Source organism: Puma concolor, chromosome C1 (genome assembly GCF_028749965.1).
Source record: "Puma concolor isolate L17-30 chromosome C1, mPumCon1.1.hap2, whole genome shotgun sequence".
NCBI lineage: Eukaryota > Metazoa > Chordata > Mammalia > Carnivora > Felidae > Puma > Puma concolor.
The window spans coordinates 47,972,143-48,043,847 of NC_141674.1; the positions used below are offsets into that span (position 1 = coordinate 47,972,143).

The following is a 71,705-nucleotide window of genomic DNA, read 5'->3' on the forward strand; positions in this document are numbered from 1 at the left end:
ACTAGAAAGCTGTCGATATCATCCAGACTGAAAATGCTTAACTGGGCAGAGAGATACAAAAACCTGGCTCCCCACAATGGAGCCTTAATAAATGATAAACAATTAATTAAGTTAAAGTACTTGAAAGAATCCTAAGTAATCATCTCCCTCAGCTTTTTTTGAAGAGAATATAGTATCAGGAAAGTCAGAAATACACTCAAACTAACAGTCTGTATCCCTAAGAGAGAGAGAGAGAGAGAGAGAGAGAGAGAGAGAGAGAGAGCTAAGCAGGCATGATTTATCATCCATTTCTGCATTTGCTCCTTTGCCAAACCTTATTTGAACACGATAGACACAGTGCTAGGTGTTGAGGAATGGAAGATCAGAGTAGGATTCAATTGGGCAATTATAAAGTGCTCTATGAGATGAGACATATACCCAAATAACTCTTTTTTTTTTGGAGGGGGCACCCAGATCCCCACATAACTCAACGCAAGATCAAAACTATCACCAAAGAAGGAATGACGAAATGGTTTGAATCTGTACAGGACAGAGAGATTACTTCTGAGTCTTTCTAGCAGGTGTAGCATCTAATCTGCGCCTTGAATGATGAGATTTTATTCACTGGTTCAACAAACATTTGCCAGGAACCCGTTAACCACAATGCCTCATAGAAGATGCCTTCAGAGTTGGCCAGTTACGGAGGGGTGGTTTGCCAATTGTTATTTTCTATGATTTGCTCTTCTTTCTTTTATGCCCCCAATTTGGGGATGTTAAACTAGTAGGTCACTTGGGGGACTTTCAAAAGTGATCATTGCTAAATGGTGGCTTCCCCAAGTCAGACAAACCTGCGTTCATTGGACACATACTTATCCGGTAGGTACTCTGTGCCTAACACCATGCTGAGGGGCCAGGAATATGGCAATGAGCTCAGGGACCATGTGATGCCTGGTGCTTCTCCAACGTGGGTGGGCACAGCCCTGAATCAGGATATATGGCTTGACAAGCAGAGCACAGATTGACTTTTAGCTCCTGCCTTCCCCACTTAGCCGGATGGAGAGAGAGAAACAGTGTCACACGATCTCACAGATACGTACAGAACGGTAACTCTGATGAGTGCCACACAGGAAAGAAGGCCCTTCCTTGTCTTGAGGGACTTATACGGGCAGCTGGCCACTCAGGGGGATCGGGGAAGGCCTTGCTGAGGTGCAGTGCTTGACCTTGGACGCACTTGAAGTGTGACTAGGAGTTAATAGGCAAAGAGGGAGGGACCAGTGCTCCAGGTAGAGAGAAGAGTGTGTGCCTGTGCTACTTTTCCTGAGGAGCTGGGGAGGGGGAAAGAGCTGAAAGGAAGACAGTGTGAGATGAATCTGGAAGCACAGGGAGGGGACTAAATCAGTAGTATGGTGAGTAGAACATGGGAGGGGAAGGTGAGAAAACGGTGAAGATACTGCCTAGGTTCCTCTCTGCCATGTGTAATTGGATGAATGGAGTACTATATTTGGCCTCATCCCAGGGCTGCCACATACAGTTGTGTGAGTTGTGCACTGCACAGGGCATCTGGCTGAGTGGGGAAGGCAGGAGCTAAAAGGCAATCTGTGCTCTGCTTGTCAAGTCATACATCCTGATTCAGGGCTATGCCCACCCGAGTTGGAGAAGCACCTTCTGATAATTTGCAAAAAGGAACCATCCAGTTGGCTAGATAAAAAAGGAATTAGGCCTTTTAACTCAGGACCACAGGAATCCAGGCAAGCCCACATGGGGTGCCAGAAGTGGGGGCGGGCTGGAGGTGGTAAGGCCAGGAGCAGAGTACCCGGATGGTGGAGGCAGGGGCTGGAAAGGTTGATGAAAAACTGGGAGAGTGCAAAGAACACCAAGTTCAGTTTATTTATCCTGCAGTGTCTGTCTCTGGTCTTTCCTGGACTCCTGACCCACAGGGAGGGATCCTGCCTGTGGCTCACCCTTCCTGTTATTTTTATGCTTTTGTTAGATGCCTTTGATGGGAGTAGATATGGAAACCTAGAATGTCAGGGAGGAGAAGCGGCCGAAGACCATCCAGTTCTACTTTCTCGTCCTAGAAGTAAGAACACGGCGGCCCAGAGGGAAAGGAATGCTCTTTCCCATGTCCCCAGGCTGGGACTAGATCCTCAGTTTCCTGACTTAACCACACCTTGCTGATCTTCCCTCTAATAAGAAATAGATTGAGCTGTTGCAGGCAGCAAAGTGCACCTGAAAGAACAGAGGTATTGAGTCGGGTCAACCTGGATTTGGATCCCCACTTGCTATATCTTTGCTGTGTGATCTTGGGCAAGTTATTTAAGCTCTCTGAACTTTGTGTTTTCTACCTGTAAGATGGAGATGAAAACGCTTTCCTTGAAGGGGGGGCTGTGAGAATTAATGTGAAGACTCTAGGGCAGTGTCTCTTCGCAAGCCATCATCCAGATTCCATTCTCCGCTTCTGTGACCTTCTCCAGCCCCTGTTGCTTCACCTACAGTGTCTCTGTTCCTGAGAGTTTGGCAGGGATCTACAGAAAACGTATTTCTTTGGAAGGTCTTTGTGCACCACTACCTAAATTCCGCACATCACACTATTGAGAAATGACTCTATGTTTCCCCCTAACCTAAGCCCAGCTGAGCCCTAAGATGCAAACGGCAATTGACCTCTGGCCCCTAAAGCAGCCCTCTCCTTTCCCCCCATGATGACTCTGCATGGATTTCAGGAAGCATCATGTGAAAATAACACCTTCAAACCAGAAGCAAAAGGAACTGGAAGGCTTTTGCAGGAAGCATAATATAAAGAAGGTGGAGGCTGGGAGCTCAAAAAAAAAAAAAAAAAAAAAAAAAAAAAAAAAAGAAGCAATCACAGGGAGGTTTTGTTTTTTCTTTCGAAATGATTTTTGATGGCACATAGTTACTTTTATTTGTTCCCTGACTTTGAGAGGCTGAGAAGTAGCAGTCTTATTTTGAATATCTATTGTTACTCCTGAGATTTTATGCAGAATAGAAAGGATTGTTTTGAACAGTTTCTCATGGACAAGTGGAAGCTGTACCCTAGCTGCAGATGATTCATCCAGGAGAAACGATATATAAACAAGACTGCCTGCCTGGAAAGCGGATGGGAGGGCGGGAGGGTGAGGTATTTCAGAAGGGGCTTTTTACTCCCATGCCAGCGAATGATAAAAGCTAGCTCTTGAAATAGCAGGGGTGCTGTGGAATGGAGGTGTCAGAAAGTTTTACAACCTTGCATCTCATAGTTAATATCAGAAAAAGCACTTCTTAAATCTCAGACTAAGACCAGGTGCTTTCTCACAGTCATGGTGTATTGCTAGGTTGATTCAATCTTCAGCCCTGTCCTGTGAATGTGATGTGAAAAAGCATGGGCTCTGAAAGCTGATGAAGCAGAGCAGGGTGAGGCTGAGAAGCACCCAGGCTGCAAAATGTTAGGAGGCACCTATTCTCAGCATCATACAAGTGTACGGTCAGCATTTGCATGACTCTCAGAGTGAGAGCCTCCTTCAATTTGCACCTAGGGTGCTTCTTTGGCCTCATCTAGTCCAGGCTCTGGAACTGAGTTAGAATCAGGGCTCCATCACTTATTGGAGGTATAACCTCAGAGAAGCAATTGTAATTAGGCTTGGCTATAACAGAAAAACCCAAAACAGGGGGTGGCTTTAACGGGTAAAAGCTTATTTCTCTATTACATAAAAATATAGAGCAATACAGGGGCATCTGGGTGGCTCAGTCAGTTGAGCGTCTGACTCTTGATTTCGGCTAAGGTCATATCCCAGGGTCCTGGTATTGGGCCCTGCATGTATGGAGACTGCTTGGGATTCTCTCTCTCTCTCTCTCTCTCTCTCTCTCTCTCTCTGCCCCTTTCCCCTGCTCATACTCTCTCTTTCTCTCTCTCAAATAAAAAAAAAAAGGTAGAGAGAGAACAATACAGAGAAGGGCTAACATAATGTCTCTGTTACATAAGGTCACCAGAACCTACCTTCCTTCTAGCACATTGTCCTGCCATTCCTGTGTTTTAGTCCTCATGATCCGAAAGGGCAGGCCTGAAGGTTCAAGATGGAGACATCCGTGTTCCAGGAGGCAGGATGGAGGAAGGTGCATGAACCATGTGGACACATTACTCACTTGAAAAAAATCAATAATATGACAATGACAAAAACATAGATCAGACTTTTAAAAACCCAAATAATCCAAAAAATAAAATCTTTTATTTTTTGGATTATTAAATCATCTGCAATTGTTACTTCTATCGATGTCACTCCAAAGTCCCAACATCAGCATCCAGTTTATTATAACTGGGCCACAGTCTCGCTCCCTGCAACTGAAAATGTTTCCGGGTGGACCCCTTCTTATGCGTCTTCATGAAATGTCCCTAAAGCCATAGCTTCGGGAATAGGAGAATTACCCAGAGTGTGAAGGTAGACATCCTTGTATTTGCCTACCCAGCATTCATTCCCCATTCTGGTAGTCACACCCCAGTTTCGCTTTGGGATACTGCTGGTTCCTATTCCTTGTAGATTTGGTAGAAACTATTAATTGGGCTTCAGGTGGGAAGGGGTAGAAATGTAACGCAAGCCAGAACAATAGCCTCCCTCTTTCTCAGGAATTTGTCTCTTGAGTAGAGACAGAAAAAGCACAGTAATATGATCAGGGACCATTCTTTCTAGCAGAGGCATAGATATCAGACAAAGTCCTTGAGCTGCCCTGGACGCTGTCTCTTCTGAAGTCTGACTGTTCAGTTAGTCCTTCAAATCTTGTTCATGATGCCCCATATCCTTCCAGTAAATCTTTATTTCCGTTAATTAGATTATGTTTTTGTTGCTTGCAACCCAAGAACCTTAAATGACACAAGTAGTTATTCATTTGTTCTACCTAAAGATTTGGAATTGTATAGGCTGGTCTGACTATTGTCGCTCTGGCTTTTTCTTTTCCAGAATCTCCTGATGAGGCCACAAATGCCTCCGGCCACACACTTAGCCCTGCCCTGCTTCTGACCCAAATGAAGTGGGATATGAAGGTAGGATGTAGATTTAAACTGTCCCTCTTATATCTGGGTTTTAGTGATTAATAGGGCTGTTAAGACTAAGACCATTAAGGTGGTAAGCAGGATACCAGAGAGGAAGTCCCAGGGGCCAGGCTGAGGAATTACCTAGAAGGCACCAGTCCAAGGAAGGAAAAGGCCAACATGCTATGTAGACTTCACAAAACAAGGAGTGTTGCCTGTCTTATTCCCCACTCTATCCCTCGTACTAAAAGCCAAGTTTGGCCATGATAAGCACTCAGGAAATAGGTGCTGAGAAAAAGCAGTAGCATTAAGAAGGGCTGAGATTTGTGGTGGCAGGAACCAAGCGAAAGGGTGAGGTCATCTCACAGAGGTGGAGCGAGGTCAGCAAGCAAGGGAGTACATACGTAGAGTTGAGGGTACGGAGGCGTTGGATTCTAAAGGTGCCAACCAAGGCAGTCACTGTGATGTTTGCTGTTTTTCCACAATAGTTCCTGTGTTCCTCTCTCTGCTATTTACCTCTCGTAACCAGAGTTAGCCCCAGAAAAAACCTATTGCTACCACCTTCGGCTTCTTCCCTCCTGTACCTGCAGCTCCCCCATGGTTTGGCCCAGCCCATCAGAATGACATTCCACCTTGGTCCCTTCTCTTGAGTGCTAATGCTTTCCCCCGTCCTAATCCCTACTTAGGCTACTTAGGAACCAAGTCTATCTGACCACAAGAGCCAACCTCTGTGGTCTCCCATTCCCTCCTTGGCCAGTATTGGCCACGCTGGCATTCCTGATTCTGTTGGCTTCCTGTCATTTGCTTCCATTCAGGTCGGTTTTTTTCCTTTAGCATCTGTCCCTCTGACCTGCATAGACTAGAATGCCACATGCCCAAAGCTTAACCTGTGACACTCAGTTTATAGAATTACATCTCATATTGTAATTCTTCTTGGAATTTATTTTGAATCTTGGCTGGTTGAGTTGGCCAATACTAAAAATGGTTGCTTAGCATCTGGCTTCTATTTGGTCCTTGGCTAAAACAAAACATTCACAATTGATTTTCATCACCAGGTTTGTAGTATTTTCTGTTTTCTTTCCGGAACACAGTGAAGAAAAAGAAAGTGAGATGTGGCCATTATTCTGTATCTGAATTATTTAGCTTGGTGGATTGGAACAAGTTGCTCACAAGAAAAGCTCATGTATTCAACAGATGTTATGTTCCAGGGGCGTGATAGATTCTGGGAATGCTGGGAGAATTTTACCACACAGTCCTTACTTTAAAGGAGCGCCCAGTCTAAGGACCTGTGTAAATAAATAGAATGCAAAATAGTGTGATAAGCCCAAAGAGAATCAGTGTGTATCAGATGCAGTGGTGACACTAATGGGAAGGTTGTCCTTTCTGACTGTTCCAATTCCCATAGGAAGAGGTTTTATGCCACAGCTGGAAGAGTTTTTCAGAGACTGCTGAGTACCGAGTGTTGTGCTAAGCATTTTCCATAAATCAAATTTCGTCTCCCATTTACAAGTATTGCATCTTTTCCAAGGATGAGTCAACTGTTGCTCAGAAGGAAAGAGAATTGGTCAAGGTCACACATGCAGCATCTTAACCCAGTTCTGGCCAATTCTAGCATTTCATATTTCCCCCAGAGTACCAAGCTCGTCCCTCTGTGGAGGCAGGTGGGTTTATTCTGACAACATAAGCCTCCATCGTCTTATCCAGGGAGTTTCCTGAGACGGGCTCTCCACAGTTCCGTCGCAGCGTGGGCTTCTTGGAAATTCGGTTCTCCTTCTCAAGGCCTCCCTACCTGCTGAGCCTCATTCTTCATTCTGAAATAGGAGCTGCCCTGTAAACAGCATCTGGTGCTCACTTCCAGGCCTCCGGCTGGTGGAGCAAGAACATTTCCAGTGCATATGCTTCCTTATTCTGTAAAAAAAAAAAAAAAAAAAAAAAAATGTGTTTATACTTGGTCCCCTCTGAAGCCGGACGACGCCCATGATTTCGTCCCAGGTCCCAGCCAAATTTGTTGGCTGGGCTTTTTCCAGTCCTTTACACCCCAGAAAGGGAGAGCGCTGTGTCTGCCCTCTGGCGCCATCTACCGGCACTGCTCGAGTCTCCGAATGAGCCCCAATTAATTGGATGAATCTTGTCGCTTCATTAGCCCATTGGTTTTTTTCTTCACAGACTAGAGGGCGACCAATTAGTAAAGAGAGTAGACAGCAAATATAGCTCACCTTAAAGAGGCCAGAGTCTCCTTTCTCTCGCGTTTCCTACCTCACCCGTTGTGACATACCTTCATCTTCAATTCTTTCTTCCTTTTGAAAATATTTATTTTGTTCTTATATAGAGATCAGGGCATGGGGCACACAGCTGCACACCTGAGCAAACACAGGGGCTGACTGATTTGCTGGTGTAATGAAAAACATTAGTTTTGAGCTCATTACTCTGATTCCACAATGGGCACCAAATCCCACTTAAGACCCACGGAGGAAGTCTTCAAAGGGACACTGCTCCAGGTCTGTGCCTGGGGAGCCAGCCGCCCCTCTGAGCATTTGCAAAGGAATAACCCACGTTTGGAGACCCAGGCCTGTCAGATCAAAACCAGGCCTGGCCTCCAGACCTTGAAACAAGTCGCAACAGTGAACCTTACTCATCCATTTTCAAAATATGGCCTGTTCTCTACAAAATGGAGCAAAGCCTCTCAGATTGGCGCTGGCTGCTCTATTTGATATATTAAGGAGACTCTTGACTCTTTCCAGGTTTCTGCCAGTCTGTTTTAAATCCAAATGGCTTGGCGGAGAATGGTTTTTAGTTATTTTTTTGTTTGAAATGGAATTCAAAACAGCAGGGGCATAAAGCCTAGCTATGGATGGAAGAGAAAATTAAAAGGTCCCTGGAGTCCCCCACTCACCTTTCACATTGAAGGAAAAGGAATTAGGGTTTCTGGTAAACCGACTGTCTGTTGAAGCACCACTCAGGGAGGGAGGGTGATATTGCTGAGCCGTTGAAGTTGTCAAGATATCTAAAGATTTTGATTTCTTCAGAGGCAGAATGATCAAGAGCTCAATTCTAGAGCAAAACCCTGCTCCTGATTCTTACAGTCATGAGGACGTAGCCATTTTTTGGGACCTGTCTGAGTCCGACTTCCTGGGAGCAAGCCTGTGATAGCTAGCTGGTAGGACTGTTGTTAAGGTTGAAAGAACGTAGCACAGGAGGCATTTACCACTCCTCCTGGCACATCTTTCTTTTTTTTTTTCTTTGAAAAATATGTAACTTTTTTTTTAAGTGCATTTATTTTTGAGAGTGGGGGGAGGGGCAGAGAGAGAGGGAGACAAAGAATCTGAAACAGGCTCCAGGCGCCATGCTGACAGCACAAAGCCCAACACGGGGCTTGAACCCTCGAACCGTGAGATTATGACCTGAGACAAAGTCAGACACTTAACCGACTCAGCCACCCAGGTGCCCCTGGGCGCATTTTAAGAGCTTCATAAACAGCTTAAGGTCAAGATCAGTCTCTTATAGCCAGGAATTAGATCTTCTGCCTGAAGCATGAAATGTGTGACTTTTAGAAAACGCCTGGGTTCTCTGCTCACTGTCATCCAACCTCTCTGCTTGTTTGAGACCTGAGGGTTAAGATACTGTATTTGGACATGTGGTATTAAACTACACACCATCTGGATCCACCTGCCCCATGGGCTCCTTCTTTTCCCATCCCCTCCTCTGATTCCCCTGGAGGGAACCTTACGTTCTAACCACACTGGTCTTCTGGCTACTTCTAACACAGGCTTTTGCCCAAGAGAGGAATGCTCTCCCCACCCACTCCCATATGCCTGACTAATTTCCTTCAGGTCTCAGTCTAAAGGTCACTTCCTTGGGGATGCCTTCCCTAATGACCAGACTGAGTCAGGCATCTCCCCACCCTTCCACTGAATGCTCTGGAAGTGCCTTCATAGTATCTGCAGTAATATTGCTTGCACATCTTTCAGCACTTTGCAAAGTGCTGGGCTTCATAAGCAATTGTGATCATCTTTTTAATGATCTGTTATATGTCTTTTCCTTACCTGACAATAAGTAGGCAGGAACTCTGTCCATTTTGTCCATGAACAGTTGATGCGTGGCTAATGGGCCCCGGAGTCCTGCTTGCCTTAGTCCTTGATGTCCCCTCTCTCTGAAACACTATCCCCCATTTTTCTGTCAACCCCCCACTCATCTCTTTTAAGATACAATTCCAAGTCGGCTTCTCAGTGAAGCCATTGCTCAACTCCCTTAGGTGGGGTACTTGTTCCCAAGGTACATTGTTTTTATGTCTGTCACAGCAATTAATATATTGAATGCCATTAGCTTTTGATAGTAGGATTGATGCCTTACATAGCTTCTCACTTCCAGTGCTTAGTGGGTGCCTGGCACCGAGGAGGCATTCGATAAACATTGAGTGAGGATGAATACAGTAACATTACCTTCTGAGAGAGTGATGATCATTCAGTGCCATGTTAGTATCTTAAGGCAGAAAGATTTTGGCCACATACACCAAGAATTGGTCAGAATGTTACCTCCTAGAAATGTCTTAAGCCACACAGTAGACTCATCAACCTTTCTTGGTATCTCACACTTGCAACACTGGATATATCATTCACTTCTTATGCTTATAACCAGTTCTAGAAATTTTCAGAGATCTTTCATGTAAAGATCTTTGATTTGTTGTGAGGAGAGAAAAAATATTTCATGGCGCGTTGGATTCTTCTCAGAATTCAGTCATGGAGACAGTCTATTGATTTTTTTTTTCTTACTTTTACTACTTCAACAATTGAATTGTGGAAATACTACTGTAGATACTGATACAGTTCAATGAGTAGGAGAGTAGAGAAAAACACAGACCTGAATAGATGGGCTTCCCGACATTTCATAGTCTTGCCCCGAGTATCTTTGACTCTATTCTAATTGGCCTAGATGAGTTAATATTACAACAGCAACCAATATTAATAAGTAGCTATTTTTTACAGAGTATTTTTACATATTATATTGTTTAATATATTCCTCCTGAACATTTTCCACCCAGAGAAGTATGCTTTGATAACTTGTACCTGGAGCCCCCAACTTGTTGTAAGAGATTCAAGAATGGATCATGAATCTTGACCCAGCTTTTGAAGGGGACTAGATGCCCCTCTACCCTGGCCTGTAAAATGTGTTGAGCGTAACAAGAGTAATCACAAAATAGATGGACCAGAGTCCATCTGGACTCTGTTTGACCTCTAGCATCTACTGTTTTGTAAGTCCTGACATTGCTTTGATGATCTCTTCTTCCCTCTCTTTCTTCTCCGACTCTGTGGTTTGATGGGACTCCAAAACCCTAGTATTGAAGGTTGACCTACACCTAAGCCACTCAGTATGTCCCTTCCCATCCCTCAGCCATAGTGATTGGTTCAGGGAGGGATATGAGACCCAATCAGACCAATGAGACACCATCCGGGGAGGAGGCAAGTAAGTGCCATCTCCATCTTACTTTTCCTTATGGACAGAGAGTGGGGTCTGCTGGGCACTATCACATGGAGCCTGAACATGAAGCTAACACTTCCCATAGCAAGCTGAGTGAGGGAGGGAAATCAAAGCCTGCTGATACCATGTGAGCCCTGTATATAGCCAGGTTTAGAGCTACTTCTGCTGATGGCTTTTCATTGATTTATTCCAATAAAATTGCTTTTTACTTAAACTGATTTTTTTTGTTACTTGCAACCATAAAATTCTAACTGATGCACGTCTGACTTGCCAGCACTAAGCTAAGCCCTTTTACATATATCAGCTTCTTTAATCATTGCAACAACCCAATGTGGGTAGATATTACCCTGTCTACTTCATAGGTAATGAAATTGAGGCTTAGGGAAATTAACTATCTTCCCATTCACAGCTAGAAATGTTCAAGTTGGGATTAGGGTTCAGGTCTTAGTCGCTGTACTGTTTCCTGGACACAGCTGGAGAATGGTAGCATGCTCCTTCTCAAGGTCCCACATGCTGTCAGGCATCATCCATTTCTCTCCCTCCCCTCCCCAGCACTTCTAACCTAGTCCCTCCTTTTGCTATTCCCCCCCCTCTCCTTTTTCCCCTCCTGAAACTTGAGTTCAAGTCTCCAGGGAGATAAACATGAGCCCCTCCAACCAGCAAGCGCTGGGAGCCTGGGCTTAGTCATTCCCCTGCCCAAGACATGGGGATTGCTGAGATGACCCCTGTGTAGGCTTTCTGGCTTCTTTGCTGTGGAAGTCACAGCCCTCCCCTGGGTGCCAGAGATTGCTCCTTCCTTTTCTGGCCCAGAGCCATTCTCAGAGGCTTCTTTGACAGCACCCAGGGCAACCTGGGCTGATAGGCACCCTGCCTAGATAAGGCATTTCACTGCCTGGGCATTTGTGTGCAGCTGGCTCTGTTTGAAATCCTGCCTCTCTCTGACTTCACTTCCTGAATGTGCTGACAGGCCTCTGAGCCAAGCCAAACAGGTTCCCAATACCGTGCCTGCAGAGCATTCCCCTGTGAGTGCAGCTGGGGAAACAAAACTTTTCTCTAGCCCGTAGAGAGGACCTGCCAGCCCTTATATGACCAAGAAGCAAGCCCTCTGAGACCTTGTTGAATCTTAGTGGGAAATGTTTGCATTTCAGTTAGGGTGGCGTGTGTGTGTGTGTGTGTGTGTGTGTGTGTGCATGCACACTGGCTTGGGGTACGGGGTGGGGGGTTCCTGATTATTTCTTCTTAAATGAACAAGTCTACAGTGAAAAATGACTAATTCTTGCTTGCCTACTCCATACAAGGGCTCTACATTAAATGATCCTCCTGGTAACCTTCTGAGGTAGCCACAGCCGGCCTCATTTTCACAAACGAAGGGATTGAAGCTTGGCACTGTTAAGGCACTTGCTCCATGCTCTTCCAGGTATAACTGCAGAGCCCGGATTTAACCCCTAGACACTTGACTCCAAAATTCATGGTCCCCTCTAACTCGTAAAATACTTTGATTCTTCACATAGTTGGAAGGATAGTGAGGAAGAGCAGAAACGGAGAGACTCTAGTGTCTTCCCAGCCCTGTGAAGTGTAGAATAACAGTGTCTGTGGCAGGAAGGTTGTGAGGCTCAACTGGGATATAAATTCATGTGGCATTACTACTCAGGAGTAGGGACACATGTGTACGGTATAAGCTCTTTAGGGTCAGGAAGACCTGAACTCAGCTTGGGCATCCACCAGTCACTTATTCCACGAACACGAACAAGGCCTGAAGCTTCATTTTCTCATCTACAAAATCAAGCCCTTTCATTTGCCTTGTGAGACCCAGCACAGTGCCTACTACATAGTAGAAATATGGTAAATGGTATCTACTATGAATATTATACAGGTGTTTTTATTATACTTGTGGAAGATACTGTTGGTTCCTATTGGAGTTGGGAAAAGCTAAACGATGCTATAGAAACAAGCAACTCTCAAATCCCTGTGTCCTAAAACAACAAAGGCTTCGTTCTTGCTCATGTTAAATGTCTATTGTAGATGTGCTGGGCAGGGGGAGGGACGCTGATCTACATTGTCATTATTTAAAGACCCAGGTTAATGGACACTCCGTCTCTGTGCTTCCATAGTTGGCAAGGCTGGGAAAAGGAAGCATGTTGAATCTCTCACTTGCCCTTAAGGCTTCTGCCTGGATATGACAGATGGCACCCCTGCTCACATTTCATTGGCTGACACAAGTTGCATGGCCTCTCACCCACCTTCAAGGAGGTAGGAGATGGGGAAGTACTACCCTACATTGTACCCAAGAGGAGAGCTGGAGATGTTTTGTGTAGGGCGTTAATGACCATCCACCAACCCAAAAGCCATCCTCCTTCTCACTTCTTTCTTGCTATCAGAGCCTTTTTTATTTATTTTAAAAATAACTTTCTGTGTTCACTCTCCCATGTGCTTAGAAAAAGGTGATCCCAAGGGGTGAATCATGACTGTAGGCCAATTATGGTAGTCACATTCCCTTGCAGGATATATGCATGTGACCTGCTCTTGACCAACGGGATGTGAGGGGAAGTCTACTGGGGTGGAGGTAGGCAGCTTCTAGGAAAGGCTTCTCTTGCTAATAAAAAGAAAGATTAAAAAGAAATTTTTAAAAATATTTACTCATTTTTGAGACACAGAGAAAGAAAGATTTTGAGCTGCGGAGGGGCAGAGAGAGAGGGAGACACAGAATCTGAAGCAGATTCCAGGTTCTGAGCTGTCAGCACGGAACCTGATGCGGGGCTTGAACCCACAAACCGTGAGATCATGACCTGAGCCGAAGTTGGACGCTTAACCAACTGAGCCACCCAGGTGCCCCAAGAGAAAGATAAAGTAAACATCCTTGCATTGCTAGTGATTATTGTGTTTACCTATGATGCCAGGAACTGCCAGAGCTATTCTGAGGCCACACAAGGAACTTCTTTGACACACCACGAATGGTGACATGAAAAGATAGCCCCCAGGCCCATGATGATGTCAGTGAACGAGGTCATTGAGTCCTGGATTGGTTCATGTCTGGACCTCTTGTTTAAATTGTGTCTTCTGTTACTGGCCCCTGTAAACATCCTAACTGTTAGTGTGGTCAATTATATAACAGCCCAGGTTCCTGCCCACCTTTTTCCAGGACTTACAATAAGGTCAGGGAAAATCCCTCCCTCTGAGCATGAACCTGGATGAATCAACTCTCTGGAAGAGATTAGGCATCCGCTTCTGCTGGTGGACTCACAGTCCTGAGATCTAGGAAATACACACATTCTGTCCAGGTAGCCAGTGAGTAGCAATAACCTAAGAAGGCTGTAAATTAATGATCTGGTAATCCAATAATGAGGCAACCATCAGGCACTGTTCTTCAGCGGATGTACATGGAAGGAGTTTGCATGGAAAGAAACTGTCAGGGCTTCTCAGGACTGTAAGTATTCTGGCCCCTCCAGAGAGGAGGGGTTCACAGCAGGGCAAGGAGAGTTCACTACCCGTTGTTGTGGCATGGATGAAATATCCCAGGGGACTATCTGATTACCTTTGCTCAGATGGTGTGCACATCAAAGAACCTTCTGATGACTAATTCAGTTCCTCGGGGTCCTTGATGTGGAAGCAGGGACGTGCTCTGGGTAAGGAACCCAGGATCACCAGGGCATCTGGTTCCTGGAACAATATAGGAGAAGAGTAGGGTTCTTGAAGCCTAATTGAAACCAGCCAGTGGTTGAGGGACCTTGACAAAAGCTCTTAAGACTCACTGAGAGCCTCAGTCACTGTGTCCGTGAGACACGGCTCCTAACAACCACGTAGCCAGAGCAGTGGTGAAAATGAAATGAGATGGAAGGGACAAAAGTACTTTGGAAATGATAGGAGTGTGAACTGGTACAAATCGCATTGCGCATCAAGCTTCCTTTGCTCACTCTGCTCCAGGAAAGTCGACCATCTCTTGACCCCTAGGGTGCCCAGAAATCCTTCCCAAGCTTTCCCTCATGCTGCACCTCCACCTGCTGCCCCTTCTCTTCTGCTCTTCACCTGATGAACTCATCATCTAGGAAGTCTCAATTCCGGTATTTCTGTAAAAAGGCCTCCCCCCCCCCAACCCTCCCGCCCCCCTCCCCAGTCCAGTTTGGATAGGTTTTCTCTTTCACGGTGCCCAGTAATTCTTCACTGTGCTTGTCAAAGTGTAGAATCACACATTTAGTGGTGATTTCGATTTCCTGTGTCCCTTACAGAATAGAAACTCCAAAAGGGGAGGCATCCTGTGGATCTCACTCTCCATCGTATTCCTGGTGCCTGGCACAAAATAGGAATTTAGTGCTGCTTGATGAATAAAATGAGTGTCGCATGAATGTAAGGTGTTAATCATGCAATTCCCCAATGTAAGGAAAAACACTGGTCTCTTGATTTGCGTCGAAATGTTTGTATAGTTTAGGTCAGTTAGTCCCACGGAGCTTAGTCAATTATGGGGGACAAGATAAAATCAGGCTTGGGTCCTGCAGTGGTGAGGTCACAAGTCTTTGTCTTTTACATCTGTTTATTTGAGCATCCTGACACTAAGCAGGTGGCCTCTGGACCATTTTATAAGAGGACTTTCTTTTAGATGTCAAGTCGACCCAGTGAAGAGAAAAGCTTAAGTTCAGGACAAGTAGCAAAGGTGCCGCGTCAACTTCCTGATATCCCTCCGCAGGCCTAGCTTGCCAGGAGGTTGTGTAGGAAGAAATGTGGCATAACAGAGCTGGGCCTCAGTTATCTCCTCCCCATCTCACCCCCAACCCCAGGGCGGCGTCAAAGACCACGGACCTTCTAAATTAAACTGAATCCTGACCTTGGTATTATCCTCCTTACCCAGCCTCTCTTCTCCCCCAGTCCATCATCCAAACTGTTACCAGCAAGAATCTTTCTCAAGCTGACAGTCCATTACCCTGCTCTGCTTTCTTCTACATTTCTCTGTCATCTAGAGGGTGACAGCCAAACTCAGCATGGAACGGATATTACTTCACAACCTGAGACTTAAACTTTCCTGCTTCAAATCTCCCTTCATTTTGCTTCTCATACATTCATTTCCAGCTTACAGCTTCCCGAACACGCTGTGTTTTCCAGTGCCCCTGTGCCCCTGCACACAAGTTCCTCCTCCAACCTTCCTTTCCTGGTGAGTTCCACTGGCTCAGCTCAGATGTCACTTCTCCTCTGAAATCTATCCTGATAACGGTTCCTCCTTTCCAGATCTGGCACCTCTTTGTGCTTCATCTCTATGGTTCTCCCCACCAGACTGGTAGTTCCTGGAGAACAGGGATTGTGTCTTGCTCATCGTTGAACCCCCATGCTCAGCATAGGGCCTCAATGAGACCCAGGCCTGGGGGGAATGCCCTTCTTTGGGATGTCAGAAGTCCACAAGCAAACAACTGGGACCAGAGTCCAGAGTTAGGAGGAAATAATTTCACATTCTGCGGCTAGCCCATATTCTAACATGTTCCCATCTTCCACAACACTCCACTTGACCCATATAGAAGACCCATGGAAGCAAGGGTAGGACAGAGTAAAAGACATTGTCTTTTTCTCTTAGTTCCACCAATGCATATCTTCTCTGACAATAAAAAGACATGGGGAATAGACATTTTAGCATGATCCTTATCTCTATCCAGCAAATACCAAGTACTAACTCCGAGACCCCTGAGATACATTAACGTTACAAACAGAAAGTCCTCTCTGCCATCGCCAGTGAGGTGGTTGCTTTAATAAAGCCATATCTGGAACTATTTTTTTGTGCCTGCTTAATGGTTGCATAGTATCCTTGCCCATTCCCACCTCCATGCCTAATGTTTCAGGCTGACTCACTTTATGTAAGATGCCCACTTGCATTAGCAGAGGGGAGAATGGACATTGTGTGGCTGTAAGAACATGCTAACAGTGTAATGGTTTTAAGAACACTCATTGAAAACTAGACTTTAGAACATTCACTGAAAATTGGCTGGGCTTGAATTTTCTGGGGGTCTTCAATCCATCTGGAGTTGCATACCTGGAAATGGATGAGGTATATTTCACTAGAAGAAATTGAGATCTGGGATTATTTTGGAGGAGGTTTTAAGTTCAATTGCTTGTTCACTCATCACACATTTGTTGTTTTATAAACATCTCCTAGTACCAGGCACTGTACTAGTAGTCTGGGGTCCACAGATGAGTGGGATATGGCTCTAGCCAAGAGACACAGAGTTTCACAATAATACTTTGATAAGTCTATCATAGAAGTTTTGATAAAATGTTATGAATGCTCAGTGGGAATATTCGTTCCACCTGAAGATAGAGTTAGCAAGGAATGCTTCATAGAGAAGGTGCTGTGTGCCAAGCCATGAAGAATGAGTAGGATTCATCAGCTGAACCAGAAGGAAAGGTATTCTGGGTAGATGGATGAGCACAAGCAGAAGCATGGAAGGGTGAAAAGGCATATGGGATTCAGATTCACACAAAGGTAAGTTTCTCATAGTGAGTGTGTAGCCCTTAAGTTTAGGAATTACTAAGCATTTTTGAGTCATGGGACTCCATGAAAACCAAATAAAAGCTAATGATTTCTTCCCCCAAGGGAGCATGTGTATGCACGTACACATATATATGATTTTGTAGGCATTTTCATTGAGTTCATGAACCCTCTGCCCCAATGGACACAAAGCATTAAGAATCTCTGATGGAAATATACATATATAAAACAGATCAGAAGTGAATTAATGGTTTTAGGTGCCACTAGCTTCATCTTCTCCATTAATAATAACTCACTGAGTGCCAAAATAAAATTAACTTTTGTGTGTCTACAAGTAATTAGCTGATTTTTTTGTCTCCAAAGGTCATTGGTTAATTTCCTCAACCACAATGTTTTGTTTTTTGTTTTTTGTTTTTTTTTTACCCCTTTTGTTAGAATGGTTAGAATTTCAGGGATATATATATATATATATATATACACATATATACATACACACACACACATATATATATATGTACACACATTTAGAATGTTAGTTGAAACAAACAAGTGTGGGGAGAGGCCTGAATTTCAGGCTGCCTTTTTTTTTTTTTAAACACTTGGAATCTAAATAAAGCTGGGGAGTGGTGTGGCTTTTCTGTGCTGCTCTGTTGTCTGGGCTTAGTCTACCTTTGCAGGTAATTAATTCCCCAGCCTGCTTATTTTTTCTAGTTGGCTCTTGTTTAGCTTCCATAGAGCCCCACCCCAAAGTGCTTTATTGTCCCTCTGCTGACTATTCCTACATATGGTCAAAATCAACTCACCTTCCGGGTTGCTGACATCGGCAAATTCACTCTTTGGCAAACTCGGCTCTGCTCCCAGTAACCCTTTGTTAAAGAAGTGTTATTACAATGGAGTGGATCTGGTAGCTTACAAGTCTGTCCAATCTCTTCCACTCCTAGATACACTCCTAAGGAGAAACTCTTTGTCTTTGGATTTACAGCCACAGGCAGGATATTAGCACTCTCAGACCTGTTGGGTACTGGAGCACTGCTAATGAGCAAACAGCCCTGCCTCAATTAGTGGTTTGTGAAATATTCCTGGATATCAAATTGCTTTTGCTGCTTGATAGTCATACTGGCTCTTGGGATGAAGAGCAACCAAGCAAAAATTGTTCCCTTGTTGCATACTGCCTTGTTGATCTCCTAAGTTATACCTGTAGACAGAATTTAAGCTTGCCATTTCCCCAGAGCTAAGGTTTGATTTACACATGTCATCATTGTGTTGGTGTTCATGTTTTCTTGTATGAATCTTTTCCATGTTGTATAGATTACCATCTTTTAAGGCTGATTCTGTAGTAATAACTTAAACAAGGCTGGTTATTTTAGAAACAAATTAAGAAATAAACTGCAGAAGAATCCCAAATGGCAAATGGCTATAGTGGTAATTTGTCTAAGTATAGGTGTTTACTTCAGAGAGACAGAGAGAGTAGGGGAGTGGGGAGGAGGAGAGAGGGAGAGGGAGAGAGGCGGGGGGGGGGGGGAATATTAATGAAACTGGGAGAATGTTTCATCCAGATTGCAAATTCTGTGTTGACTCTTCCTAAATTCTTTGCTTCTTAATTACCCAGTAACTTTAGCTGGCAGTAATGTTAACCCCAGCAACTGAAAAGAAAAGCTTCAGTGTAGAGCTTGGGAAGAAAAAAGTAGTAAAGGGAAAGGAATTCAAGATCTGTTATTGGTATTTGAATACGTTTATTGTGACAAGAATGCTGTTATAAATATTCATAAGCAAAGACCATCTTTTTTATCTAGGGATTGTTAAAGATTCCAAATTGGAAGGATACATCTTTTGTAAAAATCTGCCACTGTTCCTCATTTGAGAATTCGCAGCTACTCTGAAATTTCTGCTAACATCATAAATGGTCACAGCACATGCCACTTGGTATGAACCAGACTTTTAAGTTCTTTGACTTCCCAGTGGGCTGTCTGTTCCCCTCCACCCCAACCTCCCTTTCCTCAGCCTTCTGAAGGGCCACACTATCCTTTGTAAGCAACTCTATATAGATTGTTGGGGGAGGGAAGAGTATAAGTTGATGAGAGCTTCAGCTACAGTTATTCTCAAGTCCAGCAGAGAACAGTTTTCACTGCCTGATAGTAAGAAGCACTGAGAGTGATTTTAGTTGACACTCTTTGAACTCTTTCGACTCCGTCTAGATAGGTAATCCATAGGTAATGCAGAAAAGAGGTTGTGGGAGGGGTACTTTTTCAATATTTTATTGTATTTTCTTAAATATCCTTTCTGGAATTTTCAGGAACAAAACATAAAAAAATTATATACTTTATTACAAATGGTAAACTCAGAGTGCTCCAAATCTCTTATTTACAAACAACACTGGGCAGGACACCCAAACAAACAAACATGAAATAACTTACAAAGGCATGAAGCTGTTTATTGACAGTAATCAGCTTTCATCAAATTAAAAAATATATATATGTACATACACAGTTAAGGAAGGCAGGCCAGAAAGAGTTCATCTGCAGGCTCAGCCTCGCGCTCACAAACTCCCTCCCGCCTCCCCTCCCCCAACCCCTCCCCCCCTACTTTGTGTTCTTAAGGAGTACTACAGAAGCAATCTACAGTCTCTATTGCAGTTTGTAACCCCTCCCCCTCCCCCCTTTAATACTGAATGAGATCGAATGTTAGGTCCATGCAGTTCTTGGTCAATGTTAAAGAAAAGTCTAACGTTCTGTTCGCGCGGGGACAGCCCATCCGCAAAGCGGGGCAGCCCGCAGGCAGCCGCTCCCTGGCCCCACGCCAAGGGAGGGCGCGCCAAGTCCTTCCCACTCGTGCACACTGGGGGCGCCGTCAGGACGCCGCCCAGTCCAACTTGGATACCCTTGGCTTTAGTCCTTGGACACTTTTCTCTCTCTCTTTCTCTCTCAACTTGTCAAGTTCTCAAGTCTGTCTCTCTGGGTGAATTTTATTTTTCTCTGTTGCCCCTCAGCCCCCAACAGCCTCTCCTCAAAACGTTTGCAACTGCTGCGTTAGCATGAGTTGGCACCCACTGTTAACGTGGTTCATGACTTTCTGTTTAAGCTGTGCCACCTGTTCCCTGAGCATATTGGCCGTGGACGCCAGCTCCGAGTTCTGCGCTTTCAAGGTTTTCACTTTTTCCTCCAGCCGGGCGATCCTCTCCAGCTTCCTTTTCCGGCACTTGGAGGCAGCGATGCGGTTCCTCATGCGCTTCCTCTCCGCCTTGATCCTCTCCTGCGACTCCATGTCGATGGGGGACAGGGGCGGCGTTTCCCCGGGCATCTCGGGCACCGTCTGCGGCTCCTCCTTCAGGGCCTGCAGCCGCGGGTGCTGCACGGGGATCTGCTGGGGCAGGTGGTGCGGCGGCTGCGGGGGCTGCTGCTGCTGCTGGGGCTGCGCGGGAAAGGCCAGGCCGGCCGCGCCGTAGGAGGGCGCCCCACCGCCGCTGCTCAGAGCGCCCGGGTTGAAGTTGCTGAGGTTGGCGTAGACCGGCGGCTCGCTGTGCAGGCTGGCGCTGAAGCCACCGCTGCCGCTGCCGCCCGCCGCCGAAGCCACCGCCGGAGCCACCATGCCCGCCCCGCTGACCGGCTGCGCCGCCGACGTGACGCTGGGCAGCGTGTTCTGGCTGTGCAGTTCGGCCAGGGCGCGCACGAAACCCTCGGCGAAGCCCTCCTGCTCGTCTGTCACGTTCTTGGGGCACAGGAACTGCGTGGGGGTCGGCGTGGTGGTGATGTGCCCGTTGCTGGACTGGATTATCAGGCGCTCCAGCTCGGGCGAGGCCAGCTTGAGCAGCCCCACGTCGGGCGAGGTGAGGAGGTCCGAGTTCTTGGCCCGGAGGTGCGGCTTCAGGCTGCCCACCGGGTCGGCCAGGTTCAGGGTCATGCTCTGTTTCAGGATCTTGGGGTTACTGTAGCCGTAGGCACCGCTCTCGGACTGGAGGAACGAGGCGTTGAGGGCATCGTCGTAGAAGGTCGTTTCCATCTTTGCAGTCATAGAACAGTCCGTCACTTCACGTGGGGTTAGTTTGGGCTGCGCGCAGAAGTTTCGGGGCCGCAACAGCGCGCTGGCGAGCGGAGGACACCCCTCCCGGGGCCCTGGGCAGGGAAAGTTTCTCGAGGGGCGCGCGCACCCGCCGGCTGTCCTCCCCCCTGCGCCCTGCTCACCGGCTCGCTCCCAGGCGCTCAGGGTTCAGATGCCGCCAGCACTCTTAACTTGTCAGCTCGCGCGCGCTGCTCGGCTTTGAAAAGTCGCGGTCGCTCACGGAGCGCTCTTGGCGCAGCCGTCCCTGGGAGCCCGCAGACGAACACGCTTCCCGGCGACAGCGGCCCTGCCGGCGGCGGCAGTCAGCGTCGATCCCGCGGTGGCCGGCCGGCAGCGGGTGTCCGCCGCCCAGACTCCGACGACTGTCCCCTCCTCCGCTGCGAGGGGGAGGGGGCGCCGGGCAGCCGCGGCTCGCGCTCGCCCAAGTTCAGCAACCGGTGCGAGTGAAACTGAGCGCACGTCCCTCCTTGGTCTCCTCTCTCCGCCGCCTTCCTGTCTTCGCCGCCGCGGCAGCTTCGGGCGCAGGAAAGCTTTGCAAAAGTTCGCTCCGGGACTCGGGCCACTTGTCCCCTGTCCCCCTGGTCAGGAAAGTTCTTTGCCGCTGCAGCGGCTCTCTGGACTTTCCCGGACAGACTGTCGCCGCTCTCTGCGCTGTCACCAGCTCCGGGGAAGCGGGGCTCTCCTCCTGGGGGCGGCTGGAGAAGGGGCTCTCCGGACGCTCCCCAAAACACCAGCCCGGGAGCCACAGGCGCTAGCTCTGGGCAGTTGGTGAGAAAATGGAAAAGAAAATAAGATTTGCAGCTCGGACTCTGCTGCCGTCTTGCCTGCCTGCCTGTATCTGTCCGTCTCCCTGAGTCCGCGCACCTCCACTCCCGCCTCGCTGCTTCAGCCACACTCAGTGCAACTCTGAGCCCTTATCCAGCCCGAGCTCAACACTTATCTGCTACCAGTCAACCCCTAAAAATAGCCCATGATGTCACCCCAAGGCCTTCCCATTGGCTCGCGTCGCTCTCAAGGGGGCGGGCCCGCCCGTCGCCATGGAGACCCCACCCTAGAAGATTCTTCTCTGGACCCGCGGAGGCTCACGGGATGAGGTAATGCTCCGCTGCCCTCCTACAGTTGGGCCCTTCTTTCTCCTCCTCTCCCCCTCCCCCTCCAGCGCGACTCGCGCCCGGCTCTTCCCTCTCCCCTCCCCGGCGCGTCTTTCCCGGCCCGCCCGGTGCATTGTGGGCTGACGTCTTGGGGTTTGACTGTCTAGTGACGGTGGCTGCCGCGAGCCGGGCGGACGCGGGCTCTCGCCGCCTCTGACCGAAGCGGGCTCAACTTCAGGGCTCGGGCGGGAAGGCAGGAGATGCAGGCACCCGGAAGGCTCGGGAACCCGGCCAGGTGTCTGCGGCCAAGGGCGCGGGGTGGAGGGAGGTGTTTCCCCACTTGGGGGGCTCGTTGTCCCCCACGGGCACTTCGCCTCGGTGCAGGGCTGGAGGCCGAGCGCCAGGCTCTGTGCCCCCCCGCACTTCCGGGGGGCGGGAGCACCGCCCTTAAGGTGGCTCTGTTAAGTCTCCTGTGGGGGCGAGTGAAAGTGGGCTTAAGTTGAGGGGCGGTCTCGAGACAGTGGGCCCCCCACGTTGAGGACGCTCCGAAGTTTGTCTCCCGGTCAAGTTCACAAGCGACGGACAGCGCTGCTGTCTGGCTGCGCCTAGAAACCAAGTGATTTGTATTGCTCCAAACTGGGCGCTCAGCTAAGTCCGCGTTGCACCCCCTAATGCCCTCTCCAAACCATGGGAAAAGGGTTGCGAGCGTTCACAGTTTTGCTTCGATGGCGAAGTTTTTTTTATAGGCGGTGGAATTGGGGGGCAATTCAACTTCCAGTTGTAAACGAGCGTATAGGGAATCTGAAACTTGGGGAACCCCGGTGATCGTCTACTACCCGCCCCCGCACAACATGCCAGCACACTTTAGACACACTTTACACACACGCACACACGCACAGACACACACACACACACACACCCTCCGGTCCTGATTTGCTTACAGGAAAACAAGAACGTGAGACACTCAGCAAAAGTCACGCAACGAGTGAGCGAGTCAGGGATAGGACCAGGATTTAAAATCTCGCCGCTCCCGGCCGGGTGGTGGGCCCATATCCTGGGTAGCCTCTAGGAAGCGCTAGACACATGTAAGTGGTTCCTTTTCCGCGGTTGTTATTCTATTCTCCCCCTACCCCGCACCCCTTCGGGACAAAAGTGTATGGCGGAAAGAATACTGAACTCGGGAATCGTGGGTTCTCTCGTGGCCAGAGCTGCCAGGGCGTGACGTGAACAAATCGCCGAACTTCTCTGGGATCCTTCAGATCTGCAAGTGGGGCCGGTGAGACCCACCTCACAGGGCTGAGATAGTGCAGCATCATCGCCTCCAGGCCGGGAGGCGGTCGCCTAACAGCTCCCTTCCCTGCCCTGCCTCAGGGTTTCCCAGAGCCTCGATGGAATGCCAGGATAGGAGTGTGAGTTGGCAGGAGCAGGTGTACTCCTGTGAGGAGCAGTGAGGGGAGGAAGCCGGGACGAAAGGAGCAGAAGTCAGCACTTTCCCGTGCCTCCTGTTGAGGACTGGGGCAAGAAGCTGGAACTGCAGCAATTTACATACTTAGCTTCTAATTCTGGCTTTTCAGCTTCTTAACTTAGGGGAATTCAGCCTTGGGTTTATAGCCCAGAGCTTTAGGGTATTTGTGGCTCTGAGAGTTCAGATTCAATGGCCCGACAGCAGCTAATGTCAGGGAAGTCTTTTCTTCACTCCTCTCATTTTCTCAGGCAGCAGAGGAAAACCCAGCAGCTCCTGTGAGCACTGGGCATGGAGGTGTGTGTGTGTGTGGGGGGGGGGGTGTTAGGGATACAGTGATGACAATTCCAGTTACTTTTCTCAGGGAGGAGACGTTCTCTATTCTGTGGCCCTGAGTCATTTTCTTTTGTAATCAGGGAGCTGGTGTTCTCAATGATTTTGTATGTCAACGGGAGCAAAAATAAATTTCACGTATTAAACACCTACCACCAGCCAGGCATTCACCTGAGGAATTGAAATATGCTGTTTCTTCTTACAACCGTGTCGAGCTGCATATATTATTATTTGGATTTAACATATGAGGAACTAGGGCCAGAGAGGTTGAGTATCTGGCTCAGGTCACACAGACAACAGGAAATCGACCTCAGGTCTGTGTTACATTCCCTTGTATCTGCTCCACTCTGGGAGCCTTTTTGTACTAGCTGTGGGGGAAATGGCACTTGGATGGTGTGGAAGAAGAAATGACCGCGCCTGACTCTGTCTCTCTGTCTCTGTCTCTCTCTATATATATCTTTTGCCTAAGGGTTCTGTGTGCTTCTCTCTGCCTTATGTGGTTTAGCAGGCTTCTTTTCTCCTTATGTTGAGAAGTAGCCCATTTCATCCAAAGAGTAACAGATCTGTTCATGTTAACGCCCCTGCTTGAAAGCTTTCATGGCTTCCTCTTATGAGCAGGAAAGAGTTCAGAGAGGCGTTTGCCTGAGAGAAGGGGTCTTTCACAGTCCCATCCTGCTCTCCTGCCTCATCTGTCACTGCCAGTATCAGTCAGGAAAGGCTGGGCTCTGCTCCCCTAACAAACAAGCCTGACATCTCAGTGACTTACCCCAGGGAAGTTTATTTCTTGCTCATGCTACATGCCCCATTCTGGGTCTGCAGGGGAGTTCTGCTCATGGTGGACACTTGAGGACTTCTTGACCCGTGCTTCTCATTGCTATCTTGGCTGGGGGAGAGAAGGCAGCAAACCAACCATTCACTGGCTCTTGAAGCGTCCACCTGGAAGTGAGACCTGCTGCGCTTCTGCTCGGCTGTCATTGGCCGAAGCAAGTCACGTGGCGAGGTCCAACTTGACTCCAGCCCAGTGTCTGGAAGGGAGAGAGCCGGTAATATTTGCGGAACAAACACCAATGACTCTGGCAGTCTCCTTTCTGTTCACCGAATGTTTGGCTTACTGTCTCCCCCTACCCTGCCCACCCCAGGCAGAATTTCCTCATTTTCCCCCATAAGGGGGGACAATCCTAAAGATTCATCTAGTCGCAGTATGTCAAGCTCACTTTCCAGGTTCTGGGTGATTCGTAGTCGACCCTGTATCAGCTCCAGATGTGACTCTTTTTTTCTAAACGCGAGGCGTCTACCCTGCGCATCCTCAGTACGTAACAGTAGGACGGAGCTAGGAGAGCTGCAACCGGCACACGGTTTGGAAAGCGAAGGAATGGGAAACCACGGTAGACGCCAGGCAGTCCGCTGAGCAGACATGTTCAGCACCCCGATTAGACCAGCACCCCGATTAGACCCTGATTCTGCCCTCTGTGTGTAGCTGCCCTACCCATGGCCCTCCATGACCCCGGGCTTTGCTCTCTGAGAAAGTCTTCCTTTTCTACATCTAAAGCAGCCCTAAAAGCTTTAAAATTCGCTTTTAAACATTAGGGGAGGTACAGAGTGATATTAAGTCTCGAATCCGGTCTCCTTTAATGCAGGCGGATGCACTTTTGGCAGCACAACTCTCACAAAAATGCAGCCTTCTTATCTGTGTGATTCCAGGCGTTCCATGAGCTAACAGCCACAGCCAGTTCTTTCCTAGACACGCTTCCACGTTTTGCTGTATTTCTTTGCTTTCTTGCTCTCATGCCTGCTCTCTCTCTCTCTCTCTCTCATTCACTTCCCCCCACTTCTCCTCCACTCTCTCCTAACGTGGTTTTGTGTGCTTTGGGTTTACTGGGCTTTGGTGGGAGAGTGACACTTTCCCTCCCTTTTCCAAAGCCAGTTCATCCAATTGAAAGCATGTGCTGGGTAACATCTTAATTTATCCAGAGGTTATAACAATAGGTTTGAGGCCATACCCTTGACTTGATCCATACTTCAAGGCTGATTTTAACTGGTCTCTATTTATTTATTTATTTTGGCCGAAAACATGTCTTAATTTTATATTTTACTGCTTGAGACTGAAAAACAATAGCCTCTTCTAACCCTATAAATACCTCTGAATTTACAGATTGTCCCGGCTTTCTTTCATTTCTGCTTACAAGCTGGGCAAATCTTCGGTGAGCTCGCTCATTTCTTTTTTGTAGTAAGTTTCCAAATGTATCCAACAGCCACCAACACAGGCTGCTAACATTTTGTTTTACAATTTTACAATCTCTTGCTTAATTTATTAGGTTCATGATATGCCTTCTCCATTATTACAGGTGATATGTCCACCAAATGGATCACCATCCTGTTAGCTTCTGATAACAGTGTTCTTAGTTATTGCCCTCTAAATGAATGTTTACTTTTGTTCTTGTTGTTGTTACATTACCGCATGTCTCAGTGCTAATTTTTTTTAAGTTCATTTTTTTTTAATTTGAGAGAGAGAAAGGGGGGGAGGGGCAGAGAGAGATGGGGAGACAGAATCCCAAGCAGGTTCCCTGCTGTCAGTGCACAGCCCCATGCAGGGCTGGAACCTGTGAACTGGGAGATCACGACCTGAGCCGAGATCAAGAGTTGGACACTTAACATACTGAGCCACCCAGTCGCCCCTATATGCTAATTTTTATATCATTAAGGATAGGCCATGTTTGCGACCATAACAAACAATTCTAAAGTCTCAGTGGCTTAACAAAAACACTTTATTTCTTGCTCATACTACATGTTCAAGGTCAGAGGGGCTCTGCTCAATGTACTCATTCAGAGACTGAGTCTGAAGAAGGTTTCATCTTGATAAATGCTTTACATAATCATCCCAATCACCTCAACAGGGAAAGGAAACGTGATGAATTCACATTGGCAGTGAAGTTTCCTCCCAGAAATGACGCGCATTACTTGTATGTACATATTATTGGTCAAGAACAAGTCACACGGTCATGTATTGCTTAAAGGGTGCAAGAAAATGCGATCCCACTATGTGTTGGAAGTCAAGAGCTGGAAATGCACACCTCTGCACAGGCTGGGTTATGCTGTGGTAGCAATACAAAAATCTTACTGGATGACAACCAAAACATATTTTTCATTCATACTGCATGCCGATTATGGGTTGGCTGTGTCTCTGCCTCACACAATATCATCATTCCTCTAGGACCCTTTCTGAAACATTGCTGATTGTCATGGCAAAGAGAAAAGAGCGTGGTACTTAAAGCTTCTGCTGAGAGCAGTTCTCATTGTCAAGCCTGATGTCAGTGGGACCAGGCAGCAAGTGTTTGCAAATAGTAATACAGTCCACCGTGCCCTGAACTACACAGGGTCTCAGCTGCCCTAAACATTGTCAATTCCTCTGGTGTTTTTTTTCTTTCCATTTAATTTTATCCTTAATCAAAATGCCACCTGGCAAACTCCTACTTACCCTTCAAGACCCCGCTCAAATTATTGCTCTCTCTGAAGCTCTCTGCTACCCTATCTCCCACCCTATCCTCAAATAGTTATTTTCTTTTTTTTTTTAATTTTTTAGTGTTTATTTGTTTTTGAGACATAGAGACAGAGTGTGAGCAGAGGAGGGGCAGAGAGAGAGGGAGACAGAATCTGAAGCAGGCTCCAGGCTCTGAGCTGTCAGCATAGAGCCCAACGCAGGGCTCGAACTCACGAACCGTGAGATCATGACCTGAGCCGAAGTCAGATGCTTAACTGACTGAACCACCCAGGCACCCCAGTTATTATTTTCTTTAGCTCTCACCATACTTGGCACATACCTGAAGTGGAGGATGTTTATGACGTGTTCTCGTAGATGTCTGCTTGTATCCCTGACTCCAAATCCAGGAACTGTGTCGAATTTATTTTTTTTTAATGTTTATTATTATTATTTTTTCTAATTCATTTTTTTTTATCTCCAATGCTTAGTGCCGTGCCTGGCACATGGAAGGTTAGAAGGTGCTCAATAAATGCTTGTCGATGGATTCTTTTTTAAATAGCCTTTTCTATAGTGGAATTAAGGGGGCATTTTAATAGTCAATACAGCAGTACTTTGTTTTAACGCATAAAAATTGGAACTCCCTTGCTGAAGCCTCCTTGAGTGTATCTTATTGCATTTGGGAGAAAACCCAGCATTATTTACCTTGCCTATAACATCTCACCTGATCTGGCCTATGTTACCTCACCAACTATATTATAGCCATGCTGGGTTTGACCATATCTGTCAGGGTAACCTAGGTTAAACTACAATTATAAAATTCCAAATCTTGGTGACTTAAGCCAAAAAAATTTATTTCTTATTCCTGCTCCATATCTGTCAAGGGTTGGCAGGGACTCTCTGATCACATTGCCTTCTCTGGGACCCAGCCTAATGTAGCACCTACTTTCAGGAACATTACAGATCTCGTGGTAGAGGGAAAGCAAACTTTGAAGGGTCTTGGCCAGGCAGTTAAGCACCTTTGCCAGAGAATGTAACAAGTCACTTCTCACAATTCATTGGTTAGAACTAGTCCCATGGCCCCACCCAGCCACCAGGAGACCAGGAAGTGCAATCCTGTTTGCCTGGAAGGCAGAGAACTGTAAGCATTTGGTGACCAGCCCTGATGACTCCCACACTGGACTTCTCTAGTTCCTCAAGCAAGATAAACTGTTTCTTGCCTCAGAACCTTTATATCAGCCTTCTCCCTTCTTCGCTATTCCTTGGTCAAGTTCTATTTCCTTTAGATGTTTGCTTAAATAACACTTGAAAAGGCTTCCTTTCTTACTGCACCCTTCCCCCATCTAAATTCGATTCCCCTCTTATACCTCATAAGACTGTTTTTTTATTTTTGGTTTTCTGCGTTGTTTTGTTTTTTGTTTTTTAAATAGCAGTTGGGAACTCCGGAGTGTAATAAATAACACCCCTTTCTTTCCCTCTTGAGTTCAGAACCAGCTGGACGTTAAAGATAGGAATCAGATGAATGGACATCACAGTGTCATTGTGATATAGGATAGATTGTAGGGCATGCAGCCACAAGGCCACAATGGGTTTCCTCATGCTTTACCTGGAATTAAACTTACCTGTTGGTCTCTGGCAAAGGTGGGAACTTGCAAGCCACTTCCGAACATACAGGGAGTGTGTACATCCTATGGACAAATGGGTCCTGAAAAGAGAATGCAATGGTTGGGGTGGGCATGCTGGATCTTTCTATAGATTTCAGCCATCAGATAACCCACACCTTCCCCATGGGGAGGAAATAAGGGATGGAGAAAGTGGATGAGAAATTACTCTAGCAAATGTCCCCTCCTGGAAAGCTGAAGCCAAGGAAATGGAAATTTCTTTGTTTCAGTCTAATTTACCTTAGCTTATTATTCCATATTTCCCTTATTAATTGTTATTTTGAGATCTGTTTTGCCCACCAGAGGCAGGATCAGTACATCCTTTGGTCTTCACTGTATCCACAGGATTTAGAACAGTTCCTGGCACATAGAGGGTGCTCATTAAATCTTGGTTACACATCAGAGCCCCTGTGGAAGTCCTTCTTTTGGATCAACTCTCTGTAAAATTTATTCATGTTTGCTTGAGACTGCTTTCCAATCTTGGGATTTTCCATTATCTTCCTCATCCTCCACCTGCTTTTTTTCTTTTTCTTCCCCAGGTTGTCAGCTTGGATATGTGCATTCACATCACAACTGGAGTAAAGAGGCAGAAATGAAAATAAAAACTGAAATACAAGTAAGTGAACTACTGAGTCATTGGAAAGTATGCATGGACTAGGTTTTGGTCAAGGAATGGCTCTTGGGTTGCTCAGTTGGTTGAGCCTCTGACTTTGGCTCTTGGTCCGTGGGTTTGAGCTCTTTGTTGAGCTCTGTGCTGACAGCTCAGAGCCTGGAGCCTGCTTCAGATTCTGTGTCTCCTCTCTCTGCCTCTTCCCTGTATATGCACATCCTCTCTCAGAAATAAATAAACATTAAGAAAATAGGTTTTTGGAGCACCTGGGTGGCTCAGTCGGTTTAGCATCCGACCTCAGCTCAGGTTATGACCTCATGGTTCGTGAGTTTGAGCCCCACACTGGGTGCTCTGCTGTCAGTGCAGAACCCGCTTTGGAACCTTTGTCCCCCTCACTCTTTGCCCCTCTCCCACTTGTGTTCTCTCTCTCTCTCAAAAATAAACAAAATGAAAAAAATAAGTTTTGGTCAAAGAGGCATGGGTAATTGGGGTGCACACCATCACCCTTATGGTGATGTCTCTTCGGCATTCAAAACTTCCACACAACTTCCGAGATCATAAAGTGGAAGTCCTCTTCAAGGCCTGCCCCCTTTCCCAGTATGGGAATCCCTTTGGCATCATCGTCACTACTTATATACTTCCGGTGATATTCAGAGCTGGGGAGAGGTAATCCTGCTCAATGCTGCTGGCTGGACCTCATTGGGAACATTGTCGACATGAAATTGTGGAACGCAGTTTTGGCCAGCCAGATCTCAGAGGAGGTCAGTCAAATGGCGAGAAGCTGGCAACCACGTCCCACGGAGAAGGAACTTGGGGGGAAAGGAAACGACGGTGACAGCATAGACAGAAGGCTTCAAATAGCTGTGCAGGTGTTCCACAGGACAGTTGGCCTGTTTGGTAGGTTTTGAGGTCACAGTGAGGGTAATGTTTAGAGGTTAGAAAGGAAAGCACGGCAGTATTTAAGGAAGAAATTTCTGAAGTCGTGGTTATTTACCAATGGGAAAGTTGCCTTAAATGTAGAATTGAAGGCCATTCATTCCATTCATATTTGTTGTCTTCTATGTGGCAGACAGTATGCTGCCTTAGTTTATGATCATTCCTAGTGAGCTCGTAGTAACTCATGGTAATTGTCACTTTATTTTGAAGGTTCCTAAAAACCATCTTTAAATATTCTCTTTTAGAATTTTTCTGGGGATGGTGACCAACGTTCGTGGTTTATCAATTCTGGAATTGACCCTTTTTTATTCCCAAAATTTGAAAATCTGAGGTCATGTTTTCTCATGTGCAATGTTAGTTCGATGGACGTTCTTATATCAGGACAACAAGCGTTTTCAGTATTCGTAAACCAAAGTGCCCTGTACCTGGGACCACTTGAGACTGGATACTCTCTGTGCTCTAATGTATAACAAATATTTGTGGCAGAAAAACTGCAAAGTGTCCACCAAACCCTTTTCCTTCTATGTGTACCACTGAACTACATTTCCTGGCCTCCTTTGTAATTAGGTGTGGCCATGTGGCCGAGTTTTAGCCAATACAGAGGGGATAAATGTAATGTGTGATAGCTACAGGCCTGTCTCCTAAAACCATCTCTCCCGATCTCCTGGTGAAGTGTAAGGGACATAAGGAAGGACAGAGCCACAGATGAAAGGAGCCTGGGTCTCTGAATGATCACACGGAAGATTGTCCACTGACCAGAAAATTTGCATCCGACTTTGCCTGAATGGGAAATCAACTTTTTGTGTTGAACTGCCAAGGCTTGGGAGCATATATGTTAACATGGCTAGTGTCTTCTTTATTCCAACTGGTGCTGCAGAATACTGTCAGGGAATACATGTGGAACTGAGGTTAGGGATTTTGTTCTACCCTTTCCTGTTTGAAGCGAATTAATGGGGGAGACCGAAGTAAAGGACCTAGCACTTAATTCCATACTGATGCTTCCTATTGGTAATGCTTTTTTTCCCCCCATATAATTTGTAAACTTCATGAAGCATGTGGCCATGTGTTATATCCTCTTCTATATTTAATCTTTCACTGGATGTTTGTTGAGAAGTGCCAGGTGTCTTTCCAAAGAAATACAGGTAGCACATTTTGTTAACTGTGTTACTCATTTATTCAACTATTTTGGATCATTTACTATGGGTTGGCCACTGGTAAACAGTGGGGACCAAAAGCTACAGTAGCTGCGTACAAGTTGGGGTATAGCAAGGAAAATAGACAATAAGGAGGCAAGACTAGTCGGGTATGATGACACTATGAGAAAGAAGGCTGGGACATTCTGGATGCACAGAGAAGGGACATCTGACAAGGGTGGTGGCCAGAGAATTGTGCTCTAAGGAGGTGATGAATAAATTGAAACTTGAAGGATGAGTAGGAGTAACCAGAAGAAGAGTTGGTGGAGAAGAGTTGTTCTAGGACAAGGGAATGAATGAACAAATGTCTGTCTATAGGGCAAGATTATGGTGCATACTTGGAGGGACCACAAGGCAAACTGGAAAGGAAGAATGGAGAGGATGAGCACGATAGGAGGAACCTGTAGTAATTGTGGGCACACACTTAATGAATGCATTCAGAAGGCCTTGCAGTAAATGTGTACACATTTACGTAGGAGGAAATACGGCTGATTAACCATCAAGGTATCAACAGTTGTGATATTTGGGTGATTTCCATTTTCCTCCTCATGTTTTTATTTTCGTTTTAAAATTTTCTGCAACCAACATGTATTACACGTAATAAATAAGAAATAAATGTTTTTTTCTTATTAGTTGTGACTGCACCTGCTGTCCCTCATTGGATCCTCACGGTAGTTCCTCTGAGCAAATGGAGGCCCGGAGGTGATACCCGGTGAAGCTGGGATTAGCTTTCCTGAGGTCCCATTCAGCCTGCTTTCTCTCCCTTGCACCTGCCTTCCCTGCAGTTTTCTAAGTAGTGATGATGGCTTTTCTTGGAACTGCTGACATTAGTGTCATGTTGCGTGTTTCTGTGTATGTAGTTGGCAACGTGGAGAAAATGGGTCAACGTTCTCATGATCCTGACCTACCTAAGAGGCTCCCCACATAAAAAGGATGTCCTCAACCTATGGGACTACATCATTAGACTTGCTTTTTGTGATACATCATTAGATGTCCTTTGCCTAGTGATTTGTCATTCAGGGGAGAGGGCTACTGATAGTTTTTTAAAAGGATGTTAGGGAAGAGATTGTTTCCCATTATTCTTTCAACCCACATCTTGATTGACCAGCATGCTGCTTGGCCAAACCAGTGGGTGATGAATATCTACAATGAACACCCAAACACTTGAAAGTCTTAAAACACTGTCGTAACGTTCTCTAAATTGGTAACAAATCACCTCCCAGATCTCAGAGTCTTAAAACAAATGAGTTTATTCCATGCGCATGTTACACTTCCTTCCTGATTTAGGCCTGGGTCTTTCTTTGAAACAGGCTGATGTAGGAGCTCCCTGTCTGAAATATTGCTGCTGTGTGCCACAGGGAAGAGAGCAAGGTAACACCAGGAGATAGCTCTTAAAAGTTTTGCTCATCTGTCACTTCCACTCACCTCTGATTGGCCAGAGGGTGTCCCAGGGCTTGACAGGGCGGAGCAGCAAATATTTTGACAAACGCCTCAGCTCCGTGAGTGTCAGTTTCTTTATCTACAAGGTGGAAATAGGTAAAATATATTATGGTACATTTAAACCATGGAATATCATGTAGCTAATTTAAAAAATGAGTTAATTGCCCTTAAAAAGATGAGTTGAGGGGCGCCTGGGTGGCGCAGTCGGTTGAGCGTCCGACTTCAGCCAGGTCACGATCTCGCGGTCTGTGAGTTCGAGCCCCGCGTCGGGCTCTGGGCTGATGGCTCAGAGCCTGGAGCCTGTTTCCGATTCTGTGTCTCCCTCTCTCTCTGCCCCTCGCCCGTTCATGCTCTGTCTCTCTCTGTCCCAAAAAAAAAATAAATAAATAAACGTTGAAAAAAAAAATTAAAAAAAAAAAAAGATGAGTTGACCTGAAGAAAAAAATCCATGAAACCACATTACACGAAGAAAGCAAGTTGTAGAGTAAGGTATGTAGCATGGTCTTGTTTTTGCATAAATTACAAAAACTCTATATCTGAGTATATTTATTTGCATGAGAATATTAGTAAGAACAGCTAATGCTTAATGAGTGCCTACGTCATATGCGCATCCCTGTGCCCAGTGCTCTTTAAATGCATTTGCTCATTTAATCCTTCGAAAATCCAGAGAAAGGAGTAGAAAGTCACCTATCAAATGCTTATGTCAGCTACCTTCCTTGAGGGTGGGATTAAAGAGATTGCACTTCATTTTTAAAATATATTATTTCTGTAAATTTTTACTTGTCACAATAGGTGGATTAATCAGCTTTTGTCATGAAACAAACCACCACAAAATCAGAGTGCTGTGCAAGGTTAAGTATAGGTTTCCTGCGTATGGGTCTGCAGGTCAGCTGAGGTGGCATACACTTTCTAAAGTCCCTTTCAGTGGCCTCTTCTCTCCATTGCACGTGCCTCCCCTGGAGTTTTCTGAGTAGCGATGGTGGCTTTTTCTGGAACTGCTGATTTTAGTGCCCAGCTGCGTGTGTTCGTGTGCACCCTGAAGAAATAGGGTTGGGGTCAAATGCAGTTCCACTTTATGTGTCTCATTCTGGAACCCATCCTGGAGAGGCAGGATCTATCAGGGTACTGTTCTTCTCGTGGCAGAGGTTGGGGCAAAAAGAACCACAGGAAACTTTTCAAGGTCTAGGCTTAGAGCCACTATATTATCGTTTTTGCCCCCTTTCTATTAGCTGAAGCGAGTCACGTGGCCAAGTCCAGTATCAGTGGACCTGGGAGGTCATGGAGGTTGTGGAAGGAGATAACGAATGTTCGCGGTACAGTCGTCTACTACAATCAGCATTCCTTGCTTTGTTAGTTATTAAAAATAACAATAAAGTGAGGGAAAGAATACTTAGCTGGGAAAGTTTAAATTGTGCTCAATGTATTACCAAATTGCATTAAACATTTCTTAAAAATACAAACTCCATATTTACAATTATAATGGGCATAGTCCATATGAACATGGACATTTAATTAACCAGGGTACTCATTGCCTGGAAGGGCAGGGAGGCATTTACACCAGCTTGGCGTGTGCAGCCCGTGGTGTGACAGTCTAAGCATAGTTCAGAGACTTTAATGGCCCTCTGTGTGCATTCCGGCTATTGTATGGTCATCTGCAGTCTGAGGAACTTAAATCACGAAGTCACAGATTCTTAGAGCAGGAAGAGTTCTGGTGCCCATGGCAGGCAGGTGCCTTCTAACTTACATGGATAGCTGCTCTTGCCAGTGATAGTTATTCTCGATCGGGTGTGTCTTACATTACTGGAAAGTAGTTTTGGAAATCAAAATTCCTTCATTTGGCTAGTGGGGACAGTGAGCCCCCCAGCTGTCACTTACCTGAGTGACCCATTAAATTAGTGGCTAAGATGAAATTTAAACACAGGTGTCTGGATTAGGCCCAGGGCTTTTTGCTTTTCTCTCTGGGTAACGTAAACACCAAGCGTATGTTTGATCATTTGGGAGTATTCACTAGGCCCTGAAAGTTCCATTACTCCCTTTAAAAAACATACTGTCTTCTTTTTCTACTGCTCCCTCTGTCTTAAGAGAACTTGAGCACTTCTTCGACCAACTACCTCTGAGGCCTGCGAAGAAAACACCAGTTGCTACAGACACTGAAATAAAGAGCACCATGTTAAATTCCTGAAAACACTGCCCAGGAATCACGCCTATTTTCATTTCCTTTCTATTCGAGGTAATTGAGAAAATGTCTGCTGATCTAGCTCAGGGGAATCAACCGCACAAGGAAAATGTTTTATTAAGGGCCTTGTTAGGATTAAGAGCTGTGTTCCTCAAATTTCAGCGATCTACCCATCACTTTTTCCATTTTGCTATATTCATTTACAGTCTTAATACTTTTCTCTTAAAGAGATTTACTTTCTTAAAACTCAAAGATGTTTTTATAGGAGATGATGCATTTCAGTTGTAAAGTGATAACAAATATCACTTGCCATAAGCATTTAGATCTTTGTAAAATCATGTAAAAATAAATATATAGTCTTTAAAATAAACAGATTTGTCCTTAGACCACTGAAAGTATTCTCTTATTCTACAGGAGGTAGGCATTCTCCACTAATCTATTGGAAACTATGGGCTTTGGAATCAAGGAGACTTCGGTTCAAATCTCAGTACATTCCTTTCCAAGTAGTATAATCTCAGGCAATTTCCTTACATTTTTGAACGTCAATTTTTCACGTATAAAATGGAACAAAAACAGCTGTCTCATAGCATGTATGTGTCTGTGTGTATGGTTGATGTGTGTATGTGTATTTGATGTGTGTATGTGTATTTGATGTGTGTATGTGTGTTCAAAAAGCATTGAATATCATTCCTGGCTTACAGTAGGAGTTCAAAAAACGTAGCTACCTTCTTCTTTCCCTCTTTTTTTTTTCAAAGTGGCTTTCATGGACTATATTGTTGGATAGATGAATGATCTGTTGGTAGTATTAATTGTTCCTTGAATAACTTACTGATCACTTGCTTACCATATTGCTAGGAAATGTGCTAAGTGTGGGTACAGTGAAAACTGGGTAAATGGACTTGAAGGCTTTTGGATTCAAGTATTGTTTCATCGCCTTTGGATGAGTCACTTAACATCTCTGAGCCTCAGTTTCCTCATCTGCCACTTAAGCTTACTTCAAAGAACTTACATAAGGAATGCCATAATAACAGATGGGAAAGCCTTTGATGCATTGATACAGGCATTTCTGCTATAATGTGACATGTATATTCCTGAAAAGCTTTGTGTTCTGCAGAGTTGTGCGTTAAAAATAACAGAACTTTTTGCAAAAATAAGGTTGAGGCGACCAGTGAAAATCTGTATTATATTGTAGCCACAATGCTAAGATAAAACTGTAAATATCCCAATAGAAATAATAATGCTTTTAAAAAGACCTGCTAAATTTTGACTAAAGAAATCTATACATGCACACACACTATAGCAAATATGACTGGACCTTAAAACTGGTGAAAGCTAGGGGCGCCTGGGTGGCTCAGTCTGTTTAGCGTCCGACTCCAGCTCAGGTCATGATCTCGCAGTCTGTGAGTTCGAGCCCCGCATAGGGCTCTATGCTGACAGCTCAGAGCCTGGAGCCTGCTTCAGATTCTGTGTCTCCTTCTTTCTCTGCCCCTTCCCCTCTTGCGCTCTGTTTCTCTCTCTCTCTCCTCTCTCTCTCCCTCCCTCTCAAAAATAAATAAGCATAAAAAAACCTGGTGAAGGTTGTTTGATGGAAGGCATAAGCGAGAGAGAGGAGGCTGCTGAATTATGGAGGTGTGGGCAGATGCTTAAAGACAGGGGCACACCGTGCAATTAGCTCTTTTAAGAAAGAGGACGTAGGCGAACAGCCCAGCGGGAGGATGGAGGGTGAAAGGGCATTACACCCAGTACCCCGGGTTCTGTAGGCCTCTGAGGCAATTGTATGTCCCCGTGTGGTATGGTTTCTGCTCCGCTGCCGTTCCTCAGTGGAGCAAAATGCTAACATCCTGGGAAAGACCAGCATGAAATAAGGTGGCTTGCATGTATGTTACACTGCTCTCGTTGCTCTGGTGGTCAGTCTTAGCTTCTCTTCAAGTCACATGTGTCACAGTATCATGTAGTAGAGCACGGCTGCCCACATACACTGCTGTGGAGGGCGAGGAGTGCAGTTCTTTATGAAGAGCCTGCCCCAGTCCCAGGCTTCGTGAGCTGAACAAGCAGAGACTTCCAGAGGTAGAATACGTCCATCCAGGCACTCTCCCCCTGTGCCTCCTTCCCTCCCTTCACGGTCTGACGGTCTGCTTCCCCTCCTCTCCTTGGTTCCAGGCTTGCTCTTCCTCACTAGCCTGTGACTCCTCGAGAGAGGGCTCTGTCATCGTCACTGCTGTGACCTGAGGGCCCGCACAGGGGCCCTGAAGCCGAATGATTGCATTACAGCTGAACCCCTTTTCATAGGGCAGGGAAGGGCCCTGGACCCACTGAAGGGGTTCCTGAGCTCCCCGGAGTGCATCGGAACCAATGGACCACTTTGATGTGAGGATGTAGGCACTCTGCCAGGACAGGGACAGTGTCTCATTCAGCTCTATGGCTTCCAAGGGAGGTGGGGACTCCTCAGTGCGTCCTGGCCCTACTTTACCCATGGAAGAGCATGAAGGGGAGAGTGGCTTATCTTCCTCCTCAGCACCCCTCCTTCCCTTGCTCCCTCACCCCTCCCTTCTTTTCATTCTTTCCACAAATATTGATTGAGGCCCTATCCCACACCACACAGTATACAAAGTCCTAGGAATGAACCGGTGGGCAAAAAAGACATGGAGTTCGCCCTCATGGTACGTCTATATCGCCTAGAGGTGAAGCACTTAACCTCCGGAGCCAGATCGTCTGGTAGCTGATAGCTGGCTCTGTCTTTTACGCACTGTGTGAACTCAGTCAGATTCCTCTCTGAATCCCAGTTTCCTCATCTGTAAAACAAGCTCGTAACAGAACCTCTTTCAGAGGGTTGTTATGAATATTAAACGAATTGATGAGTACCTGCCCCAGTAAGTGCCCAATAAACATGAACTGTAATACCAGTATTAGAGTTGCTCTGTATAGATGCTGAATAAATTGAAATCACAATAAGCAGGAAGTGTTATGAGTGGAAAAAAAAAAAAACAAGGTGGGAATTGCATATAACCTGGAGCTATGTTTTCCCTGGGGTGTAGCTAGTAGAATATGTGAACGTTACCTAACAGGGAAGTTGGGGGACAATTGAGCTACTGTCCTAGAAGTTCTCTATGTATTTCTGGGTTTAAAGAAGAAAAACGATGGGGCGCCTGGGTGGTTCAGTCGGTTGAGCGACTGACTTCAGCTCAGGTCATGATCTCGCAGTTTGTGAGTTCGAGCCCCGCGTCAGACTCTGTGCTGACAGCTCAGAGCCTGGAGCCTACTTCGGATTCTGTGTCTCCCTCTCTGTCTGCCCCTCCCCCACTCATGCTCTGTCTCTCTCTGTCTCGGGAATAAATAAACATTAAAAAATAATTAAAAAAAAAGAAAAACGGGGCTTAAAGTGGATGATCAGAAAGGGCCTCTCTAAAGAGGGGCTACAATATAAAGGGTGTAAAAACTGACACTGGGAGAGGAGGGGGTTTGGGAAGGGCATTCTGGGCAGAGGAAAGGCAGGGAAGAGCCATCACCGATGATTAGGTATCGAGGACTTTCTTCTATGGGCTCTGCACTAGGTCAATTTTGTTAAAAGATCTTCTGTTCTCCATCGGTCAGTTAAAGTGTCTACTGTATGGGGAGCTCTCAGTTGTGGCTTTTAATCACTGGAGCTGGGACACTGGTCTCATCCATATCCCAAAGATTCTAGAACTCTATGTCTTTTCAGACTGACTGTGGCTCCCTCTACACTGCCTTGTCTGTTGGGCAGTTGTTTTAGTTCTCAGGTTACACTTGAGCAAAAATACAGAAAGGAAACATAATGAACATGTGTTTCTAGGTGCCACATTCCAAATTCCAGTGCTCACTTTGGCACAAAAATTGGGGTGATTCGGAGAAGATTAACTTGGCCCCCTGCACAAGATGACACAAATTTGGGAAGCGTTCCATATTATAAATAGATAGATAGATAGATAAATTCACTCCCCATTCCTAAGTTTTAATCAGTACGTGTTACTAGCCACATACAGCTTAGGTAACCTTGGCCATGTCATCTCATTTGCCTATTCATTCATGAATCCTCATTCAGCGAATACCTATTGAGCAAGAAGTATGTGTTAGTATGACAGGCTAGATGGGTCACCCAGGGCCTCAGCTTCTCCACCAATAGCATGAAGGCCTGGGCCAGACCACTGGTTTTCAACTACAGTGTTGACTCCCAACCTCCACTTTATTAAACAAATTAGAGTGGATTCAAGGTTATTCCTTTCATAGCTTCAGCGTACTCCCCGGTGTACTGAAAAGCTTTCTCTAGGGGGAGAGAAAACAGTGGCGTGACAGCTAGCAGCTGGAAATGTTTATTATTATTACCCAGAAATTGTTTTCTCTGCCTAGACTGTTAGGATAGTGAGCCTCACCTGTCCCCAGGACTCCATGGAAAGGGTTGAATGAAATAGAGAACTGGGTGTTCTCTGAGGCTCTTCCTAGTTTTGACATTCTCTGAGTCCTGTGATTCTTCCTCTTTTTCTTTGGCTCTTTCATTTAACACCATTTCATATGCATGTTTCCAAGAAGCCATGTGGTTCTCTCCCATGTTAGACTCAGGGACTGTACTTCAGTTTTGCTTGGTAGTTTCCCCATAAATCCCTCCCTCTTGATTCACTCTACAGACCTTTTCAGAACCTTCATTTCAGTGGACCCTAATTGTGTGTGTGTGTGTGTGTGTCCCTACACTCAAGGTCTTTATCCCTGGTGGCAATAGGCACTTAGTAACTGTTGGACAAATTAGTGAATTCTCAATGATTATCAGGACCCTCACCGCACACTTACATACTTCTAATAACCTTTGGATTATTTGACATCTTGTGAGGGTATTAATTCTTAACATGGAATATCATTAATATAGATACAAAGATATAAGCAGGCTTTGTGCTTTATTAGCAACTGTCAGATTGCCTGGGTGCTTTTGTTTTCTGCAAATTGCTGATAATACTTGTGGTGATTATTGATAACATTATCTTAAATGATCAAGTCAAGGAGTACTTTCTCTCCATTTTTTTTCTAGGTGTCCATATGCTTCTCATTCTAAACCCCGGCAGTTTCCCTAAAGCCGATCAGATCAGTGCTGCACACGCTTTGACTTTAGCCAGAGAAAAAGAATGGGGCTGTGCCAGCTGTAGGTACCAGCAATGTTTGTGTCGACCCTTTTGCCAGTTCAACGCCAGCCTGCTTTGGGGTTTTCCGTGACAATGGCGATGATGATAGAGATAACTATAGCAACGCTGTGAAAATATTATTAACTCCATATTAGAGATGAGGAAACTAAGGCTCAGAGAGGTGACACAGCTTACCTTTGGTCACACAGCTAGGAATTAGCAAAGACAGGATGGACTTCTGGTTCCATCTGACTCAAAGCCTGTCTCTCCACTAAACCGTACTCCACCACACTCCCCAAGTGGAAGTTCGAGGTCAGGAGCCTCATGGGACCAGCAGGTCTGTCAAGTTCTGCAGGACTGAGCTGTTTATCATTGCAGAGGACACTCATCACTGCACTAATTACATTAATTGCTGCCCACTCTGGGGCTAGGTGGGTGGCTTAACAATACCTAGCAACGTGGTAATGATGCCTGGGCCTGCCTTTCTGCGTGAAAACATCTGATTGCTTTCCCCCCTCCCCCCCCTCTTTTAAACTCCTTCCCATGGTGGCCAAAGATAGTAATTACAGGTTCTATTGGTTGGGAGTTAGTGACTCTCTACCTTGTAGGGGAAAGGTCAAGACTCCGAACTTTGGCCTCCATCAACATCAGCTGTGTGCTTGACATTTTATTTAAGGAATCCTTTATAATCCTCATGATAGCTCAGAAGTAGGTATTATATTATCCTTGTTTTGTTTATAGGGGAACCCAATCACCCCTTTGAGATCACATAGCCGGGAAGGGCTGGAAACAGGCTTAGAACTCAGGACTGTTGGAGGACAGATTTAGCTTCCACACATTTCCCTACATCAGAGCACCTCTCAACAGGAGATTTTTTCCCTCCCTTTGCTTAGAATTGGATTACCAGTATATTTGAGTCTGCATGTCCAGAGAAGCAAGGCACCGGGGATTGGTGTTTTGAGGAGTCCTCTGTTGCTCTGTGATGAATATTTGACATTTCAACTTTCCAACTATCACCCTTTCCCTGAGCGTCTTGAAATGTTAACAGAGTGTTTCAGTTGACTTTTTAAGAAGTAATTTGAAGACTACATCTGTGTACTTCTTGGGAATGGACAAGATGGCTTTGGCAGTTTATTATAATTGGGCAAATGACTTAACTTCCTCAGAGACCCAGATAACAGAGGTTAATTTGGGAAGTAATCAACTTTGGAATGTTGTGTATGCATGCACTTTATGGGTGTGTCCATATCTATATGTATATGTATACATGTCGATAAATGTACATGTGTGTGTGTGTGTGTGTGTGTGTGTGTGTGTGTGTGTGTGTTCATCAAGAAGTATGATGAACTCCCATACTGGCTGTGTGACCTTGGAGAAATTACTTATGTTTTCTGGGCCTCAGATTCCTCCTCTGAGTACAGGCTCATTATTCCTACCTCGAATGATTGTTAGAAGATGAGGTGGGGTATATGAACACCTAGTACAGAGATTAGCACATAGGAAGTATCCGTTTCCCTTTTGCCTATCCCAGAGTCTGACATTCAATAATTGGTGACTGAGTTCTTGTTTGATATGTAAAGTATTGGAGTACTGGTGAGCTTAGATGACTTGGTTCTTTTCTTACCTACCATCTATCTGTAAATGAAGCTTAAAAATATGTTTTACTGAAGTTCAAAACCATTGTGTTGTGTAATGACACAGAGTCGTGGTTAAGATATGAGGGGCTAGACCAGCGTTTGCGTCTTGGCTTTACCACCTCCCAGCTGTTGTGAATTGGGCAAGTCACTTAACCTCTCTGGGCATTAGTTTTTTCGTTTCTAAAAAGAGGGATCATAACAGTTCTGACCTTGTGGGGCTGTTGTAAGTCAGGGAAGTTTTTGAGGGCAGGGACTATGTCTACAATCTTCTCTGCACCCAGCCAGAATGAGGTTTGGAAAGAGCTGGCTTTGGACTTAGACGTCCTGTCGACTCTGATTCCAGCACTCCCATACTGGCTGTGTGACCTTGGAGAAATTACTTATGTTTTCCAGGCCTCAGATTCCTCCTCTGAGTACAAGCTCATTATTCCTACCTCGAATGATTGTTAGAAGATGAGGTGGGATATATGAACACCTAGTACAGAGATTAGCACATAGGAGGTATCCATTTCCCTTTTGCCTATCCCAGAGTCTGACATTCAATAATTGGTGACTGAGTTCTTGTTTGATATGTAAAACATCCTTTTCTCTCACACTCCATTTTCTAAATTTTTTTTTAATGTTTATTTATTTTTGAAGGAGAGAGAGACAGAGCATGAGCAGGGGAGGGACAGAGAGAGGAGGGAGACACAGAATTCAAAGCAGGCTCCAGGCTCTGAGCTGTCAGCACAGAGACCGATGTGGGGCTTGAACTCACGAGCCATGAGATCATGACCTGAGCTGAAGTCAGACGCTTAACCGACTGAGCCACCCAGGGGCCCCCTGTCACACTCCATTTTTATTTTTGCCTTTCCAGCCTTTTTATTTCTTCCCCTCACCTTCCCTTCACTTCCTTTTCTTTGTCTTTTTTAATCTGCTCCAATCTACTGTGACTCAAGGCCTCCATCCAGGATTATCTGTCCCCTGGACGATTACAGCAGCCTTCTCCCTGGCCTCCTTGCGTCCATCCGGCCCGCTGCTGTTTATCCTTCCACAACCTGCATGGACGTTGCTATCCTTCTGTGATAGCAACCCCCAGTGACTTCTCATCACACCCAGAGCAGTCACCCCCCACACCCTGGATAGTCACCCCCAGTGACTTCTCATCACACCCAGAGCAGTCTGAGGCTCTCACCATGGCCTGTCCCGGAAAATTCTTCGGACGTGTCTTCCTCATGCCCTGTCTCAATTCCCCCTGCTCCAGCCTCGAAGGTCTCCTAGCCTTACTGGAACTTTTCAAGCACATTCTACCTTTGGCTCTTTTATACCTGCAGTTCCCTCCTCCGCCAAGTATCTGTAGATTTCACTCTTACTTCATCTGGCTTCTGCCCACATGTCCCCTTATCAGAAAGGCCCTCTTTGATGATCTGCATGAAATGGCACCCCCAGCCTCTCCCACTTCCCCACTGCATTTTCCTTCTCACTTCCCAGTGAGATATTATATATTTATTTACTTTTTATGGTCTCTCTCCCCCAGTAGAATGAGAGCTTTGTACGAATAGATTTTGTTTTGTTTATTTTCCCCCTTTTTCTATTTTTTAAATTGTATTATAGTTGACATATGATGTCATATCAGTTTCAGGTGCATAACATAGTGAATCTACAATTATACACATTATGAAATGTCCGGGGTGCCTGGGTGGCTCAGTCAGTTAAGCATCTGACTCTTGGTTTCGACTCAGGTCATGATCTCACGGTTCGTGAGTTCGAGCCCCACACCGGGCTCCTTGCTGACAGTGCAGAGCCTGCTTGGCTCTCTATCTCTCTTCCTCTCTCTCTGTCCCAACCTCCCTCTGAAAATAAATAAATGAACTTTAAAAAAAAAAAGGAAATGTTCACTACAATAAGCGTAGTTACCACCTGTCACCCACCCTACAATGTTATTACAATAGAATGGTTTTCTGCTGTGTCCCCGGAGCCCGAAATACAGTAAGTGCTCAGTAAAGAGTTGCTGGGTACACGAATGCGTGTGACCTCTCCCTGAAATGTCAGGGAAGAGACTGCATCAAGGCTACAGGTGATGCCAGGCCTGGATGGCTCATTGACTAGCGTTTATCTTCCCTAGACTGAAGTGATCAGCATCGAGGAGGAGGAATTAGGGGCCCACTCCCTTCACCCATGTGCCCCCAGGACCAATGCCCTTTCATGTGTGGCAGTGGCGTGCCTGTGTTCACACTTGCACTTCATGCCATACTTGCTGGGCTGTCTGGAATTCCCATGGCAGCTTCACAATATGATTAATCTTGCTCATACAGATGCATACCGATCCCAGATAAGGATCACTCAAGGTTTAAATCTGTCACTGCCACAACAGATGGGAAGTTAGAGGTAGGAGACCGGCTTGTTCCCAGACTATGAAAGCAAACACACAAAATCTGCTAACCGAAACACTCTCCTCCACTGGTCTCTCCCTTCCTTTCCTTCCCCCTGTCCTGATTCTGTTCCTGTCACACAGTGTGGCAGCTTAGTGAAGTGACAACCTGCACTGAGAGCTCAGGGCTCCAGACCCAACACCCACAGTGAGATCACTGGGAGATCTCAAGCAGGTTACGCCACCTCCCTGAGCCTCAGTTCCCTCTTCTCTAAGATGGGCCTTGAGAACGTACTCAAGAATACTTGCGGAGTGGGAGACGACTAAATGTGACCCCAGGGAGAGTGGCTAGCTCGTGGTGAGCACACACAGATGCTGGTGCCTTCCACGCTGACTCACTTACATGACCGTGGGCTTTGGGTCACGTTGCCTTCGCTTTGGTCAACCTTTAGAATGGGCAACCCAGCTGAAAATACAGGCAAGGCCTTTCAGATGCAGTACCTTGTAAGGTTTACTCTTTGCATGGCGAGGTTTCTGAAGACTCTGGGTGGGTGGGTGGGACATCACAGCCGTGAGAGCCACTGTTGCTGCTCATATTAGTTTCCTAGGGCTGCTGTAACAAATGCCACAGCATTGGGTGGCTTCAAACAAAAGACATTTATTCTCACACAAAAAAGGTGTCTCCGTGTCTCAGATCTCCCTCTCCTCTCTGTTATAAGGACAGTAGTCCTAGGATTTAGGGCCCATCCTAAATCCAGAATGACCTCATCTTGAGATCCTTTTTTTTTAATTAAAAAAAAAAAACACCCACAATTAAAATTTTTTTTTTTTTTTATTTTACAGGGAGAGAGAAAGAGCACAAGCAGGGGAGAGGGGCAGAGGGAGAGAGAGAGAATCCTAAGCAGGCTCCATGCTCAGTGCAGGGCACTATCTCACGACCCTGGGATCCTGACCTGAGCCAAAATCAAAAGCAGGACGCTTAACCGACTGAGCCACTCAGGTGCCCCTTGAGATCTTTAATTATATCTGCAAAGACCCTATTTCCAAGTACCGAGGGTTGGATATATCTTTTTGGAGGATACAATTCAACCGACTACAGTGCCCCCCGCCAAGAATATCAGATTAGGCAAAGGGGCAGAACACCAGAGTTTCAAGTAAAGAGTAAAACAAACCCTATTGGAAGGCGGGTAGGGATTGATTCATTCATTCTTTGACCCAGAAACACCTGCTGAGTCTCTGCTGAGCTGGGTGCTGGGAAGTAGGAATTATGAAGCACAGTCCCTGCCTTCAAGGAGTTTACAGACTGGTAGCGGCCGACAGAGGAACAGGCACTTCCAGCTCAGAATGGTCGGGCTATGCGGGAGGTTGGGCCCCGATGCTGTGAGGCTTAGCAGGTCTGGCTCGGGAGACTTCTGGAGGAAGGGTTGCCACACCTGAGGCCTGAGGGAGGAGGGAGGAGGGAAGAGTTCTGGGAAGAAGGAACAGAGGAGAGAAAGCCTGGCTTCTGTGGGTTCTGCACAAAGTAGGGGCTGGTGGGCTGGAGAGGCAGGCAAGGGATCAGATTGTATAGGGTGCTTTGAAAAATAAAAATTAGAGGGGTGCAGGGGTGGCTCAGTCGGTTAAGCGTCTGACTCTTGGTTTTGGCTCAGGTTATGATCTCACGGTTTCCTGAGTTCAAGCCCTGAGTTGGGCTCTGCACTGCCAGCACAGAGCCTGCTTGAGATCCTGCCCCTCCACCACTCACGCTGTCTCTGTCTCTCTCAAAATAAATAAATAAACTTAAAAAAATTTTTTTAAGGGACGCCTGGGTGGCTCAGCCTGTTAAGCATCTGACTTCGGCACAGGTCACGATTTCGCAGTTCGTGGGTTCGAGCCCCTCATTGGGCTGTGCACTGACAGCTCAGAGCCTGGAGCCTGCTTCCGATTCTGTGTCTCCCTGTCTCTCTACTCCTCCCCATTCATGCTCTCTCTCTCTCTCTCTCTCTCTCTCTCTCTCAAATATAAATCAGCATTCAGAGAAATTTTAAAAAATTAAAAACATTTTTCAATAAAAATTAGAAAAAGGCTTTAGTGAAAAGTGATGTGCCAATAGATTTGAAAATTGTATTTATTATGTTGTATCTTTTTAAAAGAACTATAGCATAAACGCAGATCACAAGTACAGCTTGAATAAGTGAGCAGCTCCATGTCGCTTAGGTGTATGGATTGTCAGGGTTGGGCCAGGATAGAGGAGAGTCTGTGATGGGCCCAGGGCTCAGAATTCCATTTTTGTCCTATGGGTAAACGGCCCCCATAATGGGAAGAACCTGGGATCTGGAGAAGGCAGGCTCAGTTTTGAGCCCCATATCTGGTATTTCCTTGATTGCAGGCAAATGGCTATGTTTCTGTTATCCTCAGTTTTACCATCTGTAGAATGGGCTTAACAGCATCTGCCTCACCAAGATGGTGTAAAGATTGAAATGAGACAAAGCTGGGGAAAGTGTCATGCAAGGTAGTTGCTAATGGGATCCTCAGATTCTAACCTGTCTCAGGTCTGAACTGCTTCACTTGACCTTCCTTTTCCAGTTTGTCAGATAAAAGAGAAGGAGAGGAGGGGGCGAATTTCTATGTTTGCAGTGCCTTTTTGTTTGTTTCCCATTCCAAAATAACATACCCTAATCTGGACTGTCACTCTTGTGCCATTCTTTGTCCCTGTCCTTCCTGCTCACTGCTGGCCATCCCATCTAACCAGGCTCAAACGAGGCAGGGAAGGAGGGCAGGGGTTGGGGAAGAGGTTTGAGGGTGGAGATGAATTCGATTCTCTTCTCCCAGCCTTCAGTGAGGACCTGCTATCCCCAGCTGTGTGCTGGGCACTGGGGATTGTGAGTGGCTTGTGGCGGGAGATGTAGGAGGGAAGCATGGCATTCACACTCGGATGGTGGGCTGGCTCATTTGCGGAGGCAAAACGCAAAGAGGTCCTATGACAGAGCAAAGCCAGCTAAGGTCAAAGCCTTCCTGTTAAGAGGCAAAAAGCCCCCAAAGGAATTGAGAAACAGATGAGGCCAGTTTATTGGGTAAAACACCATAAAGAAAGTGAGCTCAGTGCTAGACTCCCCTCTCTCCTCCCATATCAGATTCTTGGCATTTTTGCAACAACTATCTTTAAGCATTCTCGACCATTCTTTTACAGACATTGTCTTATATGATCCTTGCGAGAAGCCCCAAGGCTAAGTATTGTAATTACCATCTTTTGCGACTGGCGCTTCCAAGGACTTGCTCCCAATCTGACCACTGTTAAAGGAAGGAACCGACTTTGGATCCACGTTCATCAGGCTCCAGAGCTCCCGCTGTCTCCCCTCAGCTCCCCTGTTTTGCTGAATGTATGTGGAGGGGAGCCCCGTGTTTCATCAGGGTGCATCACATCGTGTGCGTTTTTAGTATTTGTGTGCATATGTCAAAAAACCGGCATGCTGATGTGCCTTCCCACTGAGTCGTCCTCACTGCCTTTTGAGAGGCTAAATGCATTTTTGCTGGCAAGGCCCGGCTCAAGGAGAACAGGAAAGGAAGCATACAAGCCCTCTGTGTGGGAAGCCGGTCACACGGGCGAGGGTTGGTCCTTGAACAAACGATTGGGAAATGGCTCTGTTTAGCCCTGGTGGAACTTTACTTCACTGGGGGCTCCTGGGTTTTTCCATGACTATTTTATTTCCAAAGCACAATTCATTCTCTATTCTTGAAAAAAAAAAAAAAAGGAAGTAATATTTGTGTAGCACCCACTTGGTGCCAGGCATGGTGCTGGGTGCTTTACATCTGTAACATCACTTTAAATCCCTGCAAACCCTGCCAAGGGGGCACCGTGGGCACCATTGTTCGGCCCAGGAGACAGATTTAGGAAGGTGCAGCTGTTTGCTCAAGATCACCCTGCTGGTGTGGAGCAAGCTGGGGCTCCTGCCCAGCGCTGTCCAAACAGCAGGCCATGCTGGCATTTTTATTTTATTTTATTTTATTTTATTTTATTTTATTTTATTTTATTTTATTTTATTTTATTTTATTTTATTTTTGATTTTATTGTTTTACTTTACTTTTATATTATTTTTTATTTTATTATTTTACTTTACGTTTATTTTATTTTTAATTTTATTATTTTACTTTACTTTTTATTATTTATTTTATTTTATTGTTTATTTATTTTGGGAGAGAGAGAGCACGCGTGCGAGGGTGCACATATGCCTAAGCAGCCCAAGCAGGGGAGGGACCAATAGAGAGGGAGCTGTCAGTGCAGAGCCCGATGTGGGGCTCAATCCCACCAACCTGTGAGATCATGACCTGAGGGAAAATCAAGAGTCAGGCACTTAACCCACTGAGCCACCCAGGCGCCCCCACCCTGGCATTTTAAAGTTATCGGTAAGACATTTCATTTTTCAATTAAGTTGTAAATTATCTTTACTAATTCATGACCCAGGATGCTGGCATACTGACTCCACCCCTGCTCTTTTAGAAAAAGTAATGCTTTATCTTTTCATTCCTGAGTAACTGAAGTGTTTTGACCCAGAGATAAAAATCTTCGAGTCAGGTCACTTGAGGGTAGAACGTGGCTACTCTCACTCATTTGGCTTTTTTTTTTTTTTTTTTTTCTTCTTTTTTTTTTCTTCTTTTTTTCCTAAGGCATCTGGCCTCCTTTGAAGACCTTTCTCTGTTATCACCACGGTACTTGGCTCCTGAGGTGGCGCTGGCCATGAAGGTACGGGCTGGACCTATAGTGTGGATGAGCCTATGGTCAGAGAAGCCTCTGTGCTCAGCATCCAGAAGGGCCTCTGAGATTTCAGACGGGCTCAAATAGTCTCCAAGACCAAAGGCCCTGGCTCCCTACTTGCACAGTGTCACCACAGCAGGTAGAAAGAAGTCCTCGGTGCCATTGGAGAACATTTGGCCTCTGAGACGAGCAGTGGGGCCACCAGCCCTTTTAAGGGCTGACGATTTTGAATACCTGAATGGTCTCGAGTTTTGCACTGGGCAGACAGATTGACCAAACCTTCAGAAGTGGAATGAATGATAAAGAAGAAGGTCTTTGCAACCTTAGGGCCAGTTCTTTTCAAAACTCTCTCTTTTTTTTTTTTTAAGTTTATTTATTTATTTGGAGAGAGAGAGAGAGAGAGAAAGAGAGAGAGAAAGCCCAAGCAGGGGAGGGGCAGAGAGAGAGAGAGAGAGAGAGAGAGAGAGAGAGAATCCCAAGCAGACTCTGCACTGTCAGTGCAGAGCCCGACGGACGTGGGGCTCAAACTCACCAGCCATGAGATCATGACCTGAAACAAAACCGAGAGCCTGACACTTAACCAACTGAACCACCCAAAACTCTTTTAAGGTTCATAAAAGCAGGGAGCAAACAGGTGGAGAGGCTGGGGGAGAGTGGGCTCTTAACATGGCTGTGGTGGAGAAAGCCTAGGCTCTGGCTGTGTGACCTTGGGTACACTCCACTGCCCCTCTGAGCCCCAGTTTTCTCTTGTGGTGTTTGGCAGTGGCAATGCTCTTTCTTCCTTGCTCCTGTCCCCAGATGGTGGTCGTGACGATTAAATGGGAATATGTTTCTGCTGTTGGAGCAGGGTCCCAACACAGAGAAGGTTACTTGGGCAAAAGTCAGGAGGCTTGGATCGTACTTCAGAGTCTTCTCTGAACTCTGTATCTCCTTTCCCTGGGCCTCCCTTTCTGCAAAAGGAGGGGATTAGAGTAGGTATTTTTTTTCCCTCTGTGGTCTCTTTTGACCGTAACATGCCATGAGCCTATCTCTCTAAGTGGAGGGCATGTGGCAATTTTAAGGGATGAATGGATCTTGTAATATTTAGCCATTCAGCCATCCAACACATATTTAATAATGGCTTACCATATGTCAGGTGATGGGGACAGAGGGACACAGCAGAGGTAGTGCCTGTCCTCTCGGACCTTCCAGTCTGGTGTAGATGCCTCGGTTGAACTCCCTCATCTCAGATAGTTAAAGGGACGGGGCGCCCAGGGAAACACTGTTAGCTGAAAGAACGATGTCAGTCATGTAATAGATGCTCAAATATTCATTGAACATCTTGCATAAATAAGTCAATGCAAGCACCTTAAGGAAGCTCTTGGGGTGACCTTAGAGTTGGGGAACAGTTTCTAGGAGTCAGGAAAGGTCGTGGGAGCTCTGGCCAAGGGTGTGTGTAATTGCTAAAGAGTTTGTTTATTGAGACACCTGAGAATGAGGGATCTGCTCCTACCTGCCCGATTCTCAAGGGGGCCATTACTGGGAACAAGGAACAATGACTGCTTCCCATGCCTTGTGTTTTCCCCAGAGGAGGAGCCAGTACCGATGCCGGAACCACAGGGGAGAAGAGAAGAGTGGCCAGAGAAAGGTGCCAGTGTTTGTATGACACTTGGGCCAAGTCCAGAGGACCATGAAAAATTATGGAGTCTCATCTGTGTCCCATCACGAGAGAAAAGGGGGCCCATTTGGGGTGCAAGGGCCACATGAGGGTTGGCCCCGGGATCATAGCCAAGAGGCTGCCTGAGGAGGCGGAAAGAAGTCGGGCTTAGGAGTTGGAGACTGATTTGGGTTTGAAGGCTGTGGGACCCTGGGCAAATCACTTAACCTCTCTGAACCAGCTTCCTAATCTTTTAAATAGACATCACAAAGTTGACCTAAGAGGTTATGAGGTATAATACGTCTCAGGCAACTATAGTCAGGACCTGGGACTAACTGTACTCTTGATGATTGGTGTTTATAATTATTACATTATCAGGACTTGGGTCCTGATTCTGTGCCATATTGAAAACCAGTGCTAGGAACAACTTCGAGGAGAAATATTAGAAGGTTGTATTATCTTTAATATAAGTGACATGGTGACTCAAGACTGAGTGGATTTACAGGGACTTAGCTCTAGCTTAACTCATCTCGTAACCAGCTGTCTGACCTTAGATAGACAGTTTTGCCCTCTTTGAGACCTGGTTTTCTCCTCTGTGAAATGGGAATAATTTTCACGCTCAACTTTTTCTCATCCATCCATTCAACATTTATTTAATGCCTGTTATAAGCCACACTATGCTTGGTGCTGAGGACAGAGGAACAAAGCATAGTCCCTGTCCCTAAGGAGCTCACCATCTAGTGGGACAGACCATTAAACAAATGTTTCCAATAGAGTATAGACAAGGCTGGCCCTGTCTGAATGGACAAGGAAGGCTTCCTGGAGAAGGTGCCATCTAAAGCTGAGAGCCGAAGGATAAGAGCATTTAGCCAAATAAAAGTAGGAAAGGAAGCGGAGAGTTAGGAAAGGCACTCCAGGAAGAAGGAACTGCATGTGCAAAGGCTAGGAGGCAAATGGGTGCAGCAGATGTGATAATGTGGCTGGCTGAGTATGCCTTGCTGCAGTGTGGACTTTGTGTGAAGGCAGTGGGAGACCACTGAGAGATTTTTAAGTGAGGGAGGTGGAATAACATGGTCACATTTGCATTTTAAAAAAAATTTTTTTTTTCAACGTTTATTTATTTTTTTGGGGACAGAGAGAGACAGAGCATGAACGGGGGAGGGGCAGAGAGAGAGGGAGACACAGAATGGGAAGCAGGCTCCAGGCTATGAGCCATCAGCCCAGAGCCTGACGCAGGGCTCGAACTCACGGACCGCGAGATCGTGAACTGGCTGAAGTCGGACGCTTAACCGACTGCGCCACCCAGGCGCCCCACATTTGCATTTTTAAAAAGAACACTCAAGGTTATATGTGCATATGTCAAGTTCCATTAGGAGAGCAGTTGTGGTAAGTTGATCCTTCCTGATCTCCTTCCTCCTCCTTTCCCTGCCCACATAAAGTGAAATAACCCACATGAGCATGTCTGCTGTAGTGTGTGGCACATAGTAGGTGTTCAGTTAGCATATATTATTCCCCTTTTTAAAGCAGTCCTTGAAAAAGAAATCCCCTGGCATGGAATGCATGTTGGGACAAAAATGCTGAGGGTGCGGCTGTTTGTATTTTCTGGCTGCCGTTTCAGTATAGCTGATAGGATTTAGGTCAAAGGAAGTTCCCCAGACAGCTCAGTCTCAGCCAGTCATCTGGGGTTTCAGGGAGGGCAGGTGAAGGTCATAGTATCTCTCCTATTGCCAGAGGCCATTTGTCCTCAGGGTCCTAATCTTGAAAACGTACCAGACCTGGGCAATCCTGTTAATTTGTTCAAGATAGCTTCCTCGTCTGTAAAATGGGTACGAAGTTACCTGTGCCATGCCACACAAGATGTTGTCAAGAGGATCAGAAGAAAATGTGAACCACAACAAAATAACGCAATAGATTCCATTCACTGATACCTACCTTAGGCTGGGCCTTGTTCTTATGAAGCCAGTATTATCATTAGCCCTATTTTACAGGTAAAGAAACCCAAGTTCAGAGAAATTATGCAAATCACCCAGGGTAAAGTAAGTGGCTGTAGCCAGAGCCCTGGCATTTTAACCACAACACCATGACATCCACGACCTGCTGCCCCTTGAAAACTACCAACTGTGCCCTGAGCTCTTAAGCATGATTCAGGCACCCCAGAAACGCACGCAGAAAGGCGGAAGAAGGAAGGAAAGGGGCAGTGTTTGAAGTCTGAGAAAGTCTTTCCTCAGGCCTCCCACCTTCACCCCCAGCCAATTTCGGGTCCTCTCCCAGAGGCATTCCAGGAAATGGTTCCCTGCCCGCAGCTAAAGTGACCTGTTACTTGCCTGAAGCCTCCCAGGTCTGGGACCGGGTGAGGGCAGGAACTGTCTCCGGGTCATGGTGTTCTCCCCAGGGCCTAGTACAGTGCCTAGCACTCAGTAACTATTTGTGAATAGATTCCTTCTGTCACTTCCCCGGCTTTACTGCTCAAGCCTTCCTCTTGGCCAAGAGGTCTAAAGCTAAGGAGCTGAGGCTTTGGGAAGAAGGCCTTATAGATCCTTGGGCATATGCTGATGCAGGGCCACCCAGAGGTCAGTGTGCCAGCCTTGGGTCAAGCCTGACATCAGCCCCCCACACCCTCTGACAGCAGGAGGGACCCAGAGGGCTAGGATAGCCCACCACATCCTGCCCACCCTCTCTCTCCATGGGACTTGATGCTGGAGGGCTGGCACAGAGCACAGGATCCAGGTGTCCCATGAGGAACCCTAAGGGCTTGCCCAGTGGACCCGGACGCCCAAGTCTCTGTACGTGCTGGGTGGCTTGAGCTGGGCTCCCCTGGCTGACGGTTGGTCAACACATCGCATGAGAACCAGAACAGTCCTCAGGCACATTGAGCAACCAGCTTCCCTTGCTCGCCCCCGGCAGGAGCCGGGCCAGGGAAAGTGAAGAAAGCTGTTCTGAGCCTCCCCCGGGTGGGCGTGGGCGGGGCCCTGCCGGGATAGGGGCTGCTGGACCGGTTTCAATTGCTCCGGGACCGGATGCAGCCCGGTGACGACTCGACTCGGGCGGAGACAGGAGAAATGCGCGCCCAGGGCGCACCTGTAGGTCTTCCAGGGCGACGCTAGCTTTGGCAATGATACGGCTAGGGGCTCTGGGTCAGCGGTCACCGGGAGTGCGACTTCCGGCTGCTAAATCAGGCGAGCGGGAGGGGCAGCGGCGGCGAATCAGCTGACAGGTACAACTGGAGGAGGTTTTGGGCCTCCCGTTTGCCTGGAAAGGAACAGGAGGGAAGGGGTGGCTCCCAGAAACGGCCGGGTGACCGAGCTGCTCCACTGACGTCGCAAGCGCGCATTTTGTGCCTTACCCTGGGCCACCCCCGCAGCACGTTTGGGTGGGACGAGCCTGGCCAGAGTTGTGTTTGCTTCCCGGCTGTCCCACCTACAGGCTTTTTGTGTTCTGGGGCCAGTTGACTCCGCTTTTCGGAGCCGAAGTTTCCCCAGGTGAAACATGGGAACACCAAGCTCAAAGTGTGGTGGGAGAAGTCCGTGAGATGACACAGAACAGTGCCCAGCGAGTCGTGGGTGCTCAGACGGCGGGGTTCCCTCTCCCTTCCTTGCTCAGGATCCAGCTCCCACTGCCCGCCCGACCCGAGGTCGCGCCACACAGGAGATCCTAGACAGTGGGGTCTCGGCGGCGGGAGGTCTGGCTTGGCCATCACTCATTTGAGCCTCTGTCTGCCGAACTACCCAGTGGGACGGGGCGTGTGGGCTGATTCCGAAGGCCGCCTTTGGGTCGTGTTCCTGGGATCCATTTCAACGCGCTCTTTCATTCGCGTGTTGATTTATTCACAGATTCCTATCAGGAGAAGGCCTCCCCCGGCGACGGTCCCAGCCCGCCAGCGTTTCGTCCGTACACAGCCAGCCTCCACCGGCTGCTTTCTGTGTAAATACAGACAGGCCTTCCGCCTGCAGGTCGCCGCGGGTCCCGCGGGCAGAGCCGGCGGGCGGGCGGGGGGCGGCTCCGGTGCCACCGCGCGGCGCGGGCCTGGCAGGTCGGGGAGTCGGCGCGCCCCGCACTGGCGCAGAGAGGGGCGCAGGGGGCCGCCAGGCGGAGCCGAGGGCAGAAGCCCCGGGGCCTAGACCTTCGGAGTCCCCGCCCATTAGCGCCCGCATCCACTGACAAATACCAACCCTGCCGGGGGTGGGGGGATGGGAGTATTCTCCCCATTTTAAAGACGGGAGACTGAGGCTCAGCACGTTTAAATGGCTTGACCAGGGTCCACTGGCGGAAAACGGCCGAACAAGAAACCCTAACCGAAGACATCTGGTTGCAAAACCCAGTCTTTTCTATATCCCACCTGTCATCCGTGAGCTCCTAAAGGTCTTAACGGTAAAGAATAGAAAATAACCACAACGAACCCGATCAACAGCCGAGTGGGAGTTGAAAGGGCCTTCCAGAGCTTCCTTGGGGGTCTCACAGGGGGACTTGAACCGCAGGATGGCCACAGATTGTTTTTCCTGGGTGAGAATTTTACTCCTTTTCAAATTAAAAAAAAAAAAAAAAAGGATTCTTAGTAAAACAAGTAATGATGGCTAAGAATATAAAGCTCTTGTAATCATTTTAGCTGAAAATAGGGGACTTCAAAGAAATTTCAGGCTGTTTACACGCCGTTCATCTTTCGATCTATTGGGCAGAAGCATTGTTGACACTATTTACATAGACGGGCAAACTGAGGCCTGAAGCCACTGAACGCGAGAAGCAAAGCGGGGGCGGGGAACCGCGACTTCCGGACTCCCAGCCCGCCGCCCGCCCGCCGGGTGCTTTCTGCTGCGGGCGGGAGTCCTATTTTGCAAATAGGTTTCCTCGGACAACTGCTGCTGATCTTTGTCACTCAGCCAGCCAAGTGGGGGCGATTCTGAGTAATGCAGGCTACCAGCGTGGCTGGGGCTGAAAGCGAAAGGGACACGCGGGTGAGGGGCTGGGAGGGCGGGTGGACGACCCAGGAGCCGGCGCAGGCGGGGCCACCGCCAGGGGCCCAGCAGTGGGAGCGCCCTGGATCCTTCCTGCCATAGCTCTTCTCGGCCATCTGTCTCCTCAGGGGCGCAGGACCCAGGACTGCCCCAGACACCTGGGACCAGAGGCCCTCTCCTTGTGTGTGGGGACAGTGTGTCGAGTCTGGACTTAAATCCGATCCTGGTATTGGCTAATTATCAGGCCTTGAGAAAATTACTTAGGAGCTCACTCTCAGTTTCTGTATCCGTAAAATGGGGGTAAGCAACACTTACTACGTCATGTAATTGCTATAAAAAGTAAATGTGTGCCTATCCGTCAAAGCCTAGAATATTAAAAACAAAAACAATTAAATGCTATGTTTTGCTCTTAATGTTAGGCGGGCCCAGGTAGGAATTTAAGTTAGGCCAATTAAGAACTCAATGACCTGGCAGGTGTACGTTCTTCAGGTACCCCACCTGGAAAAGGGAGCTTTATTACACTGTACATCACAGGGTGGGGGTGAGCACAGATGAGCTCCCCAGTATCTGGCAAGTCCACAAGTGTTTACGTTTGCAACTTTTGTTGTTTGCCAGCCATGTCTTCAGCACTTTGCACTTATTAGCTTATTTAATGCTACAATTACAGTATGAGAGAGGTATCACTGTTATCCCGTTTCACAAGTAGGAAGCCAAGGCACAGAGAGGTTGAGTTACTTACCTAAGGTCACGCAGTTACAAAGTAGGATTTGCATCCACAAAATCTGGCTCCACGTTCCATGTTCTTAACCCCTACTGAATGTACCAGGCATTATGCCAGGCCGTGGGGATGCATCCGGGAAGAACATCGAGCACTCACCTCCTTAACAAGAGCAGGGGCTCCTTTCTGAGTTTACTGGCCTTCCTTATGTCTGCTTAAGCACTGCATGCACTTTATTATACTTTATGGGCATGTTGTATTCATCTGGTATACAGGAGGTACTCAACATTGTTTGCTTCCCCCTTCCTGTGTATTTGGACCAGTTAAAAGTACTTACATGGAGTGTGGACACGAGGTGTGTTAGGTGTTAGAGCACTTGGTGTCCGTAGGTGCTTTGCACACCTGAGTTCCTCCTTTGCTGTACTTAGTGATCTTCCAGTTACATAGGCCGAAACAGCACACCCTTAAGGTTTAGACCTTTTAATAATAATAATTGCTTCTGCCTCTGAGAGTTACTATCTGTGCTGTGGGGTTCCCAGAACTGAGGGTGAATTTACTGTATTTATCACTTAATCATTTCCCAGAGAGCTTATGACTCTGACACCTTTAGTCAAAGCTGTAGAATTCTCCCTTTCCAACCCTCCCTCTGTGGGGTCCCTGTGATAACTCTTGCTGTAAGTGGCTGAAGCTATTAAATATAGAATGTAGATCTTCCTGCAATGCAAGTGTAAGCTGTCCTTACATTCATCGCTTAAATGTTATGATCACTTCAAGCTTGGCTTTTGCATTTGAAGCCTTGAGTTAAATGTGGAAAGTAAGAGAGAGAGAGAGAGAGAAAAAAAAAAAAAAAAAAAAACCCGTAACGGTTAGAAATAAAAGCGTGCAGTGGGTAGGTTTCCAGAGTAATAAAAAGCAGCTTTAAATTTTAAAAGATTTTAAGCCTGGTTTGATTCCAGACAGCATACCCTAAGTTCCCATCATTCATCATGGGTGCATTCTAAAGGGTCAAAACCACCTTTAGACAATTCGGGGAACTCGATTGATGACATAGTATTAAATCTTGAGTTTCTTCTTGTAAATGAGATGGCCTGTGGAGAGCATTCAGCTTGTGGTAGGCACTCAGGGAAAGCTGTTTAAATCCGGGACTGGGTTGCAGTTAGAGACCTTATCCTCGACTGACATTTATTGCAAACCTACTATGTGCCAGTTGCTTCGAAGTCCGTTGTTTCAAGTGAACCTGACAATAAGCCTGTGAGGAAAATAAGCTGTGGAAGAAGTTGACAGTCCAAGAAGTTCATTCACTTGCCTAAGTCGCCAGAGAATAAGGGGCAGAGTCTGAGCTGGAATTTGGGTCTGACTCCAAGTTCAGTGTCTGAGTCATGGCAGGAGTCTGCTTTTTCCTGTGTGCCTAGCTGTCGGTCATTTTAGAACTGGAGGCTAGAGTCAGAGGGGACTTTAAGATCAGCTCAGCCGGGGATTCTCTGCCTCTTTTATAACCCAGGTCACCCTAGATAAACACAGAAACCTCACATCCTTCTAATGAGTTTCTGATTCAAAATCATTGAAATATCATGATTCAAAAAAAAAAAAAAAAAATCAGAGCCAAAGGACACAGTTTTCAGCATTCTGTCTTTAAGCAGAATAAGCCTCCCTGGAGCTTCTGGTTCCAGCTCCTCACCTCAGTCCCCAGCAGAGAGCTGTGGATCTGACCCCCACCCCCAGCACATTTACTTCCCGGGAACTGGAGCCCAGAGGCAAGTGACTTGCTCATGACATGGCCAGCACTTGGACTTGGGGCTGTCTGACTCCAAGTGCAGTGTCTTTCCTCCAAGTATACCTGCTTACCTCTCAGTTTGGTCTCTCATCCTGACCTATCACAGAGTCCACAGTTCCGGCCGACTTTTATCACCTGTATTTCCAGAAAGCGTCATTCTTCCGGGCCTTTGCTCAGACTGTTCCTCTGCCTGGAAGCCCTCACTCCCCACCCTCTCCTGTTTGCTGGGTGAACTCCTATCCCCTAAGATTCCGCTGAAATGCAGCTCTCTCAAGGAAGTCGTTTGGACTTTTACCTACATCCAAATAAAGGGAATTGATTCCTCTTCCCTGTCTGCCTGTGTAGAAGCATCTCCTGGTATTTGTTAATATTTAAGAGTTGCTTGCAAGCCTCTCTCCCTGTCTCTGTGGCTCTGGTTCTCTCTTAGCACTTTTGGCCTCTCTGGGCATCCACCACCACTTCTACCAAAATTACGGTGTTTGGGGATGAACCACATCTTTATATATTTTTTTCAGCAGAAGGCCTGGCATACAGCAAGCATTTAGTAAATGTGTATGAAATACATTATACACATACACACACAGGTCACTATCAGGGTTTGTTTTTATTTTTTTATTTTTTTATTGTAATAGTCTTAAGACTTCACCCAGGCTATAAGCTCTTATGTACAATTGACCTCTGTTGAAATAATAGGGAGCCACTGCAGGTTTTGGGGGTAGAGAGTTCCTTGATCCATAGAAACTTGCTCATGGGATTGAAGCTGTAACTCTCCCAGTTTCCACACCTTTGCTTTTATAATCTTTCCCTGGGAAGGTTTTATTTTATAAACAAGAGGTGCAGGAGAAAACTTTTTTTTTTCATTCATTCTTTGTTTATTCCAAAAATCTTGGCTTTTGTTGTCCTGGTGCTACTTGGAATCATGGATATGATGAGCAAGGTAGAAAAAAAAAATCTCCTCTCATGACATTCACATTCTCCTGGAGGAGAAAGACAAATAAGTAAATAGCAAATATATCCGTTCAACTGGTAATAAATGTTATGAAGAAAGATCAAGACCACAAAAGACACATGGAGTGGGGGATGGGCAGATTATTTTAGACGGGGAGGTCAAGAAAGGCTCTTTGAAGAAGAAACACTTGACAGAACCCAGAATGAAGGGAGGGAGGGAGCCAGAAAAGGTTTGTAGGAAGTATATTGCAAGCAGAAGGGGCAGCAAGTGTAAAGGCCCTGGGGTAGAAATAACTGGGTACCTTGAGGAACAATAGCATGGCTGAAGTGACAGCATGGACAGTGGCTGGGGTAGGTATTGGTTTGTTTTCAATGGCAGCTGTTGGAGTCAGATGATAATTTAGTAGGTGAGATAAGATTAGCCTTGGCAGCTTGTTCTGAGTTCAACCCCGCTGTGGGTGAGTAAGTGAATGAATGGAACATGGCTGATTAGCCAAGAAATTGGACCAAACACTTTGGTCATATTTTTATAACTTTTAGTCAGAAACAAATGAAGGTTTGTGGGGCAAAATATAAGAACAATATGATTTTAAAAATGAGCTTAAATGATCAAAGTGGAGCAAAGAATGAGTTTCTGAGTGTAATATAGGTGGATTTAGTGTTTTTTCTTTATTTAAAAAATTGTTTAATGTTTATTTATTTTTGAGAGAGAAACGGAGCACAGGTGGGGAGGGGCAGAGAGAGAGAGAGGGAGACACAGAATCTGAAGCAGGCTCCAGGCTCTGAGCTGTCAGCACAGAGCCTGATGCAGGGCTTGAGCTCATGAACCATTGAGATCATGACCTGAGCCAAAGATCTGATGCTTCACCGACTGAGCCACCCAGGTGCCCCTTGTGTTTGTGCTTTAAAAAGGAATCTGGGGGCGCCTGGGTGGCGCAGTCGGTTAAGCGTCCGACTTCAGCCAGGTCACGATCTCGCGGTCCGTGAGTTCGAGCCCCGCGTCGGGCTCTGGGCTGATGGCTCAGAGCCTGGAGCCTGTTTCCGATTCTGTGTCTCCCTCTCTCTCTGCCCCTTCCCCGTTCATGCTCTGTCTCTCTCTGTCCCCCAAAAAATAAATAAACGTTGAAAAAAAAAATTAAAAAAGGAATCTGCCTTCATGACTTGGGAGTTCAAGTTCCACGTTGGGCTCTGTGCTGACAGCTCAGAGCCTGGAGCCTGCTTCAGATTCTGTGCCTCCCTCTCTCTCTGCCCCAACCCACTCGCATTCTGTCTCTGTCTCTCTCAAAAATAAATAAACATTAAAAAAGACATTGAAAAATCAAAAAATAAAAAGGATCTGCCTAATCCATCCCATGGTTATTTTAACTGAAATGTAAAAGTTACTTTCACCGTAAATTTGGGGATGGCACTAAGATGCCAGCTGTAGAGGGTAGGTGGCTTCAGCTTGACCCTGCTGGGGGACTCTGGAGTGTGGGTTACATCCCAGAGTTATCCCCAGCCTAGGCCAGGGAGCTATGGCACCTGATGTTTTTCCCTGGAATAGCTGTGGCACTGGCCATTGAAGGCACACAGAGGTGGGTGCACCCCACCCCCACCCAGGAAACAATAAAAACGAATCCCAAGGGAATGTGGTTGGAACAGTGACATTATCTGATACAATAAGGATAGAATAAAAGAGGATGATCTGGAAGTTCTTTTGTCTCAGGGCTGCCTCCTGCATGTAACGTTCATCCTATAGTGATTATGGGATCCAGGACAGTTAAGGGACAACCAGGGGCCCAAGCCCCCGGGCCCTCAGGCACAGTTTGCAAACTTTGGCTTTGTTTTTACTCAGTCTGGAGGGGACATAAATACACACTTTATTCCAAAAGGACAGGGAAGCAATGTGAAGGCCGAAGGACTGAGATTCAGATTCCATCTTCATTTTCAACTGCGTGGAGTGCTGTGTGAGCTTCAGCATGTTAATTAACCTCTCTGAGCCTTGATATTTCCCTTCTAGAACATTTAATAATTCCCAGGCCCAGTCTTTTACCATCACGTTGCCTTGTCTTGTGGGTCCCCACTGGTGCCTATTATGTCTCTGAAACCACGAAAATGCCAACTTCTGTTTTTCAGGAACCAAATGAACTCTGGCTTAGGACAGAGCGCCTAACTGATATTCTTGCTCTGTAAATCATTCGGACTTTACTCTTCTTGCTTTATTTCTTGCATTTTCTTGGGGGGTTGGTCTGGTTTATTCCCAACGTACTTGTCACATGCTAGGCTGAATTATGGCGGGTTGCATGAGGTCCTTTCTCGGTTAGGCTGTGATATCCTCAAGAAGAGGCTGTGTGGTGGGCCGTTCTAGGCCCTGGTATGAGGCTCATATGCTGTTGGAGGCACAGGGGAGAGAGCACAGACACTGGGCTGCACAGATCTTGTTCGAATTCCACTCCACTACCTCCCTGTGGTAGAACTCTGGACAAATCATTGAACTGCACTTCGAGACTCAGTTTCTTCATCTGACAAACAACCAAATACGGGTGCGGATATTTTATGGCCCTTGGGAAGATTGGCTACAAAACGTGTAAAACGGTACCTGGCACATAATGGCCTTACTGAGTAACTGCTGACTGACTAAAGGCTCTGCCCTACATCACATGTGACCACCGACAGCATGTTCTTTCCCCCGCACAGCAGGAATGGGAGTGTTCACAGGAGGGATATACCAAAGGGTGTACCCCTGGCTACATACCTTTTGCTCTGGAGAGGAGCAACATTTTATCTCTAACATAGTGCAGAATTACAGGGTGACAGTGAAAATGACTGACTTACTACAAACAATTTAAAAAAATTATTTACTTTTTCAAGTTTGTAACAGATAACATACCCCCTTATTACCTGCACCCGGGGAGGACTGCTCCTACCTCCCATTCTTGGTTCATCACTGGCTTACAAAATTAAGAGAAAGAGAGGATGGGGGTGATTGGGGGAGAAGATATGCTCTAATTACAGGGCAGTGGGATGACTGCCCCACAGAGTTGGGTCCACGGCTCTGTACGAGAACGGAGGTCAAAGCCATCCACTCACCTGCCCACCCCGGTGTTAGGGACCGAGGTGTGGGAATGTTGCCAGGGAAGGCTCACAGAGGAGACTTTAGGTTGGCCTCTTCTAAAGAGAAGAGAAGGAAGGACTGTCACTGTAAGTGACAGAGCCTGCCAAGGCGCAGACTTTTCACACTGCATGCAGTATTCTGGGAACTTCAAGTGGGAGGGTTTGGTCGGGGCAGAACCAACAGGACCCAGCACTTGTATTTAAAAACCTCCCAGGGAAAGACTTCCAAGTCCCATTTTCTTGTAGGTTCTGGAGAAGATTCCAGCCTGTTGCTCTATTGTTCTGTGAGTGCAGAGCTTGATGGAACCCTGTCTTGGCCCCTAGCCATGAGGATATTTCTCAGGGAAAGCCCTTGGACCAAGAAGTCTGTTTTTTCTTTTCTTTGGAAACTATGGTGCTCTTTGTGAAAACAAAGGAATTTGGATTCTGTTCAGGAAAAATGTAACCTACAAACAAATAGCCTTGGAAAATCTGTGCCTCACCCTCAGTGCCTGGGTCAGGCACGGAGAGAACTCCACCCTCCGCTGCTTTCTAGCTGGAAGCCACCACCGTTTCCTCTTCTGTGTGTTGTCTCTGGCTGCCCGAAGGGCAATGCCTCCTTTCCTTGCCTCTCCCTTCCCGCTGCGCAGGGCCCAAGTCCTTGCAAGTGTTCTTGCTCTGTCTGGCATGTTCCTCCCCTCCCTGTCTGCAAGCCTTCAATTGTCCTTGACGACTCCGCTCCAACATCTCCCCCTAGGTTCTGATTTTCCCAGATGGCTAGGGGCTCCTCTGCTGCGTTGCTCTGGATAATTTAAAATTGAAGTATTCTTCCCCACCCCCCCCCCCCCAGCCACTTTTTAAGATAATAATCCCTGGGCTTCTTTTCTTTTCTTTTCTTTTCTTTTCTTTTCTTTTCTTTTCTTTTCTTTTCTTTTTAAACTATAGCAGTAATCATAGTTGCTAACTTAAACTCTTGTCACATACCAGGCATCATGGTACATAATGTTACTTACCCCCAGTGCAGTGTGCTTAGGACAGAAACTGGTACATAGTAAGTTCTCAATAAATGTGACTTATTATCATCCTCATTATTTATCTTAATTCTCTTAGCACTCACGACAAATACAATTTGTCATGCACATTATAATAATCAGGTTACTTTTCTGTGAGCTGTTTAGGGGTAGCGACTGTGTCTTCTTCGTGTGGTATCTCCAAGCATGTGGATATACAAAGGGTATTTGGTGAGTGAATATTTAGCCACTGAAACTGATGGCTGAGTGCAGAGATTTATATCATGAGTATCCAAATCAATTTAAAGTAGCTGTGGCCTAGAGAAGTTAGGATGGATAATCGGAGACTTTGGGCTTAATTTCTGTTCCAACTATCTACTAGCTTTGTGACTGGGTCAATTAACAATGTCTTCTGAACCCCAAACACCTGTTTTTCAAAATGGGCTGGGGCGCCTGGGTGGCTCAGTCGGTTGAGCGTCCGACTTCGGCTCAGGTCATGATCTCGAGGTCCGTGAGTTCGAGCCCCACATCAGGCTCTGTGCTGACAGCTCAGAGTCTGGAGCCTGCTTCCGATTCTGTGTCTCCCTCTCTCTCTGCCCCTTCCCCACTCATGCTCTGTCTCTCTCTTCTCTCTCTCTGTCAAAAATAAACAAACATTTAAAAAAAATTTTAAAAATGGGGATAATAGCCCCTAACTTGCCTTCATTACAGATGAGCATCATCTTGAGCATCAAGTGAGCATTTGTGAACTGTAAAGTATTTTACACATGTGCTGCAGTCTTATTGGAATCATTTTGGACCCCATGGCCATCACCACAATACTTGGGAGAACATAAGCCCAAAGTAGCTCTAGTTGAACAACTATGATATTCAACATGATATTTTTGTTTTTTGCAGTGTCTAGAAATGTAATCCCTTGATGTTTGGGATACCACTATCTCTTCTCTACAAAGGTGCATCCAAGGTATTAGTCTCAAGCTTTTCAAAGGTTTTTAAAAGGCCCTTTATTTTACCATGTGAGTACTTTAAAGTGTCTGGCCTAAATTTCACAGTTAAATTTCCTCTCAAGAAATGATCTTCAAGAACTATAATCAAACATTGCTGCTATTTATTGGAGCTAGATACTAGGGAGTATAAGGAGGGATGAAAAGAAGAATAAGAAATGGTCTTACTCTCGGGGCGCCTGGGTGGCTCAGTCGGTTAGGTGTCCAACTTCGGCTCAGGTTGTGATCTCATGGTTTGTGGTTTCGAGTCCCATGTCGGGTTTTGTGCTGACAGCTCAGAGCCTGGAGCCTGCTTTGGATTCTGTGTCTTCCCCTCTCTCTGCCCTTCCCCTGCTTGTGCATTCTCTCTCTCTCTTTCTCAAAAATAAACATTAAAAATAATTTTTTGAAAAAGAAATGGTCTTACTCTCAAGGAGCTTACAGTCTCATTTGGGAGTTAAGATTGAGTCCTTGACTCAGCAAAGTATATGATCTGAGAAAGGAGAGACCCCCTGTGTGCAGGTAGTTTGTGAAGCTTTCAAGGAGACATCAGGCCCTACGTTAAACATAAAGGAAGGTTAATATTTAGACTGCAATCCTGGGAACATAATTCATAACCAAGTTCAGGGCCATTGACTAGTGCTGCTAACACTTTCCTTTCCATCTTTTGTTGTTGGTGAATTTGGAGAAAGATATGAGAAAACTTTAGAAATATACTCACTGACAAATGTCTGAATCCAAAGAGCTGAATCCAAAATATTTTGTGGCCGATGCTTTTATGATGAGAAAATAAGAACTCCCTACTTAAAAAAAAAATTCAGTCATGATGTACATGTTTAAAAGATGTTTATAGAAAATTGTAATACTCTAGCATGAGAATAGTGATGACAACACCATGTGGTCCTGGATCAGTGATGCTAGCACACACTGCTAAGTATAAAATAATAGTAATAATAACTCAAAGATGAAACATTTACATAATACACATTGTAAATAACTTAGGGGAAAAAAGAAAATACTACAGAATACTAGATCTGAAAATGTATGTACTGCAGTCAAAGCCATAGTCAGAGGTAAATTCATAGCTTTCATTCTTTCACTTAAAAATAATAATAGATGAAATGAAAGCAATGAAATGTCTAACCTAAGTCTTTAGAAAGAGGGCAGCAAAGCAAAACCAAGAAAAACAGGACAATTAAAAAAAGGCAAAGGTAATAAATAAATTAGAAAATCAACAAAATAGGGGTGCCTGGGTGGCTCGGTTGGTTAAGCATCTGACTTTGGCTCAGGTCATGATCTTACAGTTTGTGGGTTTGAGCCCCACACTGGGCTCTGTGCTGACAGCTCAGAGCCTGGAGCCTGCTTCAGATTCTGTGTCACCCTCTCTCTCTGCCCCTCCCCTGCTCACATTCTCTCTCTCTCTCTCTCTCTCTCTCTCTCTCTCTCTCAAAAATAAATAAACATTAAAAAATTAAAAAAAAAGAAAATCAACAAAATAGTATAGTTCATAAATATATTCATGAGCTGGTTCTTTGGGGGGGGGGAATAAAATAGGCATACTTATAGAAAATCTACCTAAAAAAAAGAGAAAAAACAACTGACATCTGAAAAGTTTCTATAGTTTGTAAAGCACTTTCCTATGCCTTATTACTCTTGGTCCCCAAACTAATTCTGCATGCTATATATTTGTGTCCCTATTTTGCTAGTGATCAAATTGAGGATCAAAGAAGTGAGATTACTCTTTAGGGTCACACAACTTGTGAATGATAAAACCATGATTTGAACCCTCTCCTAACTTTGTTGAATATTCTTCCAGTACACTCATAGCATCCTCTCAGGATGAATGTAAGAAAGGAAGAGTGAAACATTTAATCTGTCTGTATTAGTTTCTGCAGCTGCTGTAACAAATTACCAGAAACTGGGTGGGTTAGAGGGGCACCTGGGTGGCTCAGTCAGTTAAGCATCTGACTCTTGGTTTCGGCTCAGGTCATGATCTCACGGTTTCATGAGTTTGAGCCCCACATCAGGCTCTGCGTTGGCAGTGCAGATTCTGCTTGAGATTCTGTCTCTCCCTCTCTCTCTTCCCCTCCTCTACTTGTGCTATCTCTGTCTCTTTCTAAATAAATAAATAAAATTTAAAAAAGAAAGAAACTGGGTGAGTTAGAACAGCAGGAATTTATTCCATCAGTTCTGGAGGATGTACGAGATCAAGGTGTCAGCAGTACCACGCTCTTTCTGAAGGTTCTAAGGGGTGTCACCCGCTGTCTCTTCCCAGCTTCTGGTGGTGATCAGCAATCCTTGGTTTTCCTTGGCTTTCAGCTTCAGTACTCCAGTCTCTTCCTACATCTTCGCGTGGTGTTCTCCCCCAGCGTCTTTACATTGTCTTCCCTCTGTGCATAGGTCTCCTCTGTTTTCTCTTCTTATAAGATGTAGGGGTTTGTTTTCCAAATCTACAATTTTCCTTTCAGCATGATATCATCTTAACTTGTTTAATTGTATCTGCAGTGACCCTGTTTGCAAATAAAGTCGCATTCTGAGATTCTAGGTGAACATGAATTTGGGGAGGCCACTATACAACACAGTATAATGTCCTTGTTTCTTATGATTGTATTTTTAAGAATCTTTCTTGTGTTCCATTCACATAGCAAAGCTGTGCATACATGCATCCAGATGCCCTTGGCAGCCAGCAATAATCTACTGACAGCTTAAAATGTGCCAGATACTTAAGTAGATGGCCCAGAACACAAAAAGAAAAAAGTATGTGAGATCTTATGCTATGTTTATAGGATTTTACTAAGCTAGGGGCAGGTGGGAATGATAGTCCTGTTCTAGCCAGACCCATCAAAGAACTGTTCATATTCAGGTACTTTATGAAGGAGGAGAAGCGGGACAAATTCTGAGGACTCTGACCTGAATCCTACATCTTATCAGTCTGGCTACAGTTGGAGAAACTGTCAGAATGCCTAAGAAAACCCCAGGTGTGCACAGGTGAGGTGGCAGGAAGGAAAAAGCATGATAATGCACTGTTTCTACATGAAGGGCTACTACAGGATTCTGGGCTTGTTTTTGTGTCTGTGCTAGAAGGACCACAACCGATGGGTGGAAGGCACAAAGATTTCTATTTAAAGTCAGTTTACAGAAAACTAGGATCATCTAAAGATGTAACTGGGACTGGATGACACCGGTACCTGCTTAGGAGGGCCTGGATGGAGACTAGGAGAGGAGGGAGTTCTTAATGGATCTTATCACTTGCCAAACATTCCAAACAAGATAGTACATAGAGATCTGTGTTTAACAATTGTAGAAGCACATACTTTAATGTTGTTTTGCACAAATGTATGCTGTTTACTAATAGAAACACAATGGTTTGCATAAAATTAAGTTATTTTATGCTGGGGCCCAGCAGCAAAAGGGTGGAAAAAAACATGGGCTCATAGTAGAATGGGAGAGATATAACATAAAACAGAGACAATGGGCTATAATAATATAAGAATCAGCCTCAATGAATAATTGAAGAGTGGATGACTGAGTGATTTTCTTCAGAGACTTGTTGTTGCTGTTGTCATAGCATTGACTTTATAGTAGGGTGAGCAAGTGTCCTAGTTTGCTGGGACCCGAGAGGTTGCGTGGGCCTTTCAGCGCTGAAACCAGGGAAGGCCCAAGCATACTGTGATGAGTTGGTCATGCTTTTTTATAGGCTTTTTAAAGAGGAAGGAGGATATAAAACCAGATACAGTAGGAGAAGTTATGGGAGCAGAGAGAGGGGGCACTCATCATCTTTGAGGGGGAAACCAGGCAAGCCCCAAAGCTTCGTTAGAACAGGGATGGTGTCTGTCTTGGTCACCGATGTATTCCTGGCACCCAAAACAATGTGTGGCACATAACTGGAATTCAATTGATATTAGTCAAGTACATGAATTAATTAACACAGCTCAGAAAGCATTTGAGCTGAGCCTTGAAGGCTAATGCAGCATGTTGACCGTAAGAGAATGGAGTGTGTGGTACAAGTTTCCAAAAATAGAAAACTTGGGTATAGTAATTGGTAAATATGATGTTTAATGGAACTTTTTCCTATGGCTACTAATATAGTTCTTGGGGAAAGCCCTTGAAACACTAAGCCTATCATATTTCCTCTATTCTTTTTTTCCCATCCTGCAGACCCTCCTCTGCCTTCCTTTTCTGCTTCCTTCCCTTTTCTCTGTTGAAAGATGCAGTACCCTGAGGAAGGGATGCCTCTAGAAGCTTTTTCACAGCAAGACTTATTGGCAAATAAACCATCCAGGAAAAAGTTATGTTTGGAAATACACTGAGGTGCAGGTGGAGTGGGGAAGATGCGATTTGGCCCAAGGACAACCAGTCAGGATGGTTGGCGTGGTGTGGGAGAAGGAAGAGGGGAAGGGGCATCATGGCGGAGAAGGCGCTTGGGGCCACACGGTGAAAGGCCCGGTCGCGGAAACACAGTGCACCATTGTACTCCTCTGCCTTGGGTCACACAGATGTTTCCTACTGGATTCTTGCTTACAGAGGACAAAGTGTGAACATTACCTCTATGAGGAAAAGAGAAACTGATTGAGCAACCACTGTGTGCCAGACACTGTTGGGTGCGTTTTATATGCATGATCCATATACATGCATTTTGAAAGAAGGAATTATTAACCCCATTACACACACACACACACACACACACACACAGCCAGAGGCTTGCTGAGATTCAGTGATTTGCACAAGATGTTAACTGGGACTTGGTGGCCAGATTTGGACTCAGGTCTGTCTGGCTTCATAGCAGTGGTTTCCAACTTCCCGTGTTCTTCTTACATCTCAGTTAATGAAAGCAGACCTTTCCCACCTCGTCCTTCTTACCTCCTGCCTCTTTCAACACTAGTGGACCCTTCCTCACCAAATGCACCCAGTATTTCCTTCCACCGGGCTCTGAGCACCCTGTTCTCCTTGGAAACAAGTCAGGATCTTGGTATTTCTGTGACATTAATGTATTATTTCAAGCTGGACAGACCCCTAAGACTCTGTGATAGTCTTCAACTTTCACACTTCTCAGGAGTATTTCTAGCAAGTGTTTTTGTGCTATGAAAACGCACTTCTTAAAGGGCGCGCAATTACCCACAGTAAGAAGCTGTGGGAACCTTGTGGACCCAAGCAGCCAAAATCTCTCTCTCTTAGTGCTCATAGCCATGATTTATTAACAAAACAGAGAGAAGAAGGAGAAAACCTAGATTCCAGTCAAGACTCTGCCATTTATTAGCTGTGTGACTGAAGTTCCTTTACTTCTTTGGGCCTTGGTTATTTTATCTGTAAAATGGGTGAATTATACTTGCTTTGCTTGCCTCACAAAGTTATGCTGAGAGATTATCTTGAGGAAAGTTTTCATATATCAGAAAATGTGAGACAAAGGAATGGTGTTAGCTTTAAATTTTTTGTGGAACCAAGTGGGCATAAATAAAACACAAAGTATTATTTTTTGTTTCTTGGTGGTTAGTCAGTTCATGTAAAAGAAATCTGAACTCAATCTAGCTTAAGCCAAATTTTATTTATTTGCTCAGATAAATCAAGGGTAGGGGGAGAGCCAGCCTCAGGAATGGGTAGATCTCTGTCTCCAGTGGTTCCAGAACACCCCTCTGTCTTCGAGCTCTCTGACTTATTGCCTATTTGCCTTATTCTCTCCTGATGTTCATTAACTTCTAGAATAATCACTAAAGTTTCAGGCTTGTCTTCCAACTTTTGTAAAGTCTCTTTAAATTTGTAAAATATAATATATACAGAAAAATACATGATGATATATGTACCATTTAGGCTTCTATTTTTCTCAGCTTGTTATCAGAGAGGGAAGAATTTTTTTGTAGATCGTGAGGTAGAAAGTCCCATGGAAGCCCCGTGATTGGCCTGTTGTAGGTCATGTGTATGCCTCGGACAAATCACTGTAGCCGAGTGTGAGTGTTACCACTGGACCACCTCAGTCCTCGGGCTCTCCCCATGTGGCCAAGGAGCACAGAAAGCACAGACGTGGCCAACAACTGGAATTTAAGCAATAAAAGATATGGCAAGAGGATACTTCTGCTGGCTTCCGGTTCCTCTAGGATGCTCCAGTTCTGGGAGTGCAGGCCTACCTGGAAGTATAAGGTGGAAATCTTGCACTGATTACACTTGAGATGTCTTCTACTCCTTACTTAAGAGAGGTTGGCAAGAGGTGTAATGTACAGAACAGGCACCTACTTACTTTGTCAAACTTAGTATTGAGAATGGAGTGAAATGAAATGGCTCATAGATGAACTCTGACCGTGCTCATATGCATGTGACCATAGCAGGGAAGGCAGAAATTGAGTAAATATCTGTGCAAAAGAGAAATACAGAGCACCCAGAAGCACAGAAGAGAGACCAAAGGATGCGCTGATATAAGTTCAGTGAAGCATCGTGGGTGTGAGAAAGGCATTCTGGGTAGAGGGTCTAGCACATGCAATAGTCCTGGGGTTGGAAAGAGCACGCTGGAGGAAGCAAAAGAGGGCCATTGTGTCTTGGTAGAGAGAATGGCTCAAGATGAGGGAGACAAGGGCCGAATCAGGCATCTCGAGAGATACGAAATGCTAGTCCCACAGTGAGCACTTACCAAACCAATGCCCTCTCTTCATCTTTGGCCAGATTTGGCCTATGATCTTTATAGGAGGCCTGTGGCCCAAACCCCAAGCCCACCCCTTTCTGGTATGGCATCTTCCGTACGAGCAAAACAAGCATTGGAGGGAGCCTCAGCAACTGGGAAATAGTTGTGGGCCCATTCCCCCTTTCAAAAGAGCTAAGCCCTGCTGTTCATGATACTTATTGTTGATGTTAATCGTCATCTTTGACACCTCTGCTGCCACAGAGCATGCTGACCTTCAAAGCTCCCAGGAGCCATAATTACCCTCGCAGTTCCTCTATGAAAGAGGTAAATCAGGGGTGAGTACAGGATGAGAAGCCATAAAGCCCTGAAAATCAGACTCCTTCTCTATGGCCTGGAGCAGAAAAAGGAACAGGCACCAGAAAGCCCCTTCTGGCTCCCCACTGTAGAAAGGGAAGGGGTAGGGACAGAATCGTGGCCTCCTAGGTGTGCTGAGATGTTTAATTAGAAGGTACAAGGAGGTGTGCTTTCGTGAGGGAAAGAGCTGCTGAGCACTACTTTTCCAGACTTCAGATTCCCCTGGAGGCAGACGGAACATCCAGGTTCAGACACGGGGGCTGGGATGAGGCAAGGGAATGGAGATAGTGAACACTTCCCATGAGAGGGCACTTGTCTGGCTTAGAGAAGGCCAGGCAAGGCCAAACCACTGGCCATCATGAGGCACGCAGGACCAAACCCTGATTTCATTCGGGTCCGATCTTCCTGTGCTGCAGTGCAGTATGGGGCCAGGATCTGTCAG

At 46.1% G+C, this 71,705-nt stretch overlaps 1 protein-coding gene and 1 long non-coding RNA gene across 2 annotated transcripts; one reads left to right on the plus strand and one right to left on the minus strand.

Annotated features, from left to right (window-relative positions):
- Nucleotides 1–19,173: 19,173 nt before the first annotated feature.
- JUN (Jun proto-oncogene, AP-1 transcription factor subunit) lies at nucleotides 19,174–21,918 on the minus strand. Its single transcript, XM_086717126.1, has one exon. The coding sequence runs from the start codon at nucleotides 20,940–20,942 to the stop codon at nucleotides 19,938–19,940; it is 1,005 nt and encodes a 334-aa protein (XP_086573252.1). The 5' UTR covers nucleotides 20,943–21,918; the 3' UTR covers nucleotides 19,174–19,937.
- A 191-nt stretch (nucleotides 21,919–22,109) lies between these two features.
- Nucleotides 22,110–49,532, plus strand: LOC147578053 (uncharacterized). The gene is made up of 3 exons (XR_015254741.1): nucleotides 22,110–23,166; nucleotides 29,552–29,628; nucleotides 49,125–49,532. It is a non-coding gene; the product is annotated as an uncharacterized LOC147578053 (long non-coding RNA).
- The last annotated feature ends 22,173 nt before the right edge of the window (nucleotides 49,533–71,705 follow it).

Coding starts and splice junctions, on each gene's coding strand:
- JUN (XM_086717126.1), bottom strand. CDS start 20,942: ATGACTGCAAAGATGGAAACGACCTTCTACGACGATGCCCTCAACGCC.